The following is a 58,575-nucleotide window of genomic DNA, read 5'->3' on the forward strand; positions in this document are numbered from 1 at the left end:
GAAATTCTCTCATTAACTGATCTCAACCAAAAAGTAAAGAGGTTGAAGTGGGTCTCTACCTCGTCAAACTCCTTCAAATTGAACATCGATGACTCTATCATGAACAATGGTAAGTGGTTGGATTTTGAGGTGGTTATTCAAACCCACGCAAGTAAGATTATTCTATACTCTTTTTTTCAATTCATCTAAATATTTTTTTTTCGACTTTTGTTGATGAAATATTAGGCTTTCAAAGACAAACTTCTCTTCACAAAGATCCACATTGGTATTAAAGAATTTGTTGAATATAATTGTCTCCTCACAATGAAGACAGTTAGCAGCGACATCTCTCTAATCATTATCGACCCGATTATCACAAATAATTATGTATTATTATTTATGAAATTTGTAATTTATTAGGCCACTCCAAACATCACGTTTAAGATATAACCAATGTTTGAAAACTTTTAGGAAAATAGCCAAAAAAAAATGAGGTGACACTTGAATAACCCAGCCAAATTTTCTATTTTCTCCTCCTAGCCGTTTTTTTTTTTTTTGCTACGGTGATGTCACCTCGAAATTGAGTGATTCCAAATCCTACAGATTCGTAGCGAGAAGAGCTTCAAAAAATAGACCTATTGTGTTGGATGAAAAATCATGTTTACTACTGTAGAATTCCGCCGGAGTTCACAATTGGTACATTAATTGCATTAATTGTCAAATTTTTAAATTATTTACATTTTTTTGTTAATTATAACATATTTAATATAAGGATATTTAAGTCAAATATAATTGTAATTTGCTATTTTCTTAAAAGTTTGCAAACGTTGGGTACATCCCAATTTTATAGTCTAGTTTTGGCTACAAATCCACAACGCCCATTATTTATTTGTGGATATTTATATTTGTATCATTTTTAGTAATGACAACAGAAATGAGTAAAGTCGGGACACCTACTCCGCTACCGGTACCAATCTCAATTTTTAATAGTTATTTGTACACGTTGTCCTATATAAAGATTGGGTACCGGGTCGGAAAGACCCGTTTACTCGCTAGCAATAAAATAGAAAAAAATTTGTTTATAAGTTTTAAAATGTTATTTCAAATTAAATATACCTTTTAATGTGTGTTATTTCTTAAATTAGATATATTACTATTGTGTCATTTTTCTCAATATTTATTTTAAATCACTTTTTTTTAAATCACTTATAAGTTATATTTTAGTAAACATATTTGATAAAGTTAACATATTGGATTCAAAATGATAATTCTATTAATCGTATTCACAATTGTTTTTTGTAAACAAATAGCCTGTATTTAAGGTGGAAGTTAAAATTTTAGCCAAATTATCAGTTTATTTTAAATAATAGCCAATGGTAATATGAAATCTCAATAATACCCTTTTCCTTCATATTCAACTCTGATACCTCAAAACCTTTCTTCCTCAATCTCTGCTCCCCGAAGCTATCGAGGCAGTGCTATGCGTCCTTGAAATCCAGCACGATTAGGGCAAGCGCGGCGGTTATGGCGGTCCACGACATGTCGAGTCCGAGGAGAAGTCCGGCGAGCATTCCGGCGGTGACTAGATACACGCAGAGCTTCCAGATCGACCTCCGCCATTTCTCCGGGATCGCCGCGCGAAACGGCGGAGCAGCGTCGGCGGGACGCGATTTCACGGATCCGGACTCCGACGGACCGTTCACGGACGCGATCCGGTTGGAATTTCCGCCGTGAAAAGAGGTCGCGGCTCCGACTCCGACTCCGACTCCGGCTCCGACGTTGACGGCGAGGTGATCTTTGCCTTCCAGAGCCTCGCTGAGAACTCTTTGGATCTCGTGATCCCCTCCGCGCAAAACGGCGGAGCAGCGTCGGCGGGACGCGATTTCACGGATCCGGACTCCGGCAGACCATTAACGGACGCGATCCGGTTGGAATTCCCGCCGTGAAAAGAGGTCGCGGCTCCGACTCCGGCTCCGACGTCGATGGCGAGGTGATCTTTGCCTTCCAGAGCCTCGCTGAGAACTCATTGGATCTCTGATCCCCTCCGCGCAAAACGGCGGAGCAGCGTCGGCGGGATGCGATTTCACGGATCCGGACTCCGACAGACCATCCACGGACGCGATCCGGTTGGAATTCCCGCCGTGAAAAGATGTGTTCTTGTTTGTGAAAACATGTCATATGATCTTATTTGGTCTTTTTGATTTCTGATGATCTCCAAGATGAATGTGGATTGTTGTTGGCTTTACTGCGTGTACTAGTCTGAAAATTTATAATATATATTTGTTAATATTTGTTATATCTCATAATCCCTTTTTTTTCATGGTAATCTGAAAGTTAAACAAACGCTGAAGATTGATTTTTTTTAGGGGTTATGTTGGAGGCTTTTGTGTGCGCTAGTTTTACAGTTCGGTTTAGTTAGCAAATATTCAAGAATGTGTTGTATTTGTTGATGTGTTTCACGGGATGAATTGATGTCGACCTATTTTGTCGGCGAAAGGTTGGTTTTTTTACTCGAGTTGAGATTTGACGAAACAATTGGAATTCATATGTGGTTTTCAATGGTTAATATGATTTATCGTCGGATTTACTGTCTTCGATTGTTCATGGAAATAATTAGTAAATCGTATTTACTGTTAGATTAACTAGTCCTCATATTTGATATTTTTCCTGTTAGATTAACTAGAAAATGTTATGGTTAATCGTATTTACTATTGTTCTTGTTACGGTAAATAAGATTTATTGTTGTTCTTGTTACGATAAATAAGATTTACTATTGTTCTTGTTACGATAAATAAGATTTACTGTTATATTTACCATAGAAACGAATGATTTATTCAATGGTTAATATGATTTACTGTCAGATTTTTAGTCCTCGATTGTTCACGGAAATAATTAGTAAATCGTATTTACTGTTAGATTAACTAGTCATATTTACCATAGAAATTAATGATTTACTCAATGGTCAATATGATTTACTGTCGGATTGTTAGTCCTCGATTGTTCACGGAAATAATTAGTAAATCATATTTACTGTTAGATTAACTAGTCATCATCTCTGATAATTTTCCTGTTAGATTAACTCAAAATGTTACGGTAAATAATATTTACTGTTGTTCTTATTACGGTAAATAAAATTTATTGTTTTCTTGTTACGACAAATAAGAGTTAATGTAGTTTTTGTTATTGTTAATTAGATTTACTAATTTTTTTTGTTATGAATGATATTATTTACTATGATAGTTAATAATATTAACCTAAGGGTATAATTGGAATATTGAAATGTTGTCATGATAAATTAGCTATTTTTCTAAATATGTTAATAGTTTGGCTATAATTTTAAAGTAGGGGTGTCATTTTGGCTATTTCTTTAGCCGGCCCTTAAAATAACAGATATTATTTTTTTACTCGATAAAACAAATATTGAATCTGTTTGGCATAGTTTATTAAGTTTTTTCTAAAAGTGCAATCGTTTTTGAATGGCTTGGTAAAATAGCTAAAAGTTGTAAGCGATTTTGACATATTGCACATAACTTTGAAAAGTTGAAATTCATATCTTTTGGGAAACAGTTTTTTTTATTTATTTATATACAATTACCCATATATCCTCTTCAGATTTATAAATAACAAAAAAAAATGCATGTATTTTAACTTTGTCGCATCGCATCTACTAGTTATACACGATTATTTATACTCAATTATCTCCTATAATTTCTCTAACTTCTCTAACAAACCCAAATACGTATTTACATAACTTGTTATATAAATATCACAATCAAAATCTCTAATATGCGTATATATATCATAAACAATCCCTCCAGATTATTCTCTAGAGATGTACTCCGTATAGAAGCTACAATTAAATATCAATGTCTTTCTTCTTGTTTCGGCTATAGGAATCAAGGATTTAAAAGCCGACGAATTTCCAGGAATTTCACCGAAAAATTCATTTCTGGTGAGTCAACGACCATCGACAAGGTAATATGTCATTTCGTCGTCGTTTTTTCCCGATTTTCGTTGTTTTTCGTTTTTTGTCGTTTGTCATTTTTTCTGTCGTTTTTTTTCTGTCGTTTTTTTTTTGTCGTTTTTTCCCCTGATTCTTTTTTTTTTTTGCTGTCGTTTTTTTAAGAAACACATTATAAAAAAATATTATATGCAATGTATTATACATTAATAGCACAAATTTATAAAATATTATATATATATATATACAATTTTCTATTAAAAAAAGATTATATACATAATGTATTTTCTTTATATATGTTTAAAAATTGAAAAATATATGTATGTACTACATGTATATATTTTAAATATATTTTGCCACATTTGTTCCGTTCGATTTTCCATCGGCTTTTCGGTTTTCCATGGAAAACGGCATTTGAAAACGGCAAATTGAATGCCCATTTCCACATTTTTTCCGTTCGGTTTTCCATCGGCTTGTCGATTTTCCGTAAATCAAGAGGCTCGAAACGGCAACGAAAACGGCATTTCGAACCTTGATGTAAAATATGGTGTAAAATAGATTAGACATGCAGTTGTCGGGGAAAAAAAAAAACAAAAAATTATGTATGGTAATGGAGGGCTATTTTGCTAACTAGCCTAATCAACCTACTAATATTAAGAGAATAGCCAAAGTTTCATTTAAATAAGGGAATAGCCCATATTTTGTACACTACCTAAATTATCCTTGAAATCCCACTCACCCAACCCAACCTCTCTCTCTCTCTCTCTCTCTCTCTCTCACGTTGTCGTCTACTTCTCCGACTATCTCTCCGCCGGCGAACGACACGTCTCTGCAGCCTCCGGGGGCTCCACCGGAGGCGCCGGCCACGTCGAACACGACTCAGAAGTTCTGTCGCCTCCGCCGCCGCAAGCGACGGTGACGGTCGACTCGCCGCCTCCACCGACTCAAACGACGATGCCGGTAGATTTTCCGCCTCCACCGCCTCGCGTTTCACGCAGCGATCGAGCCTCCGACAGAGTGTCCAGTGATGATTAGAGGTTTTCTAGGGTTTTCTGTTTTAAATTGTGGCTCAAGTTTGCTGGTGGTGGAGAAGAAGAAGAGGATTCGCCGATATTATTGATTCACTATAAATTCGCGAATCAGTTAATTTAATTAACTGACTGTTGATTTAGGTTAATTAATTAACTTATTGGTTGAATATTAGCTTAGGTTCTGATTTTTTTTGTGAGTAAGTTAATTTACTAAATGATTGAATTAGGAATTAGGTTAATTAATTGAATGCTTTGAATGTCAATTGACTTAAATTCTTATTTTTGTAAATTTTTTGTGAATTTCAAATCATTCACGAATCAGTTAATTAATTAACCTAACTCACTCCAGTACGTTAATTAATTAATTGATTCGTGAAGAAAGCGAGGGCATTATGGTTTAACAAAAAACATGGGCTAATTGCTTAATAAAATGAAACTTGGGCTATTCTCTCAATAAGAATAACAAATTTGGCTAGTTACAACAAATTTCACGGTAATGGATACACATCAGTTACAAACTATAATTAAGTTTAAATGGATCATTGTTTTAAATGTTTAAATGATATTGTATTGATTATTTATATATTTGATTTTATAAAATTATACTACCCTTCTTGAATAATATATTGACTTTGAAATTAATATAATGTTAACAAATTACAAAGTATTAGTGTATATATATATATAAATATATGAATAACTACATAAATTATTATTATTTAATAATTTAGAGATGTCTATTTTGATTTTTTTTTATAATCATATCTATTTTACAAAATGTTAAATCTGTTTATACAAGTTTAGGACAACTACTTAGAGACTCGAATGGCTCGATCCAAGCCCGGACCGAGTGATCTCGCTCGAGCTAGGGTGTCTTGAACTCGGTATCCCGACTTTGTCTCTAGCCAAAAAAACGTCATTCACGTACTCCAAGATGACCTGAAAATATGAGGAAAATAAGAACTATCAAAGGAAAACGTTCAAAATTAGGAGGATTGGGGGAAAATGGAGGTTTTAGAGGGAAAATTCGAGCGAAACGAGCTTCCACAGAGTTTCGACAATGTTTCAAGGCTCAAAATTAGAATACCTTTAACTCAAAGTCGAGCTACTTATTAGGGCTGTGCACGGTCTGGTCCGGTCCAAAACCGACCGAAAAACCAGACCGGGTCGCTCAAAACGGTCCAAAAAAATCCAAACCGGACCGGACCGTTTTGAAGCGTTTGGACCATTTTGAACCGTTTAGACCGGACCGTTTGGGATCGTTTCGGACCGTTTGGACCGTTTTGAACTGTTTTACATAATTAAAAAAACCATTAATTTTCCACACAAAAAAACATATAATCATGTACGGGAGGGAAATACATGCACAAATACCTAATTTGGCTAGTTGGACATTAATTTATTTATTTATTTTTATAAATAAACCGGTCCGGTTTAACCATTTAAAAAAAAACGGACCGGACCGTTTGTAATAAGTAGACCGGACCGGACCGAACATGATGAAAAAAAAACGTTTTAAACCGGACCGACAGTCTAAAAATCACATGTCCGGTCTGGTTTTACGGTTTTTACGGTTTTTTTACGCCGGCGTACTACTTATAGAGTTTGAGGAACACCTCCCTACTCCAATGGCCTTCTGGGCGCGCCCTCTAGATGTATGGTTGAGACCTGGTCGGTCTGTAGCTGAGAGGCACATGCCTAATGGCCGAGAAGGCCTGAGGCCGTAGTCTGAGTGACTGGTTGGCCGAGAGGCACATACCAAATGGTCGAGTGGGCAGCCGAGAGGCCCATGCCGAATGACCGAGTGGTCCCGAGGCCGTGGACTGAGCAACCTGACGGCCTAGAAGCCTAGACCGAGTGGCCGGATGGCCGAGAGCCTTAGGTCGAGCGGTCTTTTTGGAGGTCGCGGGCTGATTGGTCGAGCGCCCTTCCAGCGTCCTCTGGGCCCACCGAGTCGGGCCTAAAGCCTTTTTGGACGATCCGTTGTGTTTTTCTGTAGGTCCGAGATGGACGGATAATACTATTTAACATAAATTAATTTAAATACAATTCATCAAACATTTGTTTGCTTTTGAAAATAACAGTTTGCTTTTGAAAATAACAGCTTTTTTCTACCGCATAATTTAAAATATTATTTTTCAAACCACATATTTGTTTAAATTGGATAACGGATCCGTAATTATTTCTTGTTATGATTGGTGATTTGCACAAATCTAGATGATAATAAGGTATTTCTTAAAAGGAAGAAAAGAATATAAAAAGTGACTAAACTAAACCAATATATGAGCACTCCAATAAATCCTTATATCGGAAATACCAATTAGCAAGTGGGGGTAGGTGTTCGATGCTTGTAGGAAGAGGTCAATAATGACAATAGCATGTGCTTAACTAATAAATTAATTAATTCATTACAGATATAAAGATACCAAATGGAAATAACATTCTAAAGTAGTCCTTCCTCTCAAGTATACAAAATTACAAATACACTCCATGCATGAAAAGAATATCCCTTGGCATTTGTGAACCCACCCTTCATTATTATATGTTTCCATATTTTTTATAATTCGTTTTCGGTTATTTTTCTATAAAAATATTTTTTTTTTGTGCTACTCAAAATTGAGTGACGGTGATTTTGACATTCCTCTTTTTTGTGACCATCTTTAAAACCTACTATTGTATTTGCATTGTTGGCACAAGCAAATTGAAATTGATAATATGTTCACGTTTTCTAGTGGCTAAATAAAAAGAAAACTTAGACGTCTTATCTTATCAATAGCATTCATTCACATTTCACATGACTCGTTTTCATCTTCAAAACAACAAACTCGTATCATACCACCTATAGCGCCTCGTGAATGATATGGTGTGAAACACAACAAAAACGTTATTATTTTATTATTTGAATTTAGTGAATTATTGCCTTTTTGGTCAAACAAATAGGAATAAGATAGAAAAGGCATATTATTAAAAAGAAATTCCTTCGCCAACAAAGTTCATTTTGGCAAGGTTTGTAGCAAAATAACAAGGAAAATGACTAATATATTATTATTTATATTTTTTTTTCATTTACCATAAAAAAATATAATTGAATAAATATACAAATAACTCTTGAAAAAGAGATTATTTTGTACCCTCATAGAAATTTGTTCTTACAATCACACACCAACTCTTTTAATGAGCATTTAATAGAGACATTTAATATGAAATGACGTGAGCTAGCTAGACATTTACTCTGAAACTCTCTCTCTCTCTCTCTCTCTCTCTCTCTCTCTCTCTCTCTCTCTCTCTCTCTCTCGCGTCTCCTTCACCCAAGCTTTGAAACCCCCGCCCAAACTCTAAAACCCTCGCCCAAGTTCAAAAATCATCGTCTCTGAAACCCTCGTCCAAGCTCAGTCATTTCTTCGCCCAAGCTCCGCGTACAAGGTCTAATGCCAGATCTTTGTTTTCTTGCTCAAGCTGAAGCTTAAGGTTCATTGTTTTTGCCCTTTCAAACTTTTTTGTGGTTTAAAGGTTCGTTGTGGTCTGGGTATGTTCACTCCTCACATTCTTGTTGGACAATTCCAACAATTCATTTTTGACACTTTTTTTATTCCTGGAAACCTTGCTTGATCTCCATCCTAAACAACCTACACTCTCCCTTCAAATGGTTGACTGTGTTTTCCACAGACTTCAACCGATCATGTTTTCAAAAAATAGATGTTTAGACAATGTTATTTTTATGAGATAGATATCCACAATATAGATGAGAAGTCAACAACATAGATGTCGACAAATGCTAGTAAATGTCCAACGCCATGGATTTATGGAAAGCAAGAAAATAAAATAAAGCCCTCGAGATGTTTAGGTGACAACATGGAGGGGTTGTGTGTGATCGCCATTATTTTCTTGGTGAGCCGTAGCGGCCGATCATCATGCGGTAGCGTCGGCGTTGTCGATCATTTTGAGGACAAACCTTTCTAGCTCCTCTGCTCGGATGAGGTCTTCGATTTGCCTCTTTAGTTGTTTGCAGTCGGATGTCAAATGACCGTGGTCCTTATAGAACGCGCATTACTTGATCATATCGCGAGGTGTGCCGGCTCTCAAAGGTGTGGGGTCGCGGAATTTTTCGCATCTTAGAGCGAAGATCGTTTTTGGTCGTGTGTTCAACGACGTGAAGTTCGCGTAGTTGCGAATTTTTTCTGGTAGTTGAGGCTTTTGTTCCACCGGTGGGCAAGAGTTGTCTTCAGGCCTTGCTCCTTTTCTCCGTAACTCACAGTTGTCAGAGTCTTCCTCCTCCATACGACGGTCATCATGAGATTTCGAATTTGAATGAAGTCCTCTAGGAAAATGTATTTTTCTACATGAGTCAAGATGTCGACCATTGTTCGCGGCTCTCGCTTGACGAAAGAGCTGATGAAGTCCCTCATTTGGAGCCCTTTAAGGATAGCCGCAATGAGGTCTTTGTCCTCGAACTGGTTTACTTTGTTAGTCTCTTCTGTGAATATAACTAAGTATCCGCATGGATTCTCGCTGAAGCGAGTGAGGAAGGACCGTTGTAGCTCCTCGAACGAGTCAATTAACCTAGGTCTCAGGTTTCCGAACCATTTGAAGGCGGGTCCGCCTAGCATGAGGCTGAATGCTTGACGCCAAATTACCGGTGAATCTTGACACCAGATTACCGGTGAATGCCTTTCATGTTCATCCACATGCGATATTGTTGGATGTGGTGAAGGAAGTCTATTTTTCCTTCATGGCACAGGAAGTTCGGCATACAGAAATCGGCCGAAAATTCCTTTGTGAGGATGTCAGCCGTGAATGGGAAATGTGTAAGTTCCATCATTCTCCGGACTTATTGGGTCATATTTTGAATGTCCACGAGGTTGCGAATCTCGTTTTTGAAATCTTGGAGCATGCTAGCCACCACTGCATGTGTTGGAGGGGCACCAGTCTGGGCGAGTGTAGCACCTCGCCCTCTCTCGTTTGAGGCCTAGTCAATGGGGATTGTACAGGGAAGAGCAGCGTCGTTTCGGCTGAGTCCGGCCGTCATTTGCACGGTCCCGTTTTTACGAGGAAGTCGGTTTCTAAAACTTTCCAGACGGGCGTTGAGGTATTGCCTCAAGTCGCCTGTGTGGCGCGAGGATATCTCCAGATTACCGTTTTGTTGTCTCGAAGTTATGGCGTCAGTGCGTCCACGGGCCGCGGTCCAGGCCCAGTTCATCCGCATTCCTGAGTAGGAGCGAGACGTTTGTGATGAAGCTGAGGGGCTTCAGGATTCACGTCGGACGGAGCGTCTGTTGACGCCTTCCCCAACGTGAAGATCCTGAGCCTATAGATTGGGGGTATCATTACTCTCGTCAGTGCAAGAGTGGGTACGATCACCCTAGTCCTCATTCATGTGAACGTAGTTACGTTCGTCTTCAGATCACCCCGAGTGAGTGAAAATGGCAGCCTGCCTTGTCGGGCCAAGAAGGTTCTCTACAGCGGCTATGTCGTTTACTTGTCTCGCGAGGTAGTCCGTCGGTCGACGAATGTTTTTCTCAAACTCAACGATGCGGAGGTCCCGCAGGTTTTGCTTGGGGATTGGACCTGCGATCTCGATCGGATGCAAGTCTTGGTTCCTCTGCGCCAATCGGCGCAAGTTATATCTGGCTCTTTCCGCCCGAGAATTTGCACCTCTCACAGATGTATTGGGAATTTGATTGTTCATGTTTTCTCAAGTTTAAGAAAAAAGTGAAAATAAGAAGATTGGAAGGGATTTCGGGTTGTTTAGGTCAAGAGATCCCTACTTTCTAGCGCAAAAATGTTGTCGTTGAAAGTTAAACAATGTTGAAGACTTTGGGCGGGTCAACCCAAGGCCGGACCAAGTGGCTGCGCCCGATCTGGGTTTGTAGAACTCGAAAGTCATGAGTACTCTCTCCTAGCTTAAGAACGTCCTTCGTTCGTCGCGGAGATCTAATAATAATAAGAAGAAGAAAATAAGCTAGAAGGGTGCATTCGGCGCACGCTCCGACGCTCAATATTAGTCTGATTGCTATGAGTGAGGTGGGGCACCGTTATTAATTGAGAATATTTGAGAGAATCGAGCTCGATCAGAGTGAAATCAAATGCGGAGGGTCCTCGACAACGTTCACGACTTTGGAATCAAGTGATTGTGTTTAGAGAGAATTGTATATGTTTTACTCTCTGACGAGAGAGGTATTTATAATGGTTATATGACTGAAAAAGCCCTCCAAAGTCGGATTTGGCAGAGGCAAGATGCACGTGGAAGGCTCGCGCGCGCAGAGCAAAGAAGGCCGCGCCCGCCACCCCGCTAGTTTTTGGCTTGGCGCGACGCGCCTATACAAGGCACGACACGCTTCTGGGCACGCGTGACAAGCGAAGGAATTCGCGTTGGCGCGGCGCTCCTGGTCGTGGTGCGACGCGCGTGATGCCAGGCACGGCACGCCGATGCGTAAATGACCCTTTGTTTTGGTCTTTTTTCGAATGTCTTCACAAGCCCGCTTCTGATGGTTTTTTTTTTTTTTTTTTTTTTTTTTTTTTTTTTTTGTCATCATGAGCTTGGATCGGGCATTCTTATGAGCTTTGACATGGAATTCCTTGCAAGTCACAAGGAATTTAATATTTCCGACAACGATCGACAATATTTTTCATTCATATATATCATATAATATAATATGGAATATTTAACCTCAAATTACAATTACATTTTGTAAAGATCAAATAATAAAGATAAATTGATGTATCGGGGGATCGAATCTATGCTCTCACGTATGACGAGACTTTATATATAAGAGACAGTGTCACTCAAACTGCTAGATACTTGAGGTATGTGTCAACATCTTTCATGAGCGAAATGTGCGCGGGACATTTTTTTTTTTTTTTTTGTGTGAAGGAGTGTGTGACAAGCTTTTGATCGAAGATAATCCGCTCAACGAATTAAAGAAAGAAAAATAAAAACGTGTTAGTCTTCAAAACGTAAGCAAAAGAGATAAGTGTTATATCAAACAAGTCTCAATAAAGATAGTACTTATTGCTGATTTCCTCAGTACGTTTGTTTTTTATTTCTGTGGGTAGACTAATTTTTTTTTTTTTCTTTGTGGAAAGCAATTTGCTTCCAAACATTTTTGTCCGAAGAATTATCTGAAAAGAAGAACATATGAAGAAAGTATTACTGACTTTTTTCTTTTCCTTTATTTTTCTTTCCTAAACGTTTGTAATAAATAAAAAAATTGGAAAAAAAAAAAAGGAAAGTCCAGAGAGTTGCCTCAAAACTAAAGAAAGAGAAAGTACCAAAACAGAAAAAGGAAAGTGAATAATTATGAAAAGGGTATCCTTGTAATTCCGTAAAGAAAAAAAAACATATAACGGCCATAATTAGGAAACTATGAACCATCAAACCGTCAAAGAAATAAGAAAGGAAAGAAATTGGAAACAGATAAAGAGAGAGAAATAAAGGAAAAGAAACATAGAGGCAAAACCAACAAGAATATCAGCCTCTCTCTCCTTCGTCTCTCTGTCTCGGAACAATAAGCCCAAAGTTTCAATCTTTCTTTCACCAAGAGCTCTTCCCCAGATCCATAATCTCTCAATTTTGATCAATTCTCGTTGTGGTAAGTTAATTCAATTATTTTTTCGCAATGCAAAACAGATGGTCAAAGTTGTTAGCTTTTCGTAGCTGTAACTATGTTAATTGTGTTTTATTCTTTCTGCGATTGACGATCATGTTTCTTTTGGGTTTGTTTCGATTCTCAGAATCGCTGGTTCGTCTGTTTGTTTTTTCTTTTACAACAATTTTTTTGTTTTTCAAGTAATTGTGAAATTTAGGGTTTTCATTCGATTTCTGTTTCTTTGTGCAGATACTGATTGGGTTGATTTGGATTCGGTCTTCGATCGTGTTCAAGGTTGAAATTCCGACGTGTTGGTGTTCGTTCATGATTATAAGGTACATAATTGTAATGTATTCCACGTTGCGATTGCGTTTTCTTTCTCTTTTGATGATTTTCCCGGGAAAAATTGGCGAGAAAAAATTGATAATATAATAAAACCGAGTGATTTTTTGTTTCTCTTTGGGCTTTATGATATCACAAGACGTACAAGAAACGGGAATGGAATTGAAATATGATTGAACATTCTGTATTTCTATGTACTATCAATTGTTGTATGCACTCTGAGTTAACTATCTGATTCGAGTTTTTATTAGTGCAAGAAGATTAAATCTTCTTGCTAATTTCGTCACTTAAAAAGTTGTCATCGCTACAATCTAGTGTGTACACGGGTTTCCAATAACAGTCACGGTTACTCGGCAATGTTTTCTGTTTGAGCCATTTACGGTAAAACTCTTGTTTATCCATCTTGTGTTTCTATGGAAAATTCTTCGACAACTTTCTCCACCATTGCATCTTAGCTTTGGTTGGTGTGTATGTTTTCTAATTTTTTTTTGTCATGATTTAGTTTAGCTTTTGGGTTGTTTTGTTCACGACGTTGGGCTGATTCTAGCGACCAAAAGTCCAAACTTAGTTTGCAGTCGGACCACATTCTTATTCGTCATTCAAAATATATAGGGAATCGCTTAAGGCGGTATTTCGTGTTTTGTTGATTCAACAAACGTTTAAATATGCTTTATATCTATCTACTGCAATTGTGTTTTTTTATTCGTCTAGCGAGGCTATATTTACTGATAATAATTTTTTTTTCGTGCGTGTGTCAAGGAACAGGTATAGTTTGGTTGAGAAAAACAATCTGGTGCGAGATGGGACATAGGAACATGATGGATCAACAAGGCCAAGGCTATCTATACCAGGGACCGCCCGTTCCCGCAAGCTTTCAGCCGCCGATGGTCTCTTCCGGGCCCACCTACGAGGCCCAACAATACGACGCCGGCCCGTTGTTTTACGGCGCGACCTCCGCGGCACAGTACAACAACAACAACGGGGTTCACCACCACCACCACCACCACCTCCACGGAAGCTTCTACCACCCGTCCTTCGACCAGGGGTACGGCGGTAATTATTACTTTGTCGACGGAGTCATGGTCCCGGGAAAGAGCAAGCTTGTGGCGGGACCGGAGAGCTTCCACCACCACCAACAACACCAACACCATTTCGTCAACGCCTCGGAGCCCGTCGTCTCGTTTCCCGTGCCTCCTCAGTACGTGCCTCCTTTTCAGCTTTCTTACCAGCCTTTCCATGTCGGGACTAGCTCCTCCGCCGAACCACCCGCTTTGCTCTGGAATCAAGGGCCTCAGCCCGGCGTTCCTTTCGTCCACGGTGCGTCCTTTTTGTTTCCTTATAAAAAAAATTGAATACTTGAGATGTTTAATATTTTTTTTTTCCGTTTTTGATGATGATGCCAGCTCCGGTGGAAACTGGGAATAGTAGTATGGGAATAGTGCCGTCGAGACAACAGCACCACGAGACAATACGGAGCTCGCTGAGTCTGCGACACGCGGGCCAGAGGCATCACCAGACTCATCTCGTTGCGCCACCTGTCCCGAGACACAGCAACGGTTCTTCTTCCTCGAACTCCTCTGTCGCGGCGGCGGCGCGAGTCAACCACCGGAGCTTGCCGCCTCCTCACTTGGAGATGGGTCACAGGCACGCCGGAGCTCCGCCGGCCACCGGCATCAGGATATATCGTCCTCACCGTGGTTCCGACCAGTCATCAGCTCCGAGGAATCACCACAGCAATCATCAACACCTCGCTCAATTGAGATATCTACAAGCTGATGTGTGTTATTCTTCTCTCTCTCTCTGTTGTGAAGCCGAGACTTATTTCCTTCCTTTCTTTTATTTGTTCAGGAGGTGGCTATACTCGAGATTCCCGATTATTATGAGATAGGCGAATATAATAATGACCACCACAGTGACTTGCGCTTGGATATCGAGGATATGTCTTACGAGGTATAAATATATAACAGAACGAGTCGGTAATCAAAAACTCGTTTTGTATTTGCTTTTTTTGTCTCGAATTCTAATTCTCAATGATGATGATGATGATGATTTGCGCAGGAACTTCTCGCTCTGGGAGAGAGGATCGGAAACGTGAACACAGGGTTAACGGAGGAGACCATCACCGGCCTGTTAAAGACGGTCTCGTATTTATCGCCTCGAATAAATTTAAATCTCGAACTAGAACCCGATTGCTCGGATACGGAACCACACTGTTGCATCATATGCCAGGTATGTTCTTTTCCTGAAGAAAAGACTTCTGTTTTTAGGGATCAAAATATTTATTTTTAATTTTTGGGCAGGATAATTATAAAGATATGGAGAAAGTTGGGGTTTTGGATTGCGGTCACGAGTACCACGCGGAGTGTCTGACGAAATGGCTCGTGATAAAGAATGTGTGTCCGGTTTGCAAGTGCGAAGGGTTGAGCATGAAAACCGGTCGTCGATGAGAAGAAGAAGAAGAAGAAGAGAGGAGATTTTGAATGGATGAATGAAAATGATAATCCTTTTTTGTTTCATTCATTGCCATCATCATCATCTTCTTTAAATTCATATTTAGTTGATTTGTTATATAATCGGAGTTGATGGAACTCTTTTTTTTTTTCGTAAGCGGTGTACTTTTTGCATGTACATTGGTTATTTTACATTTATTTGTTTGGCTTCCAAACTTGTATTTATCAATCCAACTTGTACAGACTTATTTCTATGTGATTAGACTCATATATCTACACTCTTTTATCATCTCATTTATGCTTCTTATAAATTTGTCTGGATTGTGGTGGTTATACATTATAATCATTCAACTAGAGTTTGTGCTTCTATATGTGCAGGTCTTAAGTTTGACTTTTTATTTTATTTTTTTTATATATATACAATACAATTAAGTTTGACTTTTATAAGTTATTCTAATACTGTGATGAAGTAGAGAGTCATTTGTTTTGTTTTTTTAAATTTTTTTTATCCCATTGACTGAGTCAGCGCGTTCAAAGGTTGTTTTCTTCTTATGAGGGAGAAACACAAGTGGTACATGATTTTTTTTATTAGGTCAACGTTTTAACTTCTTATCTTTGTACCTTTTTAATTAAACGAAAAACTCTACATTCATAATTTTTTACAGTAAAATATAGCCATACTAATAAAAGGAAAAATATATAAAATAGCAATTTGAAATTTATTGATTAGTAAAATAGTAAAAATTTCAATTTTTTTGGAAAAGTAATCAAATTGACGTTTTCAAATTTTTTTAACCTCCAAGATTAAATTTTTTGACGATTATTACAAGCAATTTATCACTTTCAAAACAATTAATCCCGAGATCAAATAAAAAATTGAAACTAGATTACTGCATATTTTAGCTATTTCACTAATTTTAGACAAATTTTGACTATTTTGTAAAGAGAAATTTCATTAATTGGGCTTAATAATCAAATAAATATCAAGATTAGACCCTAATGTTTAAAAATATCTAAAAATGGACTTTTGACCCAAAATCGAACAAAAATACCCTCTGAACCCTATACATCTCTCACTCTTCATTTGAGATCATTTTTATCATTTCAATCACACTCAAATCCTCTCTACTTAAGCGGGTTTCAAAAGAATCATGGGTAAGATTACTAACTTAATCATTTTTACATAGTTTATGATTGTATATGATAGAATGTAGCAATAAAAATCGATCAGATCTGAAAACATAGTCCAAAATTTGAGTTTTAACTTGTTTGTACGATGGTATACGATATGGTAGGATGAGATTTAACTTTTTTGTACGATGAAATTTAGAAAAAAAAAATTACGCTCTGTACGATGCTGTACGATTTTGTACGATGTTGTACGATACATTTTTGTACGATGTTGTGCGATGTTGTACGATGTTGTATGATAGATAAGCTAATTTTGCATAGTTCGACTGTTTTTTACAGTTTTTGTCATGGTTAACGGCACTTGGGAGAAGGAAGAACACCAATGGGTTTTCACCAATGCAAAAATGCATGCATTCGTAGTTCCGAAAGAGGTAACGTACACGGAGTTAGTAGATTTGTTATATGAGAAGTTCGAGTTAGACAGATTCGCGTTCGACTTAAAACTCGAAGTCCCATACACAGTCGGTACAATTCCGCTGGGTCCTGCCGTATTGAAGGACAATGGTGATGTTTCGCATTTTATGAAGCACAAATATCGTAATAGGTTTCCACTTTGTGTAAGTTTGGTACCGAAACAGATCATTGCACCTATTCCGTATCGAGGAGTATGTAAAGGGAAAGATGTGAAAGTTGGAAGGGTGTCTCGCAATGAACCGAAGAAGAGACGGAATACTCTTGTTATCTAGAATCGACAAAATGATCCTATAATTGAAAACAAAGACGGTGGCTGGGACGATGACTTGTTTAACGAGTACAAGGGTGCCGAAAACGGTGACAAAGTATACAGGCGGGATAGAGATTGTAATCAGAACAGTGACGAATATGATGGACACAATAGTGACGAAGGTGATGAATACGAAGGTGGCGAAGGTGGTGAAGGTAATGAAAACGAAGGTGGCAATGGTGATGAAGAGAAAGAGATAACAATAGTAGAGGTGAAGAATTTGAAGAATTCGCCAATCCAGAAGAATATGAAGAGTTTGTGGAAACGTTTACAGTACCAACGGGTCATTGTGAACCATCGGGTCAATGTCAGCGTGAGCCTCCGATGATCGGATCACCTATCGTTCCTTATTCATGGAAAGCACCCGAGTTCACCGCCGATGATGTTGTGAAGGAAAACCCGAGTCATTATCCAAGTCATTCTTCTGCAGGTAATTTAAGTGGATTCAAATGAGATTCAAGTATAATCTGAAACCACCTATTGTTTAACTAACCTTTGAAACTAACAGGTAGCTCAGAAGAAATATATATTGGGCAGCAATTTGAAAGCAAGCATGAACTGAAGAAACATATCCACTTGTACGCGTTGAAACATAATTTCGAATTTAGAGTGAAATCTTCTTCGAAAAAGAGATGGTATGTTCTATGCAAAGACGAGAGATGCACATGGAGGTTGAGGGGTGTCGTGCAGTGGTCTGAGATGTGGGAAATTACGTCGTACGAGGGTAAACACTCATGTGTGCGTGTTGTTCGAACAGCGGGCCATCGAGGAGCGGCACCATGGGTCATCGATCACGTATTTAAAGACAAGTACTCAATTAACTCTATGGCGGAGTATTCGGCGCATAACGTCAGGGAAGAAGTGAAGACAAGATGAGGTGTGAACATATCGTATTTGAAAGCTTGGAGATCCATGGAGAAAGCTATTGGGTACGTGCGGGGTACGCCGGAACAATCGTACCAGAAGTTACCGTCTTGGCTGTACATGTCGAAGCAAAAGAATCCTGGGACGTTAACAAACTTTGTGCAAGATGGTGACAAATTCAAGTATGCTTTCTTTTCCATTGGGGCGTGTCGTAGAGGCTTCAAAGCATGTCGGCCAGTCATAGCATTGGACGGTGCATTTCTGAAGACAAAATACGGCGGACAGTTGCTTTGCGCAATTGCAATGGATGGGAATTCACAATTATATCCACTTGCATTTGGAGTTGTAGATAGCGAGTGTCATGCTTCTTGGATTTGGTTTTTGAGAAGATTGCGAGAAGCTATCGGTGAAGACGTACCTAATTTGGCATTCATATCCGATCGCCACGTTAACATCATACATGGTGTCGAGGTTGTGTTTCCTGGTATCCCTCACGGAGCATGTTACCATCATTTACAACTGAATGTCCAACACAAGTTCAAGACAGACCATTGTCGCTTTGAACTTTACTATGCTGCTTACGCCTTCAGTAAAACAACATTCAAAGCTAATTTTAGACAGTTGAGACGTAAGGATGTCGAGATGGCAAAGTATCTCGAAGAAGTTGGTGTCGATCGGTGGGCCAGAGCTTTATTTCCTGGAAAACGGTAAAAGTCTAGAACTTCTTTTGTACTGAATTTTTAATGTCGTTGATTATATAAATCAAGTATGTTTTATATAGGTACGACCTAATGACGAGCAACAACGCAGAACGCTTCAACAACAAAACAAGGAATGCTAGGACGTTTCTCATTACGACGTTGCTCGAGTTTATTCGATTCACACTCCAAACTTGGTTTTTCGAACGAGAAGAGATAGCGCAGAAGTTGAACACAAAATTGACACCAACGTGGCAAAATGATCTCGCACAGCTAAATAATAAGGCACGGTTCGTCAATGCGTACGGGCTTGGTCTATATGAATGTCATGTCAAAGACGCAAGAGGTGATTTCGATGTAGACCTTATGGCGAAGACATGCACTTGTGGACTACCACAACAATTGAATATCACGTGCGAGCATTCTATCGCAGCATCCCAACATCGAAGCGTGGACATGTACTCATTATGCAGTGACTTTTATTTGAAGGAGATATGGATTGAGATGTACAAGGAAGTCATATATCCGGTTGGCAATGAAGATCAATGGGATGTCCCGGATGAGATAAAAAAACATGAAAGTTTCGGAACCCGTTGAAAAGAAGCAAGCCGGTCGACCGAAAAAAAGTAAACAAGGAAGAAGAATGATTAATCGATACACATATCAAGGCGAAAAGATCGTTATCCAGGGAAAATGCGGGAAATGTGGTGGTAGGGGACATAATAGAAAAACATGCACTTGGAGGGATTAAAACTTTAGACATGGTGTTATTTTTTAAGTTTAAAACTTTAACGTTTATTTGAGTGACCTTTTTATTTCATTTAATGGAGTGTCATCCGTCTCATGGACCTTTTTTCGATTCAACTCTGGAAAGCATTAAGTTTCAAGGTTTCAGTTAATTATCTATTTCTCTTCTCATCACATCATGAATTATTGTATTGCAAGGGAAGTAGTAGCGGTGGCTCTAACGTTTGAGTTTTACGACTTGAGTTGTCAAATGGATCGTGCGATTATGCCTACTATTTTATTCGAGTTCTAAACATGTTTATAAGGTACGATAAAAACACATTCAATCAATAGTCAACAAACCATCTCGATAATATGTTTATAAGGTACTATTACATACAAAACCAAAAAGATAAAACAAAAAACATCTGAAAATACAAAATCACGGGATAAGGTGATTGTAGAATAAGTCCACGGACCATTTCTTCCTGAACGTTCTCATATTGACACTTTGAAGAGTGTCAAATGATTCGTTCAGTACTATGTGCTCGACATACTTCACTGCGAACATCCCGCAATCACCGCTACAATACAAAAATAAGTAAAAGAATTTGTCAAACTTGTCAAAAAACGTGTCTAAAAAAAGTTGTAAAATAAAAACAAACTTGTCAAAAAAACACTTTTTAAAAAGAACTTGTAAAAAATCTTGTACAAAAAAAAAAAAAAAAACAAACTTGTAAAATAACTTTTCAAAAAAAGTTGAATAACATAACTTGTAAAAAAAAAACAAACTTCTAAAATAACTTGTCAATAAAAACATAATTGTTTAAAACTTGCCAAAAAAAGTTTAATAAACTTGTCAAAAAAACTTTTTAAAAATAACGTGTAAAAAAAAAAACTAACTTGTAAAAAATTTGTAACAAAAAATGTAAACATGTTTACCCGTAGCACATTGTGAGACATTTTGATCGACGAGCCACGTCGGGTTAGTGAACTTAATTTCACCGTGCTCACTCTCCCGGTAAGAGTGGGGATGGTTCTTGAAGAAACCACCTATGGCCACACTCCTAGCAAATGCTTGTTGTCAATGGTGCCCACAAGAAGAGTTGTAATCTTTATTTTGTACATTTGATGTAATAAAGTCTCATGAAGACTCTTGCTTGTAATTGCTTATTCATGAATAAAAAGTTGAAACGTTCATTCATTCTTCCGTGTCTGTTTGAAGCTTTATGATAAAACATTAGTCTTTAGTCCATAAACAAACTAAACAACTTACGAAGAGACAAATATAGATTTGCATGAACAAACTCTTCGTAGTTTGCTTAAAACGATATATTCGCAATCTAAGGGTCAAAGGACTATTGACCTCAGTATGATTGTTAGAAGAATCTATGATGTCTGGTTATGAGGCATTGAGAGTTGGAGACTCTTTAGTTCTTCTAGGTATCTTCCGAAGGTACTGAATTGACCAGTGCACTTCTACCCTATCCATAGCTGCAGCTCTCGACTATGAGATCTGGCAAATGGATGTCAAGACAGCCTTCCTGAATGGCAATCTTGACGAGCGCATTTACATGGCTCAACCAGACGGTTTCGTGGAAGAAGGTCAACAGACCAAGGTTTGTGAGTTACTTACGTCCATTTATGGACTAAAGCAAGCATCTAGGTCATGGAATATCAGATTCGATGAAACTGTGAAAAGCTTCGGCTTTGAACAGTCAATAGATGAGCCTTGTGTTTACAAGTTAATACACGAAGGCAAAGTTGTGTTTCTGGTGCTATATGTCGATGATCTACTACTCATTGGTAATGACATGGGTAAGTTATCTGAGGTTAAGGTCTGGCTGGCAAAACAATTCGATATGAAGGATCTAGGAGAAGCCGCGTACATTCTGGGGATCCAAATCTTTCGAGATAGGAAAAATCGGACACTGTCACTCTCTCAGGCATCTTATATTGATAAGGTAATGGATCGCTTCTCGATGCAAGACTCCAAGAAGGGCCAAACACCCTTTAGGCATGGAGTCTCACTCTCTAAGGACCAGTCTCCCAAGACTGCACAAGAGATTGAAGACATGAGGAAAATTCCTTACGCCTCTGTCGTAGGAAGCCTCATGTATGCTATGCTTTGCACTAGACCTGACATCTGTTTCGCCGTTGGCGTAGTTAGCCGTTTCCAATCCAACCCTGGACCCGAGCACTGGATTGCTGTTAAGCATGTTCTTAAGTATCTTCGAAGAACTAGGAACTTGATGCTTACATACTTAGGTACTGACCTGACTATGACGGTATATACCGACTCCGATTTTCAAGCGGATAAGGATTCCAGGAAATCCACTTCGGGATCTGTGTTCATCCTTAATAGTGGAGCTATTGTGTGGAGGAGTATTAAGTAATCTTGCATTGATGACTCCACAATGGAAGCAGAATATGTGGCTGCTTGTGAAGCATCCAAAGAGGCTGTATGGCTTAGAAAATTCCTTAAGTATTTGGAAGTTGTTCCAAACGTCGACGAGCCCATGACCCTTTATTGTGATAATAGTGGGGCTGTCGCTAACTCAAAGGAACCTCGAAGCCATAAGCGCTCTAAGCATATTGAGAGGAGATATCATTTGATTCGAGAGATCGTGCAGCGCGGAGACGTGGAAGTGAAGAAGATCTCAACGGTGGACAACCTAGCATATCCATTCACAAAGGCCCTAGCGAACAAGGTCTTCGACCAACATCGAGAGGGATTAGGCATGAAGGACTACACACATCTTCTTTAAGTCAAGTGGGAGTTTGTTGTCAATGGTGCCCACAAGAAGAGTTGTAATCTTTATTTTGTACATTTGATATAATAAAGTCTCATCAAGACTCTTGCTTGTAATTGCTTATTCATTAATAAAAAGTTGAAACGTTCATTCATTCTTCCGTGTCTATTTGAAGCTTTATGATAAAACATTAGTCTTTAGTCCATAAACAAACTAAACAACTTACGAAGAGACAAATATAGATTTGCATGAACAAACTCTTCGTAGTTTGCTTAAAACGATATATTCGCAATCTGAGGGTCAAAGGACTATTGACCTCAGTATGATTGTTAGAAGAATCTATGATGTCTGGTTATGAGGCATTGAGAGTTGGAGACTCTATAGTTCTTCTAGGTATCTTCCGAAGGTACTGAATTGACCAGTGCCCTTCTAGAGACAAGATAAGAACAAACCATTTAACCTCTTATGTCTCGAAGTCACTACGTATGAATTGCATCGTGCTTACCTTAATCCTGAAATGAGACATGCCATTTCACACCTTAGTATTCTCATTTGAGAAAGTCAGAGTTCGGACTCACTATGTGATTCCGAACAAGGCCTATTGGTGAAGTACTAAGTTGTGAGAATGTCATGAGTAACTTTGTGAAGTTCTCATAGATATGGAATTCATGTACAAGATTGCTGAAATGCAATGTATATCACCTCATGCTTTGTTCCTTGGAGTGTGAATAAATGAACTGGCCAGTGTCCAAATTGAGTCTTGACTCTTTTGGATGAAACAATGTGACTTGTTAGCTCCTCGTCAATACATTGTTTCTAACTTATTCACAAGTGACAAATGAGTTGAGGAAATAACAGCTAGAAGGGTAAAATGGTAATTTTGTAAATCCCGACTAGCTGATGATATTCATGAAGGGTAAACACTGATAATATTATGTGGATCCACTCATTACAAATAGGTTGAATTTTTTAGTAGAAAATAAATTCATTTGAACCGAGAGATTTTCAGTGTCAACTCTTTAGTGGAGTCAGTTGACATTAAGCTAAACTTGGAAAAGGTTTGTGAACTTTTGAGTCCAAGTATTTAGCTCAAGCTTTGTTCATTTGGATCCATGAGGTCACTGTCACGAATCACATCGAGTAGGAATAGTTAAACTGGAAGCTAAGTCAAAACAAGAACGAAAATTGTCAAAATGGTATTTTTGTCTTTTGAGACATAGGATGAAATGAATGTCAATAAATTTTTTGACATGGTCATTTGATGACAAGTAACACTCGGCCAAAATTAGATTTATTGGGCCTTGTGGATTAATTCCATTTCATAAGAATTTTATTGAAAATTCTTAATGGGCTTTTTTTCATGTTGTCATGAATAAATGGAAAAGCTTCTAGAAGCCTTTTCTAGACCACTTGGGCGCCCAACATACCCAAAGAAAGAGAGAATATTTTGTGCATGAATGTATGAAGATATTTGCCAAAAGAAAAAGAGGAAACAAATTTCCTATACAAGGCATGGGAAATTTCGGCCATGTAGAGAAAAAGGGAAGCCAAATAAAAGAGGAAACAAATCCAAGGACTTGCTTGGCAAGTCTTGGCCGCCCAAATGAAGGAGAAGAAAAGGAAATTGGCTCATGAATATGTGATATTTTATAGAAGACGAAACTACCTTATTGAAGGTGAGACCACTCCTATAAATAGGAGCCTTATTCTTCACATTTCATTCATCCCAAGTTCTAGAGATTTGAGAGCTTCTTTCTCTAGCTTGGCCGATCCTCTCTCTCTCTCTCTCTAGTCAATTTCGTTTTATTGTTTTGGCACCTAGGTCCTCATTTGACCTAGAGTTTAGCTCTGCGACTTCAAGACTCGTTCTTAAGTCGTAGTGTTTAAAAGTGCCCACTCACTAATTCCTTTTATTTCGAGTGATTTAGTGATAGAAACTTTCGTGGTTGCTCGAGTTGCCGAGGAAAGAAAGAGAGACGTGCTGCGAAGGAGACGAACGTTTTCAACCTTCCGAAGGCTCATCAACATTCAAGCTTCTAAAGAGGTTAGTAAATTTATTATGCTCATATTAGTTTTATTTACATGTGCTTGCACTTTGTCTAGGTTAGTAAAAACTGTTTTACTTGAAAAAGAAAATTTTTAAAATTCCGCCGCTTAACGAAGCGTTAAACTTTTTCTTAAACCCTAGATCAATTCCAACAATGTTCGAGTCCAAGTCTGAATAATAAATATTTTAACAATGTTAAGTAACCCTTATAATTTAATTAACCACAAATAAAGGTAATAATGTGAGTAACATTATATTTTACGTACATCCATCATCTCCGTGAAGTCCTTTTGATTAATCGACGACTGCATGAGATCCTTTTGGCAATCGAGGACAGTAATGGTCCAGGCCTCGATGCCGATCCGAAATGTGAACCAATGAAGGTTCTTGAAGTTCATGACGAACAGGATCTCGCGAGCACCATCCCAAGGCAAAATATCGGTGTCCCTATACCCAGTCATCGGGGTAATAGTTGCCCTCATGTCCCAGTCCATGGGTTCGGGCTCTGCTCCCAGCTCGATGGCATTCTTGATGTTCGCTTCTTCCTTTGTGAATCGGACGTACACGTGCTGGACCCACCGACAATCCATGATTCGGACGTCTTGCCGATATCCGTCGAGAGCTCGTTGGCGAGCCCGAATCATGTGAATTATAGCATCAATATGCTGAGACATAACAACCATTTAGCGTTATTTTAAATTAATAGGGAATGCAAAATATAATAAATAACGTACCGAATCATGTAGCCATCTGGTTTCTGTCAATATCGTGTCGAAGAAATTCGCGTCTCCGTCGCACATCTTCAGGCGAGTAGACTCCATGAACTTGCCGTCACCCTTCTTTGTCCGCAACCACTTAACGAAATTATTAAACTCCTTTAGCCTCACGTCCTTCAACGGGTTGAACTTGGGGATCGGCTTTTCTAAATACTTGGGCCTCGTCGGATCAGTGAAATCGGCTCAACGCGACGACTTCTGTCGCACTTTCCGATCTGGACGTGGCGGAGTAAGTTGTGCCTTGTGGCTTTTCCTTTTAAGCGGAGTTGTGAGCCGGCGTTGCTTATCCGGAATGTCTTCTCTACAAGGACTCGACGAAGACGTCGACAACCTCGGCGAAGTCACCGGCCTGATCTCCGATCGCTTCGACGACTTGCGATGCGTAGAAGACGGCTTCTTCGACTTCTTCGATGACTCGCGATGCGAAGAAGACAGCTCGTGCGATGATGACGCCGGTTTTTGACCAGCCGCCGGAGGAGGAGGAGGAGGAGGATGAGAATGAGGAGGGGTCCGACGTTTACGACGACCATCAGCTTAGGTCGTGGGAATCTCACCCCCAGGCAAGCCTGTTTCGTCCTCGAACAAAATGTTAAGCCTCTTCCACATATCAAGCTGCAAGTCAAAGTAACAAAATATGTCACGAAATTTAAACTTGTCACAAAAACTAAAAATAAAATAAAATTTAAACTTAACTCTAAAACGTTAAATTAAATTTAAGTTTAACTCTAAAACGTTAAATTAAAGTTAAACTAAAATGATATTTAAACTTAACTCTAAAACGTTAAATTAAATTTAAGTTTAACTCTAAAACGTTAAATTAAAGTTAAACTAAAATGATATTTAAACTTAACTCTAAAACGGTAAATTAAATTTAAGCTTAACTCTAAGATACCCAGAAGATACTCATAGACAAATACGAGCAACCCGAGCTTGAACGCATCGTCATGGCTCTGACATATGTTGAACGCGTTGATTAACGCGCTCAACTTGCATCCGACGACGCCGTTCAAGTGGTCCGTGATCAATCAGTCGCTCTTTCGCTTGTCTTGTTCGGCTTTGGTCGGACCGTCTTCATAGCTCATCCCTGAGACGAGTGCGTACTCGAGGCATCCAAATCTTACTCGTTTGCCTCCGATACCAAAATGTATCCCCCCCGTACCGTCGCCTCGATCTTCTTTTGAAGGAGAGTATGTACGAGTACCGATGAGAAACCAAGCTCGCTCTCCGAAAAAAATTGCTCGAACGGAGTCTCGAGGATTCGATCTTTTATCCCGAGCTCATCGAATCTCCTCCGTACCAGCTTCAAGATCCCCGTCCCACCGTAGGTGATACGCCCCGGGAATGAGACGTTGTATATGTAGTTCAAATTGTCCTAAAAAAACAACAAAATTAGGTCAGAATCATAATTCATCGTATGACATCGTACAGACTCGTATAGCATTGTAAGACAAAAAAATTTACATTTTTCTTAAAAACTATTGTACGACATCGTATCGTATCGTACGACATCGTATGGCATTGTACGATATCGTACGACAATTTTTTAAGAAAAACTTAAACCCATCGTACACCATCGTACCACATCGTATCGCATCATGCAGCTCTATGAATTTCATCGTACGACATCGTACATCATCGTACGATACATGATTCTCATCGTATTTCAACCCCAATTTTTAACCCTAACTTTCTAAATCCGATCCAAAACAGCTCAAATAACCACAAATCAGATGGATCCTATGTCCTAATACCTATTCTGACTATTTTCGATGAGATTTAACAAGAAATTAGTTGAAAAACTCACCTTTTTCGACGTTTTGAGAGCTCGGGATTTCTGAGCATCACCACCGCCGGAGATTGAAGCTTGTTTATCGTACGCCATCGTAGTATATCGTATGGAATCGTATGAGATCGTACGGGTTTGATTTCGTTTTTTTCGTTTTTTTTCGCGTGAGTAGAGAGAGAGAGAGAAAGAGAGAGAGATATCGGTTCTTTTATGTTCAAATGGTCTAGGGTATTTTTGTCCGGTTTTGACCCAAAAATCCATTTTCAGATATTTCATTAAGTTAAGTTCTAAATTAGATATTTAATGGATTATTAAGCTTAATTCATAAAATTTCTCTTTCTAAATTCATAACTTTAAATTGACTATTTAAAAAGTAAATCAAAACACAATTTCATATGGAGGTTTTCGCTCCGGGGTAAATAAGTAATTTTAGGGAAATCCGAACCTATGGATAATGTATGTATGTAATGCAAGGAAGAAGATGAAATCCCACACACACACACACCAAGAGAGAATCGCTTTGCTTTGCTTGCGAGAGAAAATGGCAGCTTCAATTCAGTGTTGCTTCGCTGTTCCTTCGAAGCTCAGATCTCTCTCTATCAATTCCTCTTCTTCTTCGTCAATTCGCTTGAGCTCTCTCAGCTTCTCCGCCAATCTCTCCCACACTCTCTTCTCCAAAGGTACTCATTCCCGAGAAAATGTTTTCGTTAGGAAGCTGAGAGTTGAGTGATTCTGTGTCTGTGCGTTTTCAGGAGGTTTGTCGATGAACGCAGCTCAAAGGGCGAAACGACAGTCTTTGGTTGTCGTTTGCGAAGCGGTTACGACGAAGAAAGCCGATTCGGCTGCGAAGAGGGCTCGCCAGGCTGAGAAAAGGCGTCTTTACAACAAAGCTCACAAATCCGAAGTCAGAACCAGGATGAAGAAGGTTTTCATTGTCTTTTTCTCTCCCAATCTCTAATTTCATACTTGACATTGCTTGAATTCAGTGCTTTTGTGATAAATTTTTAACTTAAGTTTGTGCCTTGCTGAATTCTGCGTTTGTTTGTTGATAAGATTATGTGCCAATTGGCCTCTTCGAATAATCTATTGAATTCTTAGAATTCTGTGAAAAGTTGACGTAATTGGTACAGCAAGAACTCGTAATAGTCACTTGCAGAGATATTGAGGCTTAGTTTCACTAGTGAACTTATCGAAACTCTTACCAGAAGTTGCAGTAACTCGAAGTGAACGGAATACCGATGCGATGTCAGATACGTCCATATAGAAATCACCAACTTAGTTCGTTTCTGGATTCAAATTGAATTTGAACAAGCACGTCGAATGTATTCAGTTGCACCAAAACAAGCAAAAATATATTGACATGTATGGAATTTGATCAGGTTTTGGAAGCGTTGGAGTCGCTGAGGAAGAAACCGGAAGCTCAGGCTGAGGAAGTGATTCCGATAGAGAAACTGATAGGCGAAGCGTACTCGGTGATAGACAAGGCGATAAAGGTGGGATCTTTGCACAGAAACACCGGAGCTCGCAGAAAGTCTCGTCTCGCCAGAAGAAAGAAAGCCGTCGAAATCCACCATGGATGGTACGCCCCTTCTGACCCGGCCTCAACCGCTTGATTATATACAACCCGGCCGGAGAGTTTCAAACGATGAGATCATTAGCACCTCGGATTTTGTCATATAAGATATTTCCTCTTCTTTTTTTTTTTATTCAAGCTGTTGTGTTGCACATAATTTTTGAATCTTTCGTCTTACTTTTCTTGGTAGTGAAAGTTTTTGCTTGAGGCCTTTTTCATGCTGTCTTGTGAATGTACTAGAGCTTGCAATTATTGATTCTTGGTTCTTGTTTTAACAACAATATGACCAATTTCCGATTAAAAAAAAAACAACAAAACTTGGATTTGGATTAAAATACCGGGACTGGCAATATTTAATATAATATAATTAAAAATAATATTTATCCCTATTCAAATGGAAATATTGAGGAGCTTATCAAGAAAATATTAAATATTAACTTGAAGAACATGTATGACTTCATAAATTGGAAAACCAGCTATGAATTGAAGCTGATGTTTTTTTTAACCGATAAGTGAATTTTAACTCGTTAGCGACTATGTATATACACACACACACACACACACACACACATATATAGGTTATGCTGTGATCTTATTGTTTCTGGCTCTTTTTCTAAGATTTTGAAGTCCTAACTCCTAAGACCCTTTTCCAAAGGTGTTGCAATCTCTCACATAGACCTTTTAGAGATTGAAATCAGCTTCAGTTCCTTCCTTTTGGTTTATATTTTTCTTTAAAAAGCTGCTTGAAGAAAACGTGCATGACTTGAAACAATAAATGTGCACAAAAAATTCTCCACAAAATCTGTCATTATCATCATCATCTTTTCCTCATCGGCCTTCCCGATCGTCGTCGAACTTGGCTCCTCGTCTCTGCCAATTTAGGCACGCCCATCAAAATATCGGTCCTCGGCTCCGGCTTCATTCCCTTGGACTTCATCAACTTGTAGTACCGAGCCGCGTCGTCGTTCCTCCCTTTCTGCTTCAGCCAGTGAATCATAATCGTGTAAGACCGTTCATCGGGCCCGAAACCCCGACTCTCCATCTCGTTCCACGTCTCAATCGCTCTCTCCTCGCGATCCCAATCCAAATAAAGCCTCATCACGAGATTATACATGTCGCCGTTCATTTTGACCCCGTTCTTTTCCATCCTCTTCAACAAGCCCGGGACTTCCTCGGCTCTACCGACCGACCTGAGCAAGAACCCGAAAGTCACTTGGTTGGGAGAAATCTCCTTTCCCATTTCGCCCCCGCGTTCCATTTCTTCGAGAATCTCATTCACTTTTTCCGTTCTCCCGATCTTGATCATGTACTTGATCAGCGTATTGTAGGTCGCCGTGGTGGGCTCGCAGCCTCGCTCAGGCATCGATCTCAGAAGCTCCAGTGCCTCAGGAATCCTGTTCTTGAAGCACAGCGCGTTGATCATGTTATTGCAGATGATCACGTCAGGCTCGCACCGGTTCCTGCGCACAAGCTTCAAAATATTATTGGTATCTCATGGTATCACTAAAATTCATAGCTCGGTAAAAAATCAATAATAACAATATCTAGGCGGTGTTATATAGCTAATTTTTTCAATTTACTCGAGTCATAAGCATATTTCATTTTGTCATGTTCTATTTTTTTTTTTATCAGAATAACCATATTTTTATAAATAAGCTACTCGATATTTCTAGTCGTATATTGTACAAGCTCAAGAATCACTAGCGATTAAAAGATGTTATTTGAATATCGATAAATATGATTTTCTTTTATAATATTATTTTATAAAATATGTATGGTTACTGGTGCCTCTGTAAATTTTGATCGGTAAAATCGATATGATTATATCAAATAACCATGGCCGGTATATAGGTAAAATCAAATCAGAGTATTGGTATTTGTAATCCTGACCTGCGCATGAATTCGAAGAGATTGAGCGCCGAACCGAGCTTCCCTTTCTTGGTGAGAGCGTTGATGAATATCCCGAACGTGAAGATGTCGGGACGGGTCTTCGATTCGAGGATGTCTTTCCAAACCCGTTTCGCCTCGTGGGCGTTCCCTCGGATGCACCACCCGTTGAGGACAGTGTTCCACGCCTTGATATCCGAGCCGAACTTGGCTCGGTTATGATGGAAGAACGTCTCGGCGTCTTCGACGTGCTTGTACCGGCAAAGCCACATCAAAAGGGTCTGAAACGCCCAAGCGTCCGAATTGGATTCGAGCCCAAACTCTCGTCTCCGGCGGAAGATCTCGATGGTTTCCTCGACTTTGTGAGCCGCGGCCAGCCGGTGCAGGAGGATCGTGTAGGTGACTTTGTCTGGGGGAATTTCTCTCTGCGGCATTTTGTCGAGCACTTGGCGGGCTTCTTCGAACCGGTTCATTTTTCCCAAAATGTCGATGAGTTCGTTGTACGATTTGAGCCCCGGAGATAATTCTTCGCCGGCGTGAGGTTTCAAGGCCCAATTGAAGAAGGTCAAGGCTGGTCTCCAATCAGATCGGTGCCGGTGAAGAACTTTTAGGAGAAGCTTCTCCGACACCGGACCGACGGCGAGATCTAGGGCTTTCTCGATCTCTTCCGGCGACTTGTCCCGCCGGAACTTCATGACGTTTTGAATCCACTCCGCCACTTCGTTCTCGCTCCGGTCTCCTGCTTCGGCAGCAGTGGAGAGCGAGCGAAAGCGCCGACGAGGGTTTTCAGTGCGGCCATGGGAGTTGGTGATCGGAGGTTTACCGTTTTGGGGGCTAAGGAGGGTCTGAAAGTCTCGAGCTTTGGAGTAGAAGTTGAGGGTTCTGGAAGTTGTACGGATCATTCTTTTGGCGGGAAAATACTCATAGCAGGACTTGAAATATCGTTTTCATTCCATTCTGTCATACATGGTGGTATTTTGGAGCAAGTATATAAATTTTAATTTTTTTTTTCTTCGTAATACTAGCTCGATGCAATTCATTAGAAAAAATATATAATACCCGTATACAAACATCTTCCAGCAAAGAAGAGTAAGACTTAAAAATAAACATTTAGAATCCGATGAATACATGCCGTGTGAGAATTCCCGACAACCAAAAGATAGATCACACAAAAATCCGAGCAACTAGGACATGTTTGGTAGAAAATAAAAAATGGAATGGAATGTGAATGAGAATAAGAATGGGAATAAGAATGGAATGTAAAATATTTTTCACTTGTTTGGTTTATTTTTTTAATCTCAAAACATTAGAATGGAATGACTAATAATTTGACCAAAATACCCTGATCTGTTCATCTTCCCCATTAAAAAAAACCCTCAAACGAAATTTCTGGAAGGAATCCTATATGTGAATTGGATTGGATCTACAATTGAGTTTAGCATTTCTTATGCTCAAATGCTCAGCCCACTGTCGTGAACATATATATATATATATATATATATATATATATATATAAAATAAAATAGGTATGACTCACGGAGGCCATGGATGGACAAAAAGAAAAGCTTGAGAGTTGATTGAAAAGAAAATCGACAAGACCTGGAATGCCCAAAACGATTCAGACTAAAAAATTATGAAAAGAAAGCAGAAAAATGGAGGCCGACTCCTAAACGAGGAGTAATCGTTCATACAGTACGATTCTTCTGAAAATCGGAAGCTTCCGACGTTGTTATCACCCTCAACGAGTTCGTTGTTAAATCTCGGTGGCTGACTATTCGCCGGAAATGGTAACGGTCAGAAAAGTTCCTCGTTGCCTGCACTCGTCCAGGAAGTTGAAGAGAAATGAGCAAACTCTTTTCTAAATTGGAAGCTTCTTACGTTGTTATCATCGTCGACGAGTTCATTGTTGGGTCTCGCTGGCTAGCGATTCGCCGGAAATGGTAACGGTCGGTGAAAATTCCCGTCGCTGGACTCGTCCGGGAAGTGGAAGATATATGAGCGATTTTTATTTTTTAAAAAAAATTATAATATGTTTTGTTTGAAAAATATGAGTGGGGCAATTTTGGGATATTAAATTGTTACCGATGGAATGAGTGATTCATCTCACCTACTGAAGTAATGGGGATTCACTTAAAATGGATGAATGATGATTACATAGAGTGATGATTACTATTTAATTAACTAAACCAAACAATATATTTGATTCCATTCCATTCCATTCCATTCCGGCCTGATTCTATCAAACCAAACATGCCCTAAGGTTGTGTTTGGTAGTTAACTCAAAAAAATTTTGTTTTCTATTTTCTAATTTTTGTAGTTGTACTGAAAAATTATTTTGCAATTGTTTTCAAAAAGCTATTTGGTACAGTTTTCATTTTTGTTTTTGAGCAAGTGAAAAAACTGAAAAAAAATGTTTGGTATAGTTTTCATTTTTGTTTTTGAAAGAATGAAAAGAGAAGATGAGGAGAATGAGAAGAGAAGAGAAGAAAAAAATTTACAAAAACACATTTTATTTGTTTTCAGTTTTCTTTACTTTTATACAAAACAACTTCAAAATTTTTTGAAATTTTTTTCCGAAAAATTAAAACAAACACATTTTCACTTTTTGTTTTCAATTTTTTCAACTCAAAAAGTGAAAAACAGTTTTTGGAATGAAAACCAAACACAACCTAATAGCTCTTTCACAATCCCTCTTAAGTTAATGGATTAACCAAAATACTCGAAGACCAAACCAATTGTGGAGAAAGACGTTTGGTACCGCTAAAAGACCGACATCAAACTCAAACTAGAAACATGAAAGATGATTACGTCATATTCGGGATACGAAAACCACTCTAGGACAATATACATAGCTCTAAACTCTAAACACCCCAAATGCAATCACCTCCTCAAGTTCGAAATCAACAGATTAAACGGTTGTTCGCAGTAGAATCTCAAAGATTTGAGGCTGATGAACAACTCAATATCTTAACTTCGTTCATTAAGCGCTTGGAATTCTAGAAGAACTTCAATGGAAAAGCGCCCAATGCTAAAAAGAAGAACAAACTCTATGTAACATCTACCAAACAATAACAAAGACGAAAAAAAAACTCTACATCTGAAATTCTAAAGGGAAATAAAAAAAAAAACTTAACAAAAAAAAATGTAAGATACCATTCGAAACACCAAATCCACTAAAACCCAACCAGACCTCAAACTATGAAATTGGATAAAACTCCATTTGACCTGACAGAGAACTTTGGGACACTGGAAGAAGCAGAGGAACGATCGGCATTGGCAACTCCGTCGATGAGTTAGCAACTTCATCTCTTCTGTAGAAAATCCGGGAGGTCCGGCCAAATCTAGAGTTCGCAAAGGATACCTGAGTGGACGAAGAGTGGGAGGAAAAAGGGTTGGGAACGAGGACGGAAAAAGCTCTGGGTGTAATTATATTCCGGTTGAGTGATCATTATTTTAGATATACTTGTAAATTTCATAAACTACATAAATAACATTCGATTTTTAAGTTGATAGTATACATTTTTTTTATCCTTAAGATTTCAGACTAATATAGTCTTATATAAATTTTACAATGAGCCGCATTTAGCTGACCACACAAAAAAGGACAAATCAATCACGATGCATATTAAATATACCAAAAAAAAAATAGGTAACTAGCCAATTAAAACGTTTGGGATTGCTATATAGCCAACGTTTAGTAAATCTTAGGTAAATAGTCACAAACATGACGTGGCATTCATGGTTCGTCCTTTCATTGAAATATACGAACGTGGTTATTTACCTAAGATTATGAAACGTTGGCTATATAACAATGTAAAACTATAAATATGACTATATACCTAATGGGCTTTTAAATATATTATTGTCTTATACACATAAATTAATTTTTAAACTATAATTTTAAAATATTAATTTCATGCATCATCATCACACTATTAAGGATTTAGTCGTTAGGCTTTTTATATCTTGCAATAAAGGTATTATATTATGGGATTTTATTAATTCGAATTCGAGTTGATGAATAATGCAATTAGAATTTAATTTTGTAAATTCATTATCCCAAAATTATCTTAATACCTAACTATAATCAGCCTTATCGGGAATTTGTTATTATCGGAATTCAAATCACAATAGCACCGAATCGGATTCTGTATTTAAATAGTCAAATTGAAACGTTGAGTTTGCAAAGTAGTCAACATTTAGTTGATATTACAAAATAGTCATTAGCCGAAATCAACGATCATAGATGGATGAGTATACCCTTTAACCGAGTACAATTTAAATAAACGTTAATTGATTGTCAGATTTTCAATTTACTATTTGATTAATCTTTGAATTGATTTCCTTATCTCTCTCTCCAGCATTTAATCATGAATAAAATATTTGACTTTATTTTATTTATCTCTTAGGCCAACTCCAACCATAACACTATATTTGGTGTTAAATCAACACAACTTTTGTGTTGATTTAGCACCAAATTTTTTTCCAACTCCAACCACAACACCAAATTTCACACTAAAAATACTATTCACCATTATTATATTATTATAACTATACACCTTTTTATTAACAAATATTTAAATAAATAATTATAGTGTCTTTATTTTTAATTACGTGATTAAATTATTTATTACTTGCTAATATTTAACAAAAAATAAAAATTTAAAATAATAAAATTCTGAAATAAAAATTACATTACTTAAAAAACATATTACATCTAAATAATTAAAAAAAACATACATTTGAAATACAGATTACTTCATACTAATTATCAGAATTAGTATATTCGTTCCACAAGTGCTCAATTAATGCATTTCGAAGTTCAATATGAGCATCTCTATTCTTGATTTGTCGGTGTCGAGCTAAGAATTGTTGAAATCGAGCATCTTCATCGTCTGCCATCTCAACTTCTGCATTTGGGACTTCGGCTCGTTCTTCAATGGTTGGACAAACATCACGTCATATTATGCATAATAATACACGATGTCATGATATCATGTAGCGCTTTCTTACTCCATAAGCGGAATGGTCCGGCCACAATTGCAAATCTTGACTTCAATACTCCAAATGCACGCTCCACATCCTTTCTACATGCTTCTTGTTTCATTGCAAACAACTTTATTTTTGGGCCACGGGGATCGTGAATAGTTTGAACAAGGGTCGACCATTTTGGGTATATACCATCAGCTAGATAATAACCCATATTAAATTCTTTTCCATTAATGACATAATTGGCCGGTGGAGCATTACCCTCAGCAAGATTAGCAAAAAGATGGGATGCCTCTAGCACATTAATATCATTATTAGATCATGGTAGACCAAAATATGCATGCCATATCCAAAGATCATAGTCAGCTACTGCTTCTAGAATAATAGTAGGAGATCCACTACGTCCAGCATATTGACCTCCCCAAGCTGTTGGGCAGTTTTTCCACTTCCAATGCATACAATCTAAACTACCCAACATACCTGGAAATCCTCGACGCTCGTTAATGTGGAGTAGCCTTGCAACGTCATTAACATCAGGTGCTCGAAGATAATGGTCTCCAAACACCTCGACCATGGCACGGCAAAATCGCTTCAAGCACACCAAAGTTGTAGACTCGCCAATTTTGATATACTCATCGGTGGAATCTGCTGGTGATCCATACGCTAGCATTCGAAATGCGGCTGTTAGTTTTTGTAAACTAGACAACCCGAGTTTACCGACTCCATCTCTTCGTTGGACAAAGTAATTGTCATGCCTTTGCACTGCATCATGAATACGAAGAAATAAAGCTCTGCTCATTCGAAATCTTTGTCGGAACATCGTCTCTGGGAATCGAGGATTCTCTGCAAAATAGTCGTTGAAGAGATTGCGAGCGGCTTGTTCCCGATCACGGTTAATAACTACATGACCAGGAACAGATCCGCGATGAGAACCTTGGGTATTTAGCAAACGATTTAGCATAAAATTGTTGTTTTCAGTAATTTGATATATGACTTTGTTTTCTAGATCTTCATAAAATTCATTATCTGAAGCAGAAGATGATGAAGAAGAAGATGAAGAAGAAGAAGATGGTATATAAGATGATATATAAGATGAACTACCATATTGAGAATTCATCTTTTTATGAGGATAAGAAGTATACGGTGAAGAAATGATGAAAATTTTCAAGTATGGAACTCATCATTTATAGAGGAAAAAATAGATCTAAAATCTACACCATCGAATTTCTAGATCTACACCATCGAACCAACAAACAAATCTACACCATCGAATTTCTAGATCTAAAATCTAGCCGTTGCACAAGTTGTCACGTCTTGTCTCTTACCATTATCAGAAACCAACAAACAAATCTACACCATCGAATTTCTAGATCTAAAATCTAGCCGTTGCACAAGTTGTCACGTCTTGTCTCTTACCATTATCAGAAACCAACAAACAAATCTACACCATCGAATTTCTAGATCTAAAATCTAGCCGTTGCACAAGTTGTCACGTCTTGTCTGTTACCATTATCAGAAACCAACAAACAAATCTACACCATCGAATTTCTAGATCTAAAATCTAGCCGTTGCACAAGTTGTCACGTCTTGTCTCTTACCATTATCAGAAACCAACAAACAAATCTACACCATCGAATTTCTAGATCTAAAATCTAACCGTTGCATTGTGTTCATCAACTCATTATATAAATAAGACATTTCTGAACTCATTTCATCACAAACTCATTCTTCAACTCATATTCTCACAAACTCATCCTTCAATTCTTTTCTCAAAACATGACTTCAAGTCGCGGTCCTACATATACTGTTCAAGAAGATATGCACTTGTGCCATATCTATCTTGATATTTCTCAAAACCCAATCATAGGGATTTCCCAAAAAAAAGATCAATTTTGGGCAAGAATTGAAGCAGATTACCACTCAAATGGAATCCACAAAGTTAGACCACGAAGATCTTTAGAAAGTAGAATGGCAACCATTCTTAAAGCTGTTTCCAAACTAAGGGGATGTGTTAACCAGATTGAAAATAAGAATCCCAGCGGTGCTTCGGAACAAGACATTGTAAGTATATATTTTGTGGATAATATGAACTCACATTTTTTTTTATTTCTACTTTACTAAATTTTTTAACATTATTCACTTATCAATATGTAATAGTTAACTCAAGCGAAGATGTTATTGGTAGAGGATAAAGATTACAAGAAAGGCTTCAAATTCGATCATGTCTGGCCCATCCTAAAAGGAATTGAGAAGTTCGTTAATAGCAGCTCAAACACCGAGTCACCGGGTCCTAATTTTCCTTCATCGTCATCATTTTCTACCGAGTCACCGGCAACCCCCGGTATGAATTCTTTTGATCTTAACATGAACGATCAAGAAGGTACTTGCAATTTATCTGGAAGGCCAATAGGTGTAAAAAAAGCAAAGAGACAACAAAAAGAGGGAGAAGAATTTAAAAAAATGATGGAGAAAAACAATGATCTTGTTCGATCTATTAAAGATACTAGTTTTGATAGAATTGAGCTTCAAAGACAAAAAAATGAACTTCGGAAGAAAAAGATTGAGCTAGCTCAAATGAAGGAAGAGAATAAAATTTTATTTATGAATTTGGATACTGTATCCGATCCAAATATGCGTGTATTTCTTGAAAAAGAAAAAGAAAAAATTATGCAAAAAAGAGCACAGACAACCCAAGATGAAGAACAAGGAGGGGGTTCTGAATATTATGGATCTCAATATCGAGCATCTAATTATCAACGAGATCAAGCTCATGAAGATCAAGCTCAAGAAGATCAAGCTAATGGAGAACAAGTTCAAGGAGATCAAAATGAAGATTTTACTCAGTATTATAATTTATTGGGTGGAACCGGAAATAATTTTCCAGGCTTTTAAATTATGTTTTTATGTATTTACTATATATTTTGAAATTATGCTATTGATTTTAGTTTATTTTGTGTGTTTAATTTGGACTTTGTAACCTATTTAAGTTTTATTGAATTTTATTTTAATGTGTTTTTGTAGTCAAATTATGAGTTTTGGTGTTCTATAAATATTAATAAGGGTAAATATAAGTATATATATATATATATATATATATATATATGTATGTAAAAATTTTGTTTAGTGTGTAATTAAAATTTAAAAAAAAAAAAAAAAAAAGGTTTGGCGTGATATACAGTGCCACGCTATATATGGCGTGACACTGTATATCACACCATATATAGCGTGTGTTTTACAGTGCGATTGGAGCAACAATAGGGCACTAATTTGGTGATATAGTGGGCGATTGGAGTTGGCCTTAGTCTCTATCTTACACTCTATTTTCTTTTCTTAATTCGTATATCACATATTTGTTTATAACAATTAATATAACAAATAATTAGTTGTGTAGCCATATAAAACACTAGCAATTTGGTTTTAGCCAACTTTTCGCTAATTTCCCGTAAATAGCCATCGTGCTTATGTGACAACTTATTAATTGAATTAGTTTTACCTTTTTGCCCTTACGCTATTTTAATTAGGCAGTTTTTTTTTAATGTTGAATTAAATATTGAAACCGAATAGGGAAGTTTTCAAATTTGAATTTTGAATTTTGAGCAGATTTTGAAAGTTCTCAGCCCATTAATTGTTATGTATTTGGAAATTTTCAGCGTTGATTTTAGGTAATTAGTTTCTAATTTCGTTGCAATTCATTATGGATAAAATCCGTATATATATATATTCTTCATTCGTTGATATTATTTTGTCTTCCATATATTCATAATTTCCAGAATTTTCATGCCCAAAATATTTCCAGAATTTTTTCAGCTTATTTACACGAATATACTGCAAATAGGCTTTGTATTTACAGTGAATATATTGTAAATAAGCTTCGTATTTACACGAATATACTGTAAATATGATTTCTATTTACACGAACATACTGTATAAAAAAAATAAAAATAAAAATAAAAATAAACTGTTCTTCGCGGAGTCCATGATATCGATCGGGACCTTTGGACGCAGATTCTTCTCTTCTCGGAAAATTCAAACAGGGAGCACGAGAGAAAAATAAAATCAGAGCCTGTGATTGAAATTAATCATTCAATTTTAACCAACAAAAATCAATTCAACAGCTTCCAGAATTTTTTTAGTTTTTTTTACACGAATATACTGTAAATAGGCTCTGTATTTACAATGAATATACTGTAAATATGTTTTGTATTTACAATGATTATACTATAAATAAGCTTCGTATTTACACGAATATATTGTAAATATGATTTCTATTTACACGAACATACTATATTAAAAAAAAATTGTTCTTCGCGGAGTCCATGATATCGATCGGGACCTTTGGACGCAGATTCTTCTCTTCTCAGAAAATTCAAACAGGGACAATTAATTGCTTCTAAAAAATATGAATATTAACCGCTTCTCAAACAAATAGAACTAAAGGAATTTTGAGAATCAATTCCCTTACCTCTCTCAGCAAGAAGCTTGTAGATTTGCACATGCGTTCCAGGAACAAGAATGAATTTGATTCCCAGGTCATAAAGGAAAGCAATATCCTGAAATGAAATAAAATTCATCAATTTTGAACTTATTAAACAAACCACGACATAAAAAATAAAAATTAAAAACATAAAAAAAACGCTGAAATTCCTGAGAACCAAAATTAGTCGAGAGAAAAACAAAATCATAGATCGTTGCCTTGAGACACGGGATCGTCGCCGCCACCTTCGTCGCCACCAGCAGCAGCCCCACGCCACCCACCGCCGCGTACCCCAAAATGGCCCGCGCCTTCGTCGCCATCCACCGCGATCCCCGCATCACCTCTTCCACAGCATCCTTCTCAGATTCGAAATCGCCGGCGGGATCGAGGCCAAGCGCGCCGGTGGTGAGATCGATGTGGATCACCTGCGTGTCGCGGCGGCCCACTCCCTCGATCTCTCTTTCTCGGCTCTCTCTCTCTCTCGGCTCTCTTTCTTCTTTCCTCTTTCTTCTCTCTTAATGATCTTAATTAATGATCTTAATGACGTCCTTAATAACCGCGAGCAGTTATATCAGAATATTTTGTATTAAATGTTTTTCTTTTCAGCATGTTAATATGCGGAAACAGTTGAGGTTATTTTGGTATTTTGATGTTGTGTAAATAAATTGGTCTGGTTATTAACCCGAAATTAACCAAATGATTGCCAAATCCAAAACCGTCTAAATTGGGAGGCTATTTAGCTATATAACCCTTAATATAATTGTTATTAGTAGATATTTAAGGTAAGGATATTTCATTTTGTTAGCTTTTGCATGTAACTCTCTCTCTCTCTCTCGCCAGCAATATTTAGGAATAAAATATTGACTTTATTTTCTTTAATTATCCCCCTCCCTGATATTTTTTTTTTTATATCACAAACTTGTTTATACCAATATAGCTCTTTATCTTTTTAAAATAACATAAATATTAACGCAAACCCAAAGAATAACACAGATACATATTCAAACAAATCCAACAAAGCTTGGAAACATTAAGGACTTAATTGGAAACATATTAAAATCAAAACACTCAATAAACTTGTACATTACTACTTATATACCAACAATTTTGTTTAAAAATTGAGCATCCAATCCTAGCATTGCCGAAATTCACAATTGAGCCGAGAAACTCACTGAAAGTCCATACAAAATAATAATAATAATAAAAATAAAAGAATAAGAAAAATAAAAAATAGTTTATTTCAATTGCCATTTTCTTACTCTATCCTCAATACATGGACGCTCAAAATTTGAACTATCTAAACAAACACAATTATAGACTTATAGTCATATATTGTCTGTATGTAATAAATTAATATTAGTAGATGAACGAGCAAAAATGAAATTATCGAGTATAAAAGTATATGGATGTTAATATGATTTATCTAAATAAATTACATAAATCACAAAACCGAAAGAAACCTGCCTAACTCCATCAACGAAAATGATGAATTCGACATTGTGCTGGTCTAACTCTAACACTGGAAACAACCAGGGATGATTAAAATAAAATTAGATTCTACAATTTTTTTTTATAAATGTATATAATTGTCAGCTACAAATGTGAAGGAAACAAATAAATCAACTTTAATGCATATCTATTAACGTTTTTTTGTGGTTTAGTTTTGTAATTTCTGTAACACAATTTACATTATAATTTCTCAATTTTTCTTCATCTTTGGGAGATTCAATCAACACTCAGCTACATAATTGAGAGCTATAGAGAGAAGAGCATTGCGGAGTAGAAAGAAATGAATGTCAAACAAAGAATAAGAAGAAGAGGGTTTGGGGTTTGATTGATACCCTTTGATGTCAAAATACAGAATGAAAAAAAAAACATTTTTATTCATTTCTCACTTCTTCTATATGACTTAAGAGGAAGCCAAAAGATACATTGGAAGACAAAACACCCAAAACTATCCAACCCCACAAAAGACAAAATGAAACCAGAATTGCGTTTGTCCCTAAGACTAGCCTAGACTGAAGAATTCTCAGAACTGTCATTTCCGATAACAAAAAATAACAAAAACTTCCATAGATTCAACGTAAAAAAAAAGAATCAAATTTTTCTTCGGTGCTTATCACCAGAAAAGGAGCTGTGAAACAGGTCCCGAAACACCAACCCCGTCTTTTCGATCGGCTAAACAAATACTCAATACTTGATGGTTTCTAGAATCGAAAAGAAGCACAAAATTTCTTAATATCGGGGTTTGCCTCAGTCATCAATGTCATCCATAACGGAGGGCAATTCATTAGGAGCACCGCCGCCACCGAAATCAACGTACTCATACTCGTCGGGATGGTCTTGCATAGATCTCCCAAAAACAAAAGACTTAGTCCCTTGAGTTGTGAATGGCAAAAGACCCATCGACCTTGCCGTCTTTATCTCCCGAGCGATCTTCCTCTGTGCCTTCGCGCTTATGCCAGTCTACACCACCACCAATATTTGATTTTTTTTATTATTATTCTGATTTCGTATACACAAACATCAACAAAGAGGTTTATGTCAGCTTCAAACCTGGTTCCTTTTCATAATGATTCCACCTTCCGTTATAAACTTTGCTAAGAATCGAGTATTCTGCGCGAAAGAATCACAAGAAAAATCAATGAAAAATATTTGAGCGATATCAAAAATAACATCCCTTTATTATTGCAACGATTATAATTACACTAGGCGACTATCTCCTGTTTAACTCATTTTTTTTGTTCCTTCCATCTTCGCAAGCAAATCAACATTCAACATGAGATACTGTTTACAAAAATTAACAATTATCTAAATATTCAACGCTCAAGCTTCGACTATATTTTAGCCTAATCCCTTGAACTGAAACTTTGAGATATTTTTTGTATTCAGCGCCTGATGTAGCATCTATAACCTAGTTCAAAGACACGTTTCCTCAGACAAATAGCAGATAAGATTTATATAAAAAAAAGGAGGAATAAAAAATATTTTTAATCTGAAATTAACCAAGAAAAATGCTTACCCTGAAATCAGCTTTTTTTAGAACATCTGTGGTGGTTATTACTGTATCTGTCGCAGCAACACGTCTTCGTGGCCCCGATACACGGCTACGACCCTACACAGAGACACACTATATATGAAAAACTAAGTCCATAAATAAATCATACGAATAAAGCAAAACCTTCGAAATAGTCTTCTCACGATTCTATTACATGATGTTCGAAAGCGTCGCCGTCAAAAGCCATAGCTGCTTTCCTCAGCTTCTCCGATGCATCTTGTCCCTGTATCGAAGCAATGCTTTTGTCAAAGATGTCCGAAGCGTTCGAACGCTCTCCGGCGGACCAATCCGAGCCCAAGCTCTTCAACCCTTTCCCTATAATGTCAATCTTATCCAAAACCGCCTTTTCCTTTTTGTTGTTGTTCTCTAAAGAGCTTTGACTTGACATTCTCCGCTTCAAATCATCTAGGTGTTCGAACGACTTCTCGTCTTTCTCATCAGCTGTGGAATTTCAAAAACAAAAACACAATGGAATTTTCTTCTTCGTCACAATTTTATCCAGTTTTGACCCATATCACAGACAATCAAATTTTGCAAAGTCAAACACTCAGCTTCACTAAAAACTGGTAAACGGGGCAGAAAATTAGAAACCAGAACCAAATTCAAGTTTTCCCTAAATATATAACCCCCAGACTAGGGTTTTGCAATCTCGCAACGAATTAACGATTCAACACAAGATTATCCACTAAAATGAAAACTGACGCATTTATTAAACAGAGAAATGAGTAGAATTAGAAACAAAATCATCAAATGCAAGTTTTGTTTTCCCTGAAAAGGACCCCCAAAACTTGAGCTTCTAGGGTTTCGCAATCTCGCTTCGAATTAACTATTCAACCCAAAGTTCTCCGCGCCTATTGACTCGCCAGAGCGATTGAACAGTAAAATGAGTTAAATTCAAACCTGCGAGTGCATTAGCAGAGAGGGTTCTGAGAGAATGGGGTTGTTGAAATCTGGATGATATAGCGTCTTTCAAGCTCCGAACCAGACCTAATCGGATGGTTCTCATATTCGCGACGAGGAAAACCGAACTGCCAAAGAGATTGGCTCTATAGCTAATTGGACTGGAAAAACGGAGTCCGAGACGATGAGATGCAGGGGGATTGGATTTTTTTTTTTTTTTTTTTAGAGACGAGGGGTTTAAGGACTTCTTTTGACCCCCCCCCCCCCCCCCCCATTTTTTTTCTAATCTTTAAAACCAATGATTAAAATCTCGCATCTCGCATGTCGCGGTCGTACCGCACTTTTAATTTTGGGGTATCTCGTCTCGTACCATGGTATCTCGTGGTATTTGATGAACGTCTGAGGTATCTCGTACCGTGTGATAAACAACATTCCGCGAGATATACCGCCCAAAAAAGGGTATTCCGCGGGGTATTTAAACAACTTTTTAATTAAGATTTTGTTTAAATTTAGGATACACAAAAAAATAAATTTTAAAATAAAGTTTTCAATATTTCACACAAAGAATTCTAAATAGAGTACAAATCAATACACAGATCAAATTAATTACAAATTACATCTTAATCAACAAAATAAATATTTAAATACGGATTAAAAAAAAAACCATTTCAAAACAACAACATCAACATTAACAATAACATCTAATTATTCAAATAACTACCTAAATTCGGATGATAAAAAATTCATATAAATCAAGTGAACAAATACTCAAAAATAAAAAATATATGTCTTCTTCTTCGTACATCATAATTTCATTAACAACCATTCAAAAATCAATATTTAAAGTCTAAACCGGACATAAAATCCATTCAAAAATCAACTAAAAAACATTAAAAATAAGACAAGAACACTTACCTCGCGGAAATGGCAGAAAACGGCGAGATTTACACAAAAATGAACATCCGACGGACGGTAAATGAAGATCTCGCGCGAGATCAAGGGAGTTGCGAGAAATTTGGCGAGATTTCGCGAGATTTAATACATTTCGCGAGATATTCACATACCCCTCTCGCACTTCTTAAAAATGCGAGATCTCGCGCGAGATACCCCCATCTCGCGCGAGATTTTAATCCTTGGTACCTGAATAACCCTGTTCACAAAAAAATATTTTGAAATAGCCAAAGTTGTCATTTTTTTTTCTTCTAAGAATAACGAAAGTTGTCATGGTCCTTGTAAACGATAGATTTTTGGGTGGTATTTTTTCCCCCGTCCCTTGGATTGAAATCTCGCAGCTGTATCGCACTTCTAGTTTTGAGGGCATCTCATCTCGTATCAAGATATTTCGTGATATTTGATAAACGTTATGAATATCTCGCATCGCGTGATAATCACATTACGCGAGATATACCACAAAATAAAGTAGGGGTGTAATCGGGTTGGATTAGTCGGTTTTTTCATGTGTTATCAACCCGAATCGCTACAACTAATTTTTTAATTTTAAAACCTAAATCAACCCGATTAAAAGGTAAAACCAAACAAAATTAACCCAAAAATAATCGGGCTGATTTGAGTTGGTTTTTTCGGATTATAATTATCGACAAATGACTTTATAACTTGAATGGAAATCATGTATGTATATTATATTTAAGAGCAATTAGCGCAAATGGTCCCTGACCTTTCAGCGAATTTTGGATCTCATCCTTGATTCAAATTAATCAGTAAATATGTCCTTGAACTTTGTAATTGTTGGTAATCAAGTCTAACCATTAACAGCGGTAGATTCATGGATGGAAATTCTCACATGAATCTCACATGCATAACTAAACCCCTAAATATATTATTACCCTTGCAATCGTAAATCGCCGTAAAACATTCTCCTTCAAACATGAAATCCATGGCTTTTGAAATATGAGGCTGGAGATTTCAAACTAAGCTTCACGAATCTGATTTATCTTCTTGAGATGACGGTTTGGTGTGAAAAAGGATCGGCGCCACCTATATATTGTATGTTAATTATTTTTTGTTCAATGTTTATAGTTCTTGTACTGTGACTATATATTAGAGATCCTTTTTTTCTTTTTATATTGTAGGTTATGGATACCAGATTTTTGCATTGTCAAAGTGCATTATGGTGGTTCGATTAATGTCATAAATGATATATCTAACTATGATGGAGGTGATAATTGGGTTCATACAAAACAATTCCCTTTGTTGGAGTTGAAGTCTACCGCTAAAGCATTAGGATATACAAAGCCTTTTGGATTATTTTACAATGTTATAAGCAAGCATGGAATTCAGTCATTTGTCCATATTAAAGATGAGGATAAAATCAGCCACATGTTCAAAGAAATGGGGGAAAACATAATTGCCAATGTTTTTATTTGTGAACCCATTATGCCATCAGAATTTGCAAATGAAGTTATACTACATGATGTAAGTCTTAGCGAATAGTCTTTATTTGACTTTTATGGAGAAGATGAGGCCGAAAACATGTGGGTAGATTTTCATGTCGATCTCAACCAACAAGTGCATGTTGAAAGTTCCGGGGAAGACTCTGAAGAGTTAGAAAGTGGCAGCTCGGAAGACGAAGAGGGTGAGATTAAAAAAAAGAGAGAAAAAACAAAGAAGAAATGACTTTGTTCCTACTATTGATATGATGAATCCCATGTTCAAGATAGGCATGGTATTTCCTGATGCAGATTCATTGAAGAAGGCTATTAAGGAGCATGTGATCAAGACACATCGCAATATTCGGCTTCTAAAGAACGACAAAGTCCGAATCAGAGCTAGATGTGCAGATGGATGTCCATGGATATTGTTTGCATCTGTTGACAGTTCCACTGACTCATGAGTCATCAAGACTTTAAATGAAGAACATAGTTGTCAATTGGAATTTTCAAACAAGGTACTTGATGGAAAGTGGTTGTGTGAGAAGTACTTGAACAAAATTAGAGCTCAACCGACATGGTCATTTGCTGGGTTCAAACAATAAGTGAATGATGATACTCAAATAGACATTTCCAAATGGCAATTTTATCGGGCTAGAAAGTTGGCAAGGGCTCAAATTGATGGATCGACTAAGGAGAAATACTCTAGAATTTGGGATTACTGTGCGGAATTAAGAAGGGCTAATCCTGGATCTATATAGTGAAAATGAAATGTTATCCTCAAGTTACTGGTGAAGTTAATCCAAAATTTTAAAAGTTGTATGTGTGTATGGATGCAGCAAAGAACGGGTTTTTGGCTGGTTGTCGACGAGTAATTGGGCTTAAATCTAACGTTGTTAATGTTAGACTTGATTACCAACAATTACAAAGTTCAAGGACATTTTTACTGATTAATTTGAATTGGGGATGACATCCAAAATTCGCTGAAAGGCCAAGGACCATTTGCGCTAATTGCTCTATATTTAAAACGTTATGTCAAATAAAATCAAAATTTTACTTATATTTAGAAAGTTTACATATTAAAATAAAAATTACGCCATATTTCTAATTACTAAATTTTCATGTATTCGCAAATAATAAAATATAGTACTGAATATTTTTTATTTAATTATAATATTATAAAAAATTGATATTTTTTTAACAATAGTACATACAAAATACTTGCAATCTTAAAAAAATTAAATGATTAATACTATCGGGTTGGTTTGGTTCAACCCAATCTCACAACTATAAAAAACCAAACCAATCCGAAACAATTGCGGTTTAGAGTTGGTTACAACCCAAACTTCATCGGGTTCTAATGGGGCGGTTTATAAAAGAGTGCGATTTAATTTGGACGATCGGGTTGTTTGATTTGACGGTTTTCATGAACACCCCTAAAATAAAGAGTACCCCACGAGATATTTCAACAATAAATAAATTTAAATAAATTATTTTATAATTTTTATACATAAGAAAAAGGATTATTGAAATTAATGTTGGATAATAATGTATATTTGTAAATATATGTGTTCATCATTTTCTCTCTCTTTCAATTTTCTTTTTATTTAATATAGTATACTTTCTATCATGAAATGAAATGATAGATGATAAGAATAAATCAATTGAATAAATTAATTAATTGGTATATAGAAAATATATTTGGTTTATTACTTTATTTGCACGGTGCACTTGAACCTTTATGTTTATAATATAGATGAACTCACATTTTCTCATACAAATACATATATTTTATTGCTTTCTAGTAATATATTTTTTTCATTTAAAACTGACAATCCCTTTTCTCTGTCTCTCTCCCTCTCTCTCTCTCTCTCTTTCTATCTCTTCTGCATATATTGTTACTGTTAATTTATAATACATTCATTTAAAAGTGGAGCCATGCTCTTATTCTTCTTCACCACTTATATCTCTAGATATTTACGGATCTTTAAAATTCAAACATGGCTAAAAGTTTCAATTGAAAAAAAAATGACACGAACAAGTGAAAAAGCAAGATCGGAGCAGATCTGGTCGTGACCAAGACGGAATCTCCGAAGCAAAATTCTCGTTCAGATGTGCAGATGTGAGATAGGATGCAAGAACTCGCGAGAAGAAAGATAAACCACAAGTCATTGACATCTCACTCCCGCACCTCTGCGGGAAAGGAGAACTCGCGTGAGATTTCAATCCTTGTTGTACTATAATTATTTGTTACCATCTACGCTTGTTAAATCTGCATTCGATATTGACCAATTATAATTGGTCCTGATCGGAACAGTACATTCCAATTAAATATAGTTTGATAAGAAGTAAACCGGATATTTTTTTCTCTTTTTCCACTAAGGTAAAAACATTTCAACATGTTTTACTATTTAACCGACTAGTTAAAAAAAAGCTCATAGCTGAAAGCTTCGAATTTTAAGTGATAAATAAAAAAAAATCTTATGACAAAATTGTTATTTTGTAATCGACAATTTTCATAATTTAGTTAATTCATATTTAATGAATGAAATAAAATAGTGGCTCACTATGTTTATAAATCAATGGTTTAACGATTCAAGGGTAAATATGACAATAAAACCAAAAATCGGACAGAAGCGCTAGAGCTTGTAAAAGTTTGGACGTACGCTTAAAATTAAATACTCCGGAAGTATTATAGTCACAGACGACACGTGTTGATAAACAATCTATTTGACAAATGAAAGCGAATAAATGTTAGCCATTGTTTCACCGTAGAGTTTAGACAGCTGGTTTTTTGTGTTTGGCTTTGAAAGAAACTAATAATAATAACAGATAATTCTCTCTCTCTCTCTCTCTCTCTCTCTCTCTCTCATCTATTTACTCTTCTTCGTCTCTTGGATCAAACCCAGAAAGTACTGTTTCACAAAAAGAAGAAGAAGAAGAAGAAGAAGAAGAAGAAGAAGATGGGAAGGGTATTTTTGGTAGAATTGGAAGAAAGGTCTTATAAATGCAAATTCTGTAAAACCCACCTTGCTCTTGCTCATAATCTTATCTCTCGGGTAAATCTATTCTCTTTTTCCTTTTAATTATTCAATCTCTCTTCAAGATTTTAGTTTTCTTGTAAAGATATGTTCTTTTATCACCTATATCATTAATCTTGACATTCTTTTTTTAGGTTGTCACTATTTGTGTGTAGTGTTAGTTTTTTTTTTTCCAGTGATCATTCAGAATTCTTTTCATTTAAATAATGAATAATTAATTACACAGTCAAGCCAATTTTCAAGTGCAAAATCTAAATCAGAACAAAACATAGAATTGGTGTCACTGTTAGCAAGATATATTGTTTTTCTTAAGAATATAAACCACCGAAATGATAGCCAAATTGTCCTAATTATAAGGTTATTCTAATTTTGTGTATGGAGTTTTATCAGAGTTTTCACTGCCGCCATGGAAAGGCTTACCTTTTCAACGATGTGTAAGTTTCTTGATCTTCCTCTTAATACTTGACTCTATTTTTCTTCAAAGACTTTAGACTTCAAGAAAGGAAGGGAAAAAAAAGAGTTATATTATGGTCAAGTATTTCTTGTCTTTTTTTTCTCTTACGTTGCTTAGCATTATACTTAAGCCTTGTAAATTTTTATCTAAAGATTTTTTTTGGCCATGTGTCATGTGTGAAAAAACAGTTTGTTTGTACTATCTGCTCATCGATGAGAATTGCAATTGAAAGACCAAATTCTTGTACTTTTGCTGTTTTTTGCTACCATGAGAAACACTTGAAAACGGTTCAATTGATTTTACGGTTTTGGGTAATTCAGGGTGAATATAAGTTACGGTGCGTTCGAGGAGAGAACGATGTTTTCGGGGCTTCACACCGTCGCTGATACCTTTTGCTGTTTTTGTGGACAAATCGTCGGATGGAAATATGTAAAATATTTTCTTAAAATATGAACATTTTTTTTTCTTTTTTCTTTTTTCTTTTCATTATTTAGTCGTATATACATTTTGACCCCTTTGTTGACTTAAAAAATTGTTACATTTCACACAGGAAGTTGCACATGAAAAGAGCCAGAAGTATAAAGAGGGAAAGTTTGTTCTTGAAAGGTAATACTAAAAGGTTAATTTGTGCTTGAAAGTGTCTAATTAATATTTTGTCATCTCATTCATGGCTTGATTGATTTCAGGGGAAGGATTGTGGACGAAGACGATGTATCGACGGAGTTTTACATTGACACCCACACTAGCGCCAGCGATGCCGAAGAAGTTTAGGAATCATCTTATCATTGAGATGATTAATTTAGAACCCAGATCTTCTTCTTTCTCCTTTTCTCTATTGTAGTATCATTTCAAATAAAGCTGTTTCGTGGTCGTGGAGAAAGAATGATATGAAGTTGAATGTAAAATTAGGTAAGGTTGAAATTAAAAGTCATAATAAAGATCTTATAGCTGGTTCAGGTATAATTTCCGGCTTATCACACTTACTACAACTATCCATCTTTACTCATTGAAAAAAAATATTGCTTTCCTTTGTGCCAAAATTAGATAAGATGATGAAAATTGTAAATTACTGATATATAAATAATTTTTTGAGGATACTAACATACAAAATTATTATAAGCATGAGATATACTGAGTTCTAATTTACAAATAGCTCGGTCATATTATATCGTGCGAATACCAAATGAACAAATTAGGAAAGACACTGATGGATTTTTAGCGATAAAAGGGCTAATCCTCATATTCAGATGTTACACCCTCGAGAAGGTCTCTCACAAACCAGAAAGAGTACACGATATACTACAGGTTGAAGGGTAAAAAACTCCTCGGTGAACATCTGAATATGACACACGATATATACAGATTAAAAAACGACACAGTTAGTTTCAACGAAAGATTCTGCAAAAGTAATCTCTCGGTGAAGATCCAATGGTCGAATTATGCACCAGATTCTATATATTTGTATTAAGGATGATTTTAAGACTGAAATCTAACACTTATAACCAAAAAGCTTGATTTTTTTTATTGCCTAGCTAAAAAAACCCAATTTACTTTTGAATTTCCCTAGTTTTAAATGATTTTTTATTTTAAAAGAAACATCGGAACATTGGTTAAAAAAATGATTAAAACTTTGTTAACTGAGTAATATGAAAGGCTTACCTTTTGGCTCTCTAGCTAACTAGCTTGATTTGTAACCAACTCAAACCGCAATTGTTTCGAGTTGGTTTTGTTTGGTTTTTTATAGCCGTGAGATTGAGTTAAACCAAACCAACCCAATTATGTTAATCCTTTAATTTTTTTAAGATTGTACTAAAGTTAAAAAATATCATTTTTTAAATAATATTATAATCCTTTAATTTCTATTTTAATATGTAAATTTTCTAAAGATAAGTAAAATTTTGATTTTTTATTTTATTTGAAATAACGTATTAAATATCATATACATATATGATTTTCGTTCGAGTTATAAAGTAATTTTTCGAGAATTATAATCCGAAAAAACAATCCAAACCAACCCGATTATTTTTTGGTTTTACCTCGGTTTGCTTTGAGTTTTAAAACTAAATATTTAGTTGTAGCAATTTAGGTTGATAGGACATGAAAAAATCGACTAATCCTACCCGATTATACCCCTACTAACTAGTTAATAACAAACTTAATTTTTTCTAAATAGTCAATGTTTTGTTAATTTTGTAAAATAGCCATTAACATAAATTAACGAGGATCAAATATCCAAAATACCCTGCATTAAATATTTCAGATAAGAAATAAAAGGAATTAGAAAAAGGGCATTGTAGATTTGTAGCAAAAAATAATTTATAAAATTTGAATGTAGCCAACGTGTGCAAACGTTTAGGAAAATCGCCAATGACAATTATATTTTACTTAAATATCCTCATATTAAACATGCTATAATTAACAAAAAAATATAAATAATTGAAAAAAATTCGACAATTAATGACAAATGTTATGAGTTTCGAAATTTCTAGAAAAAAAAAAATCAACCTACTTTCTTAATTAAAAATAAAATTTTCACAAATTTCATTTCTTAGATTTTTTCTGTAAACCCAAAAATCAAAACTAATCTTCATTAAATTTCCATTTATTATTCACAAAAAAATTCGAAAATTTACAGTTATTTCCATAAAAAATTGCATAATGGGCGTTTGAGAGCGGGTGATATAGAAAAACGTGGTTCAAAATAAGAGAGAGAGAGAGAGAGAGAAATTAGTTGAGGGCTTTAGTTACCCAGCTCGTAAAATTTATTTTTAGATCGACGATGAAGACCGCCTCTTGCCGGTGACCGGAAAATATACCAATGGTGAACTCCGGCGGAATTCTATAGTAGTAGACATGACCTTTCATCCAACACAATGACACTAGTACAATTAATAGCATCAGGTGCGACAAAAGTCGCACCTGAAAGCACCAATGTCGCACCTGAAAGTATCATCAGATGCGACAAAGTCGCATATGAAAGTGCGCACCTGATGATTTTAGGTGCGACTTGTCGCACCTGAAAGTCATTACTATCAGGTGCGACATTTTAGGTGCGACTTCTCGCACCAAACGTCGCACCGAAATATCCTCCAAAATAAGTTATTTAAAAGTATCAGATGCGACTAGTCGCATCTGATACCTTCGCGCGAAACGTATCAGATGCGACTAGTCGCATCTGATAGTAATTCCCCGCGAAATATTTGGCGGGTTACAGTACAATCAGATGCGACTAGTCGCATCTGATATTTTTCCCGCGAAGGTATCAGATGCGACAAGTCGCATCTGATTGTCTGAAGTTTTTTTTTTTTTTTAAATGCTGATTCTAATAGAATCAGCCTATTAATTATTTAAAAATTATAATTTAAAAAATTATTTCAAAATTAATTAAATAATTTTTTTGTTAAATTAAATAAATAATTTGAATAATATTAATTAGAATAATTAAATAAATAATTTGAATAATATTAATTAGAATAATTAAATAAATAATTTGAATAATATTAATTAGAATAATTATATAAATAATTTAATAGAAATTCTAATATTAAATTCATAAAATTTGATAATTTACGTTCAATAAATTAAAAAATTACAATCTATTCTGTTTGTTTCTCTTTTTCACTCGAAGTCTTCCAATTCTGGAATGCACGGCCTCCTCTTCCGCCAGATTTTCCTCGTGCGCCTTGGCGGCCTGGTGCGCTGGCGCTCGAACGATGTCGCTGAAATTCTACCGAACCTGGCGTCTGATCAGCATTTGGCATTGAAGCGGATGGCGGCGTCTGAACATTCGGCATTGAAGCTGATGGCGGCGTCGTCCCAGGGTGCAGCGTCGCGGGGGATGTCTGCTTGGGAGACGGATGCTGCTGTGTCTAGGCAAAGAACTGTCGCTGAAACGTCTCCATCTCAGCTCGTTGCTCACGCCTCATCTCTTCCATTGCAGCCTGTTGTGCGGCCAACGCTGCTTGTAGCTCGCTAACCACTGGATCTGGAACGCGCCTCGATGAAGAACCTGAGGACGAGCTGTCGTCCTGAGCCTGGGCCGAGATACGAGGATCTCGGGATCGAGGGACCTATCCCGACATACCAATCTCGACGTTGCCCGAGAACAGTATCCATCGCGTACTGCTCCGCCTGGTCTATGTCAAACGTTTGGCCTGACTCCGCTGCTTGTCGCTGCATATCCTCGACTTGAGTCATAATTCGCGCCTTCAAACATATGTTAAAAAAATTATTAAGATTATCGAAACTTGATTATTAAGTAATTAACACAAGTAACTTACAAATGCTTGTTGCGCCCAAGCTGTCGTCCAATTGCCTTGATCATCTTGATGTTTTTTCTCCCACGTGTTTAACGCCGATGCCAAAGTCCCATCTTCCCTACTTTGCAGTTCTTATGAAAATATGAGTAATGTATTTATTGCAAAAAAAAATATTACAAAATTAGAATAAACTTACGTTCAAATGTCGATGAGCCAAAAAAGAAATCGACCCTTGTGTGGACTTCATTTTCTTGTTCTTTGAATTGTCTCTGTTGCGAGTAGACTTTTTTTGCACATATTAAATTGCGTTATAATTCGATTTCATAGAAGATAACATAATTTTTTTGAATTATACATTACCTTCCAATCGTCAGTTGCGAACTCCTCTATCACCTTCTCCCAATCGTCTTTTTGATATCCTTTTGGGATTTCTTTCTTGGCGACATTCATTTGCCCACTACATTTTCCTAAGAAAGTCCCTGATAATCTAGACTTTTGATTGCGCCTCATTCGCTTTGCATCGCGAATGATAGTCTGGTCAATCTGATGACGATAGCAATCCGCCGGAAGCAGCTCCTCGGTCTCATCATCCTTGTACACGAAAGTGTACTCGGAATGAAGTGCGCTCAGAATATTGCCCAACATCTGGGGCGTCACTTCGTTCCAATCACGAAGTGTGACCGGGATATGGACTTTCACCAAAGCGCCGACGCGGTTGTTGAATACTCCTACCTTTTTTTATTGTTTTTCTTACGTCCTGGTAGAAAGTTTGGTTGATTGGGTCATACCTAACAACTTTCGCACCGGGTACCCCAAGCGCTGCTTTTGCCAAAGTAGAGCCGGTTGTTGGTCCCCTTGTTTTCTTAGGACCTTGGGAACCCGGTGTCTCTAGCGGAGACTCATCTCCACCTGCTCCTGAACGGTGTAGCGGAGACTCATCTCCACCTGCATCTGACATCCTGTAAGATGTGAACAATATTAGTAAATAAATATTAGTTTTCTGTTTAAAAAAAACGTGGACGGCACCACGGATTTTATTATTAACAAACCTCACATATGGCGGAGGAAAACCGTGGTTACATTATATAGTAAATAAACATACAAAAAGATATTACTCATTCATCGTCATCTATGCCTATAATGTTAATATCATTTTCTATATCGACATCAACATCTTCTCCCTAAAAAACGACCCGTCTCTCATTTTCATCATCGTCTTCTTCATCATCATCAACGACAGTCACTAACTCAGCTTCATCGATTTCGTGTCGATGATTCAAACGCTCGATGTTTGACAACTCTATAGTCAATGAGATCGAGACTGAGTTGGAGGGGTCAACTTCAGGAATGTCCCAAATCCCTCGATGATTGCATTCCTGGACGATTTCCCAGTCGCCGCCTTTAACAAGATCTTCGATGTAAAAAACTTGTTTGACTTGAGTCGCGAGTACGTACGGCTCCTCTTTAAACCACTGTTTCGCAGTATAAGCACTCGTTTCTCCAGTAGTCTTATCGGTGTGCACTAGTCGGTTTGCATGATACTTGTCACCGTACCAAATGCATTTGAACAATACAACACTACAGTTATGCCTATAGTTCACGACGATGACGTCTTCCATTCGACCATAGTAAGTGAAATCATCCACAAGTACACATACACCGCTATTTTGAGTGACTCTGCAGCAAAGCCTGGGTATCTCTCGTCCAGGTTTTTCCACGTCGTACCATCCGCAGGATGTCGTAGAACACCAACTTCCCTGACGCGATCTCTTTCGTGCCACTGCATCAGAAGCGACGTGTGTCGAGACGCGTACAACCGCTTCAATCGATCTTTCAGGGGAAAATATCGCAAAATCTTTTGCGGTATCATTTTCCCAGTTGGCTTCCATCTGCTCTCGTTGCATACTGGGCACACGTCGACTTCCGCGAGATCTTTTCGAAATAGGACACAATCGTTAATACACGCATCGATCATCTCGTATCCCATGCCAAAACGCTTCAGCTTCGCCTTTGCCTCGTAATGCTTATCCGGAATTCGATTACCAGCTGGATGAGACTTCTTCAAGAGCTGCAAGAGTTCTGTAAACGACTTGTTCGTCCAATGGTTCGTGACTTTGAGGTGCATCAACGAAACCAAGAACGACAAAGAAGAAAACTCTTTGCATCCAGGGTACAATTCTGCTTCCAACTCGGCGAATAGGTCTTCCACTTGCTCCTCTGCACGCACCTCGCTCTGGGTCGGCTCCGTAGCATCGTCGAAATCCTCGTGATCCCTGATATCCTCCACAGCACCGTGCAATCCTCCTATTCCTCTATGATCTGTTCCTCCGATGGAATCTTCTTCATGAGGAAGGACGACACGCCCGAGCTCGCCGTGATGATACCATTTTGTGTAGCCTGGGGTAAACCCCTTGTTCAACAAATGATTCCTGACAACCCCGATGTCGTGCCATCTCACGTTGTTGCAAGGTTTGCAAGGACACCGATATTTTCCATTTTCGTTAGGGAATCTTCTTGCAGCGCGAATAAACTCGTTAACACCGGTTTTGTACTGCAATGTCACCCGATTATTCTCCGTGATCCAATCTCTACTTGGATTGGACATTTCGCTGAATGAGAGCGAGAAATGAAAGTTTGAAAGAGTTATTGATAAAGGACGACGGAGAACAAAATGAAAGAGAGATTATGAATTCTATGTTATTTTGAGCTCGGATTGAATAAGTTGGGAGTTTTTAAACTAATTAATTCGAAACTCTACCGAAATTTCGGCAGAGTTTCCCCTATTATACTGACAAACCAAAAACCTGCAAAATTATTTAAAACATACACAAACCATCCAGAACTATCCTATAAATTAGCTCAGCCCTAAACCGAACCTCTGTGGTTCGATCACAACATTTATAAATGAAAAATCGAAATAAACAAAATATCACAAACTATCAAAACATGTCACAAACTATCAACGCATGTCACAAAACTATTTTTCTTATTTAAATTACAATTTCATTAAATGTTAAATCAACTACACAAACTTATCACAAATTAATTAACTAATTATAAACTAAGCAACATAAATGTAATTATTAAACTAATTACAATTTCTAGGTAATAATTTACTTACAATTAATCTAAATTAATTAAAAGCAAAAAATTTAAAAATGTCACAAACTATATATCAAAACATGTCAAAAAACAATTAAAACTTAATTTTAACCTAATATAAACTAATCACATTATTAAACATGTGAAATTATCATATTAATACTAACTAATTTACAATCAATTTAAACTTTTAACCTAAACTAATAGAATTATTAAACTTAACCAAATTACTAAACATGTTAAATTAATTATCAAATTAATACTAATTAAGTTACACATTGTTATTAACTTACATATTTCACATTAATTAACTAACCTAACATATTAACTAACATATTATATATACACTAACCTAACTAACTAATATATACACTAATATATATTTATCAACCTAACTAACCTAGTTAACTAAGTAATATATGATTATAAAAAAAAAAAAAACTAATATATACACTAACCTGCTAGGACGGCCGGCCGGGGACTCGGGGACAGCGGCTCGGAGGCTGGGACTCGGGGACAACGGCTCGGAGGCTGGGACTCGGGGACAACGGCTCGGTGGCTGGGACTCGGAGGCAGCGGGGCCGGGGCTGAGCGCACGGCGAGGTCCGGAGGCACGAGACGACGGATGTGAGTTTAAACCGAGTGAGAGAGAGCGAGGCAGAGAGGGAGTGAGAGAGAGAAATACCGAGTGAGAGAGAGAGGCAGTGGTGACTCGGAGGCAGCGGGGCCGGGGCTGAGCGCACGGTGAGGTCCGGAGGCACGAGACGACGACTGTGAGTTTAAATCGAGTGAGAGAGAGCGAGGCAGAGAGGGAGCGAGGCAGAGAGGGAGTGAGAGAGAGAAATACCGAGTGAGAGAGAGATGCAGTGGTGACTCGGAGGCAGCGGGGCCGGGGCTGAGAGCACGGCGAGGTCCGGAGGCACGATCGAGACGACGGTTGTGAGTTTAAACCGAGTGAGAGAGAGCGAGGCAGAGAGGGAGCGAGACAGAGAGGGAGTGAGAGAGAGAAATACCGAGTGAGAGAGAGGCAGTGGTGACTGGCGAGGTCCGGTGGCCGGGTACGGGTACGTGGCGTGGTGGTCGGCGAAGGAAGAGGCCGAATGTGTACGAGGCTGTGAGGCGGGTACGGGTACGTGGCGTGGTGGTCGGCGAAGGAAGATGCCGAGAAGAGAGGGACGGAGGAGAGCTGCGTGGACGGAGGAGAGGGTGGTCGGAGAAGGGAAGTTAGCAGAGAGGGAGAGTGAAAAAATGGTGTTTGAGCGGCTGGAGAAGAAAGCATCGCGACCTGGGTTTTTAAACAAACCCTAATCATCCGGTGCGACGTAATCGCACCTGATAACTCTTCCGGTGCGACTAGTCGCACCGGATTATAATTAAAAAAAAATAAAAATTGCATTCGCCACGTCAGATTGATGAAATAAAAGAGGGGGAGATGAGGCCCGCCTAAAAATTTAAAACTATCTGATGCGACATAGTCGCACCTGACAGTTTCAACATACTTTCAGGTGCGACTAGTCGCATCGGATTGTCAAAATTA

At 37.3% G+C, this 58,575-nt stretch overlaps 6 protein-coding genes and 1 pseudogene across 8 annotated transcripts; 4 read left to right on the forward strand and 3 right to left on the reverse strand.

Annotated features, from left to right (window-relative positions):
• Nucleotides 1–12,322: 12,322 nt before the first annotated feature.
• On the forward strand, nt 12,323–15,735 carry LOC149401113 (RING/U-box superfamily protein). 2 transcript variants are annotated; one of them, XM_089613111.1, is made up of 7 exons: nt 12,323–12,560; nt 12,807–12,892; nt 13,659–14,216; nt 14,303–14,676; nt 14,748–14,849; nt 14,958–15,128; nt 15,200–15,735. In XM_089613111.1, exons 3-7 carry the CDS (start codon nt 13,700–13,702, stop codon nt 15,344–15,346), a joined length of 1,311 nt encoding a protein of 436 aa, XP_089469237.1. In that variant the 5' UTR covers nt 12,323–12,560; nt 12,807–12,892; nt 13,659–13,699; the 3' UTR covers nt 15,347–15,735. The 2 variants fall into 2 exon arrangements, with proteins under 2 accessions (XP_089469237.1, XP_089469238.1); XM_089613112.1 differs by having other exon boundaries at nt 13,665–14,216.
• An 11,608-nt stretch (nt 15,736–27,343) lies between these two features.
• On the forward strand, nt 27,344–28,752 carry PRPS20 (chloroplast 30S ribosomal protein S20). The gene is made up of 3 exons (XM_089610684.1): nt 27,344–27,594; nt 27,667–27,839; nt 28,294–28,752. The coding sequence occupies exons 1-3, from the start codon at nt 27,369–27,371 to the stop codon at nt 28,525–28,527; spliced, it is 633 nt and encodes a 210-aa protein (XP_089466810.1). The 5' UTR covers nt 27,344–27,368; the 3' UTR covers nt 28,528–28,752.
• A 316-nt stretch (nt 28,753–29,068) lies between these two features.
• LOC149401115 (Tetratricopeptide repeat (TPR)-like superfamily protein) lies at nt 29,069–31,388 on the reverse strand. The gene is made up of 2 exons (XM_089612646.1): nt 30,378–31,388; nt 29,069–29,947 (listed from the first exon to the last, which is right to left on the reverse strand). Exons 1-2 carry the CDS (start codon nt 31,274–31,276, stop codon nt 29,305–29,307), a joined length of 1,542 nt encoding a protein of 513 aa, XP_089468772.1. The 5' UTR covers nt 31,277–31,388; the 3' UTR covers nt 29,069–29,304.
• Nucleotides 31,389–35,138: 3,750 nt separating this feature from the next.
• Nucleotides 35,139–36,480, reverse strand: LOC149401116 (uncharacterized; annotated as a pseudogene).
• A 659-nt stretch (nt 36,481–37,139) lies between these two features.
• LOC149401117 (uncharacterized) lies at nt 37,140–38,295 on the forward strand. The gene is made up of 2 exons (XM_089613277.1): nt 37,140–37,424; nt 37,521–38,295. Exons 1-2 carry the CDS (start codon nt 37,140–37,142, stop codon nt 38,253–38,255), a joined length of 1,020 nt encoding a protein of 339 aa, XP_089469403.1. The 3' UTR covers nt 38,256–38,295.
• A 3,405-nt stretch (nt 38,296–41,700) lies between these two features.
• Nucleotides 41,701–44,023, reverse strand: LOC149401118 (Ribosomal protein S18). The gene is made up of 5 exons (XM_089611061.1): nt 43,796–44,023; nt 43,050–43,336; nt 42,860–42,952; nt 42,394–42,453; nt 41,701–42,303 (listed from the first exon to the last, which is right to left on the reverse strand). The coding sequence occupies exons 1-5, from the start codon at nt 43,899–43,901 to the stop codon at nt 42,091–42,093; spliced, it is 759 nt and encodes a 252-aa protein (XP_089467187.1). The 5' UTR covers nt 43,902–44,023; the 3' UTR covers nt 41,701–42,090.
• A 4,916-nt stretch (nt 44,024–48,939) lies between these two features.
• LOC149401119 (Yippee family putative zinc-binding protein) lies at nt 48,940–50,660 on the forward strand. Of its 2 annotated transcripts, none has more exons than XM_089613148.1 (5): nt 48,940–49,241; nt 49,605–49,657; nt 49,998–50,106; nt 50,228–50,283; nt 50,364–50,660. In XM_089613148.1, the coding sequence occupies exons 1-5, from the start codon at nt 49,146–49,148 to the stop codon at nt 50,446–50,448; spliced, it is 399 nt and encodes a 132-aa protein (XP_089469274.1). In that variant the 5' UTR covers nt 48,940–49,145; the 3' UTR covers nt 50,449–50,660. The 2 variants fall into 2 exon arrangements, with proteins under 2 accessions (XP_089469274.1, XP_089469275.1); XM_089613149.1 differs by having other exon boundaries at nt 48,943–49,241; nt 49,614–49,657.
• Nucleotides 50,661–58,575: the final 7,915 nt, after the last annotated feature.

Source organism: Urtica dioica, chromosome 4 (assembly GCF_054948205.1).
Source record: "Urtica dioica subsp. dioica isolate 48M chromosome 4, U.dioica_male_clone48M_v1_H2, whole genome shotgun sequence".
Classification (NCBI taxonomy): domain Eukaryota; kingdom Viridiplantae; phylum Streptophyta; class Magnoliopsida; order Rosales; family Urticaceae; genus Urtica; species Urtica dioica.

Excerpts from the sequence above, each read along its gene's own strand:
- LOC149401113 (XM_089613111.1), top strand. The coding sequence starts at position 13,700 with ATGGGACATAGGAACATGATGGATCAACAAGGCCAAGGCTATCTATAC. Across the intron at positions 14,850-14,957 it reads TCGAGGATATGTCTTACGAG|GAACTTCTCGCTCTGGGAGA; the intron begins GTATAAATATAT and ends TGATTTGCGCAG. Across the intron at positions 15,129-15,199 it reads ACTGTTGCATCATATGCCAG|GATAATTATAAAGATATGGA; the intron begins GTATGTTCTTTT and ends ATTTTTGGGCAG.
- PRPS20 (XM_089610684.1), top strand. The coding sequence starts at position 27,369 with ATGTATGTATGTAATGCAAGGAAGAAGATGAAATCCCACACACACACA. Across the intron at positions 27,595-27,666 it reads CCACACTCTCTTCTCCAAAG|GAGGTTTGTCGATGAACGCA; the intron begins GTACTCATTCCC and ends GTGCGTTTTCAG. Across the intron at positions 27,840-28,293 it reads TCAGAACCAGGATGAAGAAG|GTTTTGGAAGCGTTGGAGTC; the intron begins GTTTTCATTGTC and ends GAATTTGATCAG.
- LOC149401115 (XM_089612646.1), bottom strand. The coding sequence starts at position 31,276 with ATGATCCGTACAACTTCCAGAACCCTCAACTTCTACTCCAAAGCTCGA. Across the intron at positions 29,948-30,377 it reads CTCTTCGAATTCATGCGCAG|GAACCGGTGCGAGCCTGACG; the intron begins GTCAGGATTACA and ends GCTTGTGCGCAG.
- LOC149401117 (XM_089613277.1), top strand. The coding sequence starts at position 37,140 with ATGACTTCAAGTCGCGGTCCTACATATACTGTTCAAGAAGATATGCAC. Across the intron at positions 37,425-37,520 it reads GTGCTTCGGAACAAGACATT|TTAACTCAAGCGAAGATGTT; the intron begins GTAAGTATATAT and ends AATATGTAATAG.
- LOC149401118 (XM_089611061.1), bottom strand. The coding sequence starts at position 43,901 with ATGAGAACCATCCGATTAGGTCTGGTTCGGAGCTTGAAAGACGCTATA. Across the intron at positions 43,337-43,795 it reads CTCTGCTAATGCACTCGCAG|CTGATGAGAAAGACGAGAAG; the intron begins GTTTGAATTTAA and ends GAAATTCCACAG. Across the intron at positions 42,304-42,393 it reads TCATTATGAAAAGGAACCAG|ACTGGCATAAGCGCGAAGGC; the intron begins GTTTGAAGCTGA and ends GTGGTGGTGTAG.
- LOC149401119 (XM_089613148.1), top strand. The coding sequence starts at position 49,146 with ATGGGAAGGGTATTTTTGGTAGAATTGGAAGAAAGGTCTTATAAATGC. Across the intron at positions 49,242-49,604 it reads CTCATAATCTTATCTCTCGG|TTTTATCAGAGTTTTCACTG; the intron begins GTAAATCTATTC and ends TTGTGTATGGAG. Across the intron at positions 49,658-49,997 it reads GCTTACCTTTTCAACGATGT|GGTGAATATAAGTTACGGTG; the intron begins GTAAGTTTCTTG and ends TGGGTAATTCAG.